Consider the following 72,089-nt stretch of genomic DNA (forward strand, 5'->3'; position numbering starts at 1 on the left):
AAGTTTCCTACATCCCTGATGCAATAGATAGAAAGGAGATACCCCCAAGGAAATAAGACTTTAAGGGCAACAGTATACAAGTATAATATCAAAAAAATATTTTATTTAAAAAAATGTACAAATTTGTATAGTTTTATAATTTAACAGTATTCAAACCAATAAAAACACTGATGATTGTGTTGGTAGGTTCCCATATAAATCCGGACAACCCAACGCGTTTTGGGACCAAATATAGCCCTTTGTCAGGGGAACTTGTCAGGAGGGAGATCATACTATATAACAGAATTTAAAATACATTACCGTATTTTTCCGTGTATAAGACGCTACTTTATCCTTAAATTGTTAGGCTGAAATACGAGCAGCGTCTTATACACGGTCAGTCAGCCTGGGAGAGAGCCGCGCGGGTGCGTAGATAGTGCGTATCTTACGAACGGCTTCCTCCAATCACGAGATGTATGCTAGTGACGTCAGCTGGAGGTAGAGGCGGAGGTGGAGAGTGCGCAGATGCGATCCCGTTCGACGTGGAGACTGCGCAGATGCAGAGAGCGGAGCGTTTTGAGCCCAAGATGTCACAGAATACCGGTAATAAAAGTAAGAGACTGTCTTATTCTGCAAAATTCAAACTCACTGTAGTTAGCTATGCAAAAGAGCATGGGAATAGAGCTGCAGAGAGACAGTTTGGACCTCCCCCCACTGAGAGTATGATCAGACAGTGGAGAAAACAGGAAGAGCAACTCCTTAAGATGCCAAAAAAGAAGAAGGCCTTAAGGGGAAAACCAGCAAAATGGCCAAATTTGGAGCAGAGGCTTAAAACTTGGATTTTGGAGCAGCGCCAGAGTGGCTTATGTGTGTCAACCAAACTTGTTCAATGTCAGGCAAGAATGTTTGCAGGCGAAATGAACATTGTTGATTTTACAGGAAAGGCAAAATGGTGCTTCAATTTCATGAGGAGAGAAGGGCTGGCCATGAGAACACGAACAAAGTTAGCTCAGAAAATGCCACCAGTTTACGAGGATAAAATCCAACAGTTTCACTCCTATGTCATAAAACTTCGGAAAAAATATGATTTTGAACCAAGTCAGATTGCAAACATGGATGAGGTCCCTCTCAATTTTGATGTGCCTTCCAACAGAACTGTTGATGTGAAAGGAATCAAAACAGTGCCAATAAAAACAAGTGGCCATGAAAAGACACACTATACTGCAGTGCTTTCATGCTGTGCAGATGGTACTAAACTGCCTCCTATGCTTATTTTCAAGAGGAAAACCTATCCTAAAGAGACCATACCACCTGGCATTATTGTGCAAGTTCAAGAGAAGGGATGGATGAATGAAGACATTATGGCCATTTGGTTTGCAAAGGTTTGGTCCAGAAGACCTGGAGGGCTCTTAAAGAAGCCAGCTCTGCTTGTCTTTGATCAATTCCGAGCACATTTAACAGAAAAGACTAAAAGGGTTGCATCAGATTTGCGAACACACCTAGCAGTTATTCCTGGTGGACTTACAGGTCAGCTACAGCCACTCGATGTTTCAATCAACAAGCCATTTAAGGTCCTGATGAGAGAAGAATGGAGCAGATGGATGCAAAAAGCAGGTGATAACTTGACCCCGGCAGGAAGAGTGAAAAAACCAACCATTACCGAGGTCTGCAATTGGGTCCTAAACTCATGGCATGGCGTCAAACAAGAGGTGATTGTGAAGTCCTTCAAGAAATGTGGAATCAGCAATGAAATGGACGGAACTGAGGATGATCTCACATATTTAGACAGTGACTCAGAAGACAGCAGTGATGCAAAAGAAGTTGAAGAAATTCTGTCTGGAACTAGTGATGAAGAAGAGAACATTGATGCAACAGAGGTTGAATAAAGTGATATGATGCATAATATACTGGTATGTAAACTTTAATTACTAAATAAAACTGTGTTCTGTTTTACCTGTTTAAAATATGGATTTCTTAATTCTTGGTTGCAAAAGTGGGGGGCGTCTTATACATGGGGGCGTCTTATACACGGAAAAATACGGTAATTAGTTAAACAAAAAAGTTTACATCATCATTTGCAAAAATTAGAACATACAGCGTGGCAGTTGTATAGAAATCATACCCATAACACACATTACAGATGTTAACTGCTAGACCAATGGCGAGTTGTAGACCATGAACAGACACAGTCGCACTTTGTGGGTCCCCACTCATCCACACAATTCCTCCAAGCAGCACCAAAGGGAAGGAAATGGGAGCTCTTTATATTGATGAGCGTGATTCCTCGATCGTCCTATAACCACTTCCCAACCCAATGTAAGTCAGCAGAATGGCACGGACAGGTATATGGGCGTACAGGTATGTCCCTTTAAGAATGCCGCCGTGCCATCGTGTGCGCGCCGCCGGCGGCGCGCACTTCGGTCAGGACCCCCCGTGAGTCCGGTTGTGGGTGCCGTGGACTCGATCGCTGCGGGGATACCCACGATCGTCTTGTATGTCACTACATTCGTTGCCCTCAAGGAGCTTACAATCTAAGGTCCCTAACTAACATTCATACATACACATACTAGGATCAATTTGGACAGGAGACAATTAACCTAGCAGCATGCCCTTTGAATGTGGGAGGAAACCGGAGTACCTGGAGAAAACCCACACAGGCACAGGGAGAATATGCAAACTCCAGGCGGGTAGTGCAGTGATAGGGATTCTAAATATGTGCAATGTTGTAAAATTATCATTAATTTTATTGTTTTACTTGTAGGCTCCCTCCGAAGCCTGTCTAAAAAAACTCTCTGTTAGCAACTCCTACGTCCTTCCCTGTTGCTAGGACATAAAAAACAATGTTTTTTTGCATTCAAGCAACAAGTTAGAATGTGGGGGTTGCTAACTAGGAGGTTTTTAGCCAGGCTTCTAAGGGGACCTACTAAAATAAAAAAATTCATTATCACTTTACAAAGGTGCACAGATTGTTAATATCTACTGGGGCACCTTGACTTCATAGGTAATTTTCTAGAAAATCTGAACTTAGCCTTTAAGGCAATGCATCTGCTTTGTTGCTCACCACAATGCATAGCAAAGCTTTGAAGGAAAAAGGTTATGTGCAATTTTAGGCACATTAGGGTGTGTTAACAGCCCATTTATCTTCAATGGGCTGCCTTAACACAACTCATGTTAAAGTGGAGTTCCACCCAAAGTGGAACTTATACTCATTGTACTCCTGCCCCCCTCGGGTGCCACATTTGGCACCTTTTCAGGGGGGAGGGGGACAGGATACCTGTCTTTCACAGGCATCCTGTTCCCACTTTCAGGCGCCTCAGCCGCAGGTATTGATGACACCGCCTGGGCTCCCTCCTCCTCCCTCCTCCTCCCTCCTCCTTTCCCAGCCTCCAGGCCAGTAGGAGAGAGGAGCGGAGCCTCATGCATGTGCAGCAGGGTTCCCTGCGCGAAGCTATAAGGCTTCACTGCCGGGTTCCCTTACTTGTAATGGAAGCAGCATGCACCTGACAGCTGAAACATCAGCTGCGGTGCTGACATCACTGGACTCCAGGACAGGTAAGTGTCCTATTAACCGGTTCCCGACCGGCGCACGCCGATGTACGTTGGCAGAATGGCACGGCTGGGCAAATGGGCGTACCTGTACGTTCCTTTAAATTTGCCACCGTGCCATCGCATGCACGCCGCCTGCGGCATGCGTGCATGCTGGCCGGGACCTCCGTGAGTCGGGTCACGGGTTCCGCATACTCGATCACTGTGGGGATGCCCGCAATCGTCTCACGGGGAAGAAGAACAGGGAGATGCTAATGTAAACAAGCATCTCCCCGTTCTGCCTAGTGACAGTGTCACTGATCTCTGCTCCCTGTGTTCGGGAGCAGAGATCAGTGTCACATGTAGCCACGCCCCCCTACAGTTAGAAACACGCCCCAGAACATACTTAACCCTTACTCTGCCCACTAGTGGTTAACCCCTTCACTGCCAGTCTTATTTACACAGGAATCAGTGCATTTGTATAGCACTAATTGCTGAATAAATGACAATGGTCCCAAAAATGTGTCAAAAATGTCTGATGTGTCCACCATAATGTCGCAGTCATGATAAAAATCACTGATAGCCACTAAAAATATATATAAAAATAAATAAATAAAATGATCAACTATTTTGTAAATGTTATAACTTTTGCGCAAACCAATCAATAAACGCTTAGGCCGTGTACACACGAGAGGATTGTCCGTCCAACTAAGTTCGTCAGACAATCCGACAGACAGTCCGTCCAAATTTTGAATGAATGGACTTGCCCACACACGGCACTTTTTGAGCGGACTAATACGGCGGACTAAGTCCGCCATACAATCCGCCCCACTTTTGAAATGAACGGACTCGCCCACACACGCGGAGGAAAGTCCGCTCATTTCGAGCGCATCTCCAGGTAGGCGGGGCCCGCGAAGCAGACGTCGCTGACCCCGCCGCCTGGAATGGACTTAAAGGGGAACCCCAACGCCGAAAAAAATCGGCGTGGGGGTCCCCCCAAGTCCACAACAGACCCTTGTCCGAGCACGCTACCCGGCCGGCCAGGAAAGGGGGGCGAGCGAGCGCCCCCCCCTCCTGAGCCGTACCAGGCCGCGTGCCCTCAACATGGGGGGTGCCTTGGGGAAGGGGGGGCCGCGCGGCCCCCCCACCCCAAAGCACCTTGTCCCCATGTTGATGAGGACAAGGGCCTCTTCCCGACAACCCTGGCCGTTGGTTGTCGGGGTCTGCGGGCGGGGGGGCTTATCGGAATCCGGGAGCTCCCTTTAATAAGGGGGCCCCCGGATACCGGCCTCCCACCCTATGTGAATGAGTATGGGGTACAATGTACCCCTACCCATTCACCTGTGGCTGCGGCCCCCCCTTCCCCAAGGCACCCCCCATGTTGAGGGCACGCGGCCTGGTACGGCTCAGGAGGGGGGGCGCTCGCTCGCCCCCCTTTCCTGGCCGGCCGGGTAGCGTGCTCGGACAAGGGTCTGTTGTGGACTTGGGGGGGACCCACACGCCCTTTTTTTTCGGCGTTGGGGTTCCCCTTTAAGTCCATACCAGGCGGCGGGGCCAGCGACGTCTCCGTCGCGGGCCCCGCCTACCTGGATACCCGCTCGAAATGAGCGGACTTTTCTCCGGGTGGGAAAAGTCCGCTCATTTCAAAAGTAGGGCGGACTGGCACACACACGGGCGGACTGTCCGCTGAAATGCGAGTCCGACGGACAGTCTTTCCAACATTCCGAAAGACTTAGTCCGCCAGACTGTCCGCTGAAAAAGTCCGCTGAAGCCCACACACGAGCGGACTGTCCGCTGAAATGTGTTTCGGCGGACTAAGTTGGGCAGACAGTCCGCCCGTGTGTACGCGGCCTTATTGTGATTTTTTTACCAAAAATATGTAGACAAATACGTATCGGCCTAAACTGAAGAAAAAAATATTTTTTTATATATTTTTGGGGGATATTTATTACAGCAAAATGTAAAAAATAATGCGTTTTTTTCAAAATTGACACTCTTTTTGTGTTTATAGTGCAAAAAAAAAACGCAGGGGTAATCAAATACAACCAAAAGAAATCTCTATTTGTGGGAAAAAAAGGACGTCAATTTTGTTTGGGAGCCATGTCGCATGACTGCGCAATTGTCAGTTAAAACAACGTAGTGCCAAATCGCAAAATATGCTCTGGTCAGGAAGGTGGTAAAATCTTCCGGTGCTGAAGCGGTCAATAACAGTCTACAGCTGCAGTATGTGCAGCTGCTGGCTTTTAATTTTTGCAGCGGTGGGCTGACCTCCGCTTTAACACACAACATTACTCAACTCATATTAACACACACCACCAAAAAAAAAAATGGGCCTTTTCAGCCATTAAACATAATCTTGTTGTCTGTTGTAGTTATCATTTTAGTCAAGTTAAGTATGTGCTATTCATTGCATTCTGTGTACCATCCAATTTATTGACCATTTTTCACATAGACAGAATACTTATCAGCATATTAGATTTTGCTATATTATTGCAAAGCTAGCATGCATTTATCTTTCAGCATTTTCTAATCTATATATCATGCCACTGCTACTTTAACAACAACATTAGACAGAAAATAATCTTTGTGTTATTTTCCTTCTGTCTCCACTGATCCATTGATATCACTTCTGTCCCTGTGGAGAATGCAAGCATCACAGTATAAAGATCAATAGGTCTCTTTATGTTGTTCTATTTTACCATGTTACAGAATGGTGCTCTTTATGGAATACAGAAAATAAGCTGATGTGTCTATGACATGCACGGACAACCAGCAAGTAAACTCTTCTGAAAGAGTAAATAGCTTACTTTATGAACAAGATAATATATTATACATCAAGTAGTCAAAAATACAAGCTTTGTTGACATGTAGAAAAGTAAAAATCATTTTTATGTGAGGACATTTTTTAGGAGTGTAGATAGGCCAAACTGTTAAGAAGACATTTAGTAAAAACAAGTACAGTAAAACATACTGGAAAATAAATGAAAATACAATATATGTACCATTATGGGTGACATTCAGAGCCCATGTTTTGCAAACAATGTAATTTAAATGGATTATACAAACAGATCACTAAACCCAAAGATATAAAAATGTAACATATTGCAGCGTACCAGTTCTTAGATGTGGTTGCTGCATTATTTTCCTTTTTTCTTTTTTTTTTTTTGCAGATGATTTTCATTATCTTTTCCTGTTAATCCTGTAAACAACCCACTTCCTGCCAAGCGTCAGTGACGAGAAGACGTCACAAGTCGAATAGGCCCAGCGTGACATCAACCCATCAGCTGTTCTTGCTCGCAGCCAGAGTGGGCGGTTGGAGCCAGCACTGCATAGATTCCCAGAAGGTTGATCCTTTAGCTGTCGGGAGACACTTATACATGTGTCAGAAGGGTTGGGAAAGTAGAACTCTACCCTGGGCAAAGAACAAGGTAGCTACATAAATTTATATAGCCAGAGCAACAGGTTTTGTTTCTTTTATTTTTGTAAAGAAAAGTAAATGCAAGGAGCATTGAAGAATGGGTCACGGAAGTACCGCACAAAGATTCAAGGAGGTTGTTTGGAGGTACGTAGATGTTGGGGTGTGGAGAGGTGCTTCTTAGGTTTGCCCCTCACGGGGGTCCAGATGCGGCTAGGAGTGTTAGGGAACGGGCGGGCCTGGATGGCTTTAGGATTCAGATCTTCTTCCAGAAGGGGAGGCAGGCCGAGGTTTTTTTATAAATGCTTCGGCCTCTTGTAGTTCACGCAGAGTGTATTGGACTCCGTTTTTAGATACGAAAACCCCCATTAGTATGGAACCTTGTGATGTTGTAAGTAGGAGGTGATTTGGCGCAGGTTCCTACACTTACAGGGTGATGGGGGAGAGGTCACAAAAAATCTGCATTTTTGCCCCTTTGTACATAATTTGGGATTTGTTGCGTGTGGCCAGGGTTAGTGCCTCTTTACGTTCAAAAAAATGGAACCGCTTTAAAACATCCCTGGGTCTAGCTCCAGCCGGACCCAGAGACCGGTGGACCCTATCCAGGCAACAGTCTATATCCACCACTGTGGGGGCCAGGGTGTTGAAAAGACCCAGAAGATAAGCGTGTAGATCAGGATCTCCTGCTGTTTCAGGGATACCCCTGAAGCACAAGTTCTGCTGTCTTTCTCTGCTCTCCAAATCCTCCTGCTGTAGTTGTAGTTGACAGACTGAGAGGCGTAGGTTATGATTTTCCTCCTCAATAGCCTGAACATAGTTAATCATCTCATCAAATTTGTTTTCAAGTGTATCTGTGTGTTCCCTGAGTTGGTTTATTTCCCTTCTCAACTCCAAAGCTAGTTTGCTTACCTCAGCCGGGACATTGCTTGTAATTTGTTGAAGTAAGAGCTGTAATTTAGCATCTAACTTAGCATCCAAGATGTCCGGGGTGAGGATCCCCTGTGGAGAGGGTGCATCCAAGTCTGGGCCTTGGGAGGTAGCAATTGAAGGGCTTCCAGCATTCTCCATTCCTAGGAATGGGTCCATTGTGGCAAAGGGGTCTACGGGATGATTTGAGGATGCTAATTGGGACCTGGTGGCAAAGCGGTCCATATTTGACCCTTTATACTGTCCAAACAGAGGTTTATAGTATTCCTGCTGCTGGCCAATTTTGCCCATGGAATGTCCAAGTAATGTAATGTATGAGTAAGCTTACCCCCGGAGCTTTAACTGACTAGGGTAGCGTTTCAGGGGTCTTGGAGAGAAGGTGGGACCTTGAGCTCACTTAAATCTCATTTTTTATATTGTAATTATAATTCTTTTGTTTTCCCCCTCCTCAGGTGGGGTGGGATAATGGTAAATAAGGAGTACCTGGAGTATCAGGATGGCCCCCGGCTTTCAGGGGTATGCAGAAGCCGCAGTCTTTCCTGTAAATAGTGGCCGCTTACCCAGGCTCCGGTCTGTGTGTGTTCAGGGTCTTCTGGCTGGCTTAGGGAGCGGTGCACTGCCGAGAAGGGAAAGTAGCCACTTTTTAGGGGATGCAAGTCTTAGAAATGCTGGGGACTGTCCCTCCTGGTACTCACTGCGTCTAGGAGAAATAGGGGTCCAGGTTAGTAGGCCGCAAGATGGCGTTGGGCCGTGGAGATCCGGAGCCAACCAATGAGGCCCCCAGGCAATCCTCTTCTGTTAATGCCAGCGTCCCGAGCCCTCAAAAGGTGCGACGTCCGGTGGGCCAGAGCGGGCACTCATCCCCCAGACATGGGGATGGAGTGCGGAAAGCTTCCAGAGTGTCTGAAGCCTCAAGATGGCGGTGGGAGTCCTGCAGCATCGGCCAAAACGTAGGCCCCAAGGCAGGTCCGAATGACCGAGCCCTGACGATAATCAGCCAGGAATGCAGTGGGGAGAGTCCAGGCACTGATGCCGGTGGTATGGAGCCTCACTGAGTCGAAATACGCCAGGGATGGCAGTGGATTTTTGGTTTCGTTGGATTGTGTGGAGCTCAGCACCCGTGCGACCCCCCCCCCGCGCTGAACGTCTGGACACTCCCCCCCTGCTGATATTCTTTAAGACAGCAGCTGCACCTTTAAGATATTTCATTTCCTGTGGCACAGACGTATATTTTCTTGACAATTAATTTCTGTTAAGATCAACATGTATTTTCTGTACTTGGTAACAATGCTTTAAAAATGAAAACAAATCCAACCACCACAACCAATGACTGGTAAGCAGAATATATTGCTTTTTTTGTTCTAGGGTTTACATATACTTCAGATGTACAGTAGGTGACCAGAGCCTGAAAATAAACGTTGATGCAGGTTGGGGTGTTTTTTTCATTCCTTATATGAAAAACAAAGTAAGCATGATCTGTGACAATAAATGGAGTATTCAGGATCTTATTTATCAGTATGAATAAAATATATAAAAAAAGAAATACAAGGTATCCAACTGCACAGTTGTAATGCACTGTAATTATAACATATATTACAACAATATTGCACAAAAGAGAAAGGAAAAACATCCCCAGTAAACTTATTTATCATCAGGTCTAATTTTATTTGACTTGCAGAGCATATGGTAAAGCTAGTTTGTGTATAGAATAGAGAATAGTTAAACCCCCTGTCAGTTTGTTTTTCTGCCTGTGTGCCATTGGAGAGACTTAGGCTTCCTGTGCCAAAAATTCAGCAGGAGGAGGAAGGAAAGCTCTACAAAGTTAGGAGAATCCCTATCTTAAACTGATGTTGCTGGAGCATATATCCCTAAAAGAAGATTTCCGCTCCCCTTTGTTCTGATACTATCACAGAAATGTTGGATTTTTCATTACTTTGCATTTCAGTGAAAATTTTGTAGAAAGGCAGACATACCTATTCTTATGGCTTGTTTATAGCTGAAAGTTGTATTTGATCTGTTGTCTTTAACTGGTTTTGGACATTGAGTGTGCTACATATGTCCAAAAAACTTAATGGAAGCACATAAGGTTTTTGTAGCACCCCCTGTCCTTCTCCCCTGCTGCCACACCCCTGAGAATTTACCTGCAATGCCCAGATGTTAAAATCTTCACTATTAAGATGAACTATTACAGAGGCAGATGTAAAAAAATATGGTCTTCATTTTTTTTTCATTTACTCTGTTCCATTCACCTGCAGATCAAAGCTTTGAGCTTAAATTTTCATATTATCTCAGTTAAAACAAAAAAAGTAAAAAAAAAACAAAAAACATTTTAAATAAAATGTGTACCTATTTAACTCTTAGTTTACTATAGTCAGTCCTAATTAATTGCTTCTTCCCCTTTTCCCGTGGCTATTTTTTTTCTTCTAATTTATTGTGTTTGTTTTTTTTTCTAACCAAAAATATTTACACTTTTTTCATTGTTTATCATTTTGTTGATTCATTTTGTCACATTTAAAAGAACACAGAATTGAAAAAAAAAAAACTGCATTTCATGTATAATTAATATAATAACTAGATGACAATATATACATACTTTTATCTATAGCAATACAATTTTTTAAAGCTAATACTGGTCAAAGCAAGAAAAAGTAAATTTTTTAGCTTTTGTTCCTTTTTTGTCTATGAATTATATAAAATTATATTTTTAAGTCAGTATCAAAAAAAGAAAGCTTTGTAAATCTTAATAAAAAACATATATTACTGTGTTACCTTCAGTAATAACAAAGTTATTGACAAAAAACAGGCCTATAGCAGAGATGTAAAAAACTGGTCCATAGGAAGTGCAGAGGTGTGGGAGCTGAAATGGTTAATATGTTGTTGTATTTAGTTGATAGACAACATTCGGATTCCTCGTGACAGTACAAGTCTATGTATCTACATTATAGGGTTAATCAATACAGCAGATCAATCACATATGATAAACAATGATATTTTAGCTAACTGTTGACAGGCCAGTCACAAGAAGATTTTTACATTGGTTGAATTAGTTTGTGCTTTTTGTACACCATTAGATCTCTTTGTACCCCTGTACTGAACAAACCTTAGTATCATCAATGCTCATTAAACTGTTGATTTTTATCTGGTACTCTCATAATGATAAATCATGGAGAGCATTACTAATCATTACACATCAGAACAAGATAAAAGTCCAAAAATATATACTTATAAAATAGATCTATTGGACTTTAAATGCGTGTTCATTTTTTTAAAGGTATTGATAGCAAATAAGGCGTAACTGTATTCACTTTGAAAACCCAATAATGTTTAAGGGATACCTAATAAAAATGGATTTTAGCTAGCACACAATTGTTTGATTGAAGTGAACGATTTCAGCCTAAGCTCATTGAATGTTCGCTTTGCTAAATGAAGGGTATACTATTTCTTTAGTAATTCAACCCCAGCGGTTCATAACCATAAGGATATCAGAATGCGCACATTAACCTTGTTCTACCTTTTTGTCTTTTTGAAACTATAGCAGGTATATCACGGCTAATTCCCTTTGCATCCCTTTTCTTGTTTTTACACTGTTTACTATGTTTTCACAGTTCAGTGCTACAAGAGATGCGCTTCACATGAAGTCTAAAGGCAGCACATTCTCTGTGAAATAGCCTCTTCACAATCTAATTTTTGAATAAATACACTTTAAAGTCTCTCTTGTATCTATTAATAAAATCCTTTTTACTTCTGCAGGATTTCATGCTTGGATTATCCCTGTCACCTTTGTAGCTTATCTCATTTCTCTATGCTACTCTGCTCCAACTTCTGCACTCCATACTAAATCTGCTTTTATTACACACAGAGGAAATAACTGCTTAGCTGCCAGGTGGCATTGCCTTCAATATATAGTTCTTTTTTGGCTTGACTTGACTTTCTCTCTCTGTTTATATGCTGACTTTTATTTTGTAATCCAAACAACAGTGGAAAACTGGGTTTCTGCAGCATGGACATATTCAACCCTCATTCAAATTTTTAGAATCCATTAACATTTGTCTATTTGAAAACTTTTGGTTTGGTGAAAGATAGTGACTTTACGTTTCTATGGGCCTCAAATTTAGGTTGCTATGGGGGATGGTGATGCCCTAGATGTGGTTTCTTGTTTGCTAGTGTCCTTCTGCGCATTGTACAATAGTGAAATCAGCAAAATAGGTTGGAATATGTGAAGTATAGCCTTAGAAACCATGTGTATGTAAATTTTTCCTCTCATTTGTTGAGGAAATCCCTAAAGTGATTTTAATCCCTCACATATACCCAGTGAAGTGATTGGGTGATATACAGAGATGAAACAAATCCTGCTACATAAGTTTATCTGCAGTCTTTTCTTTTCTACAGGCCATTAAAGTGGTAATATTTAAAGCCTGTCTGAATTCAGAAAAAAAAGGGGATAGACAACTGCAGTTACACTCTGCAGAGCTCAGTGAGGAGAACGCACAGCTGATTGGAGGGAAGAGACACAGTCCCCTTCATACAGCTCACAGGAACAGAGCTGACGCTGTGAATCAGCTGGAGGTCCCTCCCCTGTCACCTTGTTTTCTTGACTTGTCAGAAGCGACTCATGCATGCATATATCAGATGAACAAGACAGCAGACAGAAATGGAAGTTTTCTCTTTTTCTCTCTCTATCTCATTCCCCATTGAAAACACCTATAAACAAAAACGCATATAAACGCGAATTACTGCATTTACTAGCTGTTACAAGCATTTCAAATGCCCCTGAACTCCAGTTCTGAATGCATTTTTTTGCTTTCCAAAAAATGCTTCTAACCTCAACTGCCTAAAACCACTATAAATGACTCAGTGTACATGTACTGAATAGATAACATGTACCACGAGTTTGTATTTGTGGGAGGGAGTGTGATTAGTTTGAGATATGTGAGCACAAGGGTATCATCCCGATATAGTAGGAAAAGGAAAAAATGGATAAAGGAACTTTAAATATATACCCCTATGTGCACATCTACCACACAGAACAAAATTTTACTGATAACATACAATTTGTCTAAAAGAGTTTTGTCGTTTATTTTACACAATATAAAAACACCTTACTATTCATATAATACATTACAAAAATAAGTGCATTAGATCTTCTGAGAAGGTAAATGCGTTTCATGGGTCATCCGCTTCATCAGGACCAACAGAATTAAGCACATTGAAATAGGTAAACAGGTAATTAAAAACAAATCTATAACAAAAGAAGAAAAAAATCATAAATCACATCCAACAATACAACATATTACTGAATTGTTGGTACAGGTCAAAATTTTTACATTTTAAACCCGAAAATAACCATACACAATTCTTTAAATTCCTCATAAAAAAACATTTATGTCTTAAATATTACATATTAATCCATCCTTTGGGAAAAATATTTTTTTTTACCCGAAGTGGATGTGGTATAATATGCTCAGTGTTTATATAAAGAAGGGTCAATGATCTAAAAAAATAGGCCCGTCGGCCCATGAGAGGATAACCCTCAAGACCAAGTGAACTATAACGGCCAAGATAAGATAAGATAACATAGCGGAGAGTTCAGGGGCTGCTGAAAAAAACGCCCGACTGCTCCTTAATGTCTGTTTATCAGCTGCAGTGTACATTAGGCCTAAGTGAGGCTTTGTAGTTTTTTTATTGGTGTGTTATTCAGGTGTTAAAAGTATTTGTTCAGGTTGTTTCTTAGATTTATATTAGTAAGACAAAGGAAGAGGTCTTGGGTCTTGTATGTAAAAGCTGAATTTGTTTACAGGATGAGAACCTATGGATTCTCAATGTTAAAAATAGGGGTTTTAGATTCTTATTTTTGAAATAAACATGACGTCAGAAGGAGGCGGTGCCACCAGGTGATGTAGGTGGGTGGCCCTGCCCTTGCCTTTATAAGAACTGTCAGAGTGCAGAGCGAACAGATACAAGGAGTCCTCCCAGGAAGCATTTTTTTCTTCAATTTTCAGGTCCTGCAGGCATCACGATTGACGATGGATGTACATCGAGAGACACTTTTTTTTTTTTTGGTGAATGGGTACAATGTACCTGAAACCCATTCACATTGGGGAGGGAAGGGATCTGGGGCCCCCTTGTTGAAGGGGGCTTCCAGATTCCGATAAGACCACCGACCACAGACCTCGACAACCACAGTCCAGGGTTTTCAGGAAGAGGCCTTTGTCCCCACCAACATGGGGACAAGGTGCTCTTCCCCCCATCTCCCATGTTGAAAGCATGTGGCCTGGTATTATTCAGGAGAGGGGCACTGGCTCGTCCCCTCCACTTTCCTGACCTGCTAGGCTGCATACTCGGATAAGGGCCTGGTATGGATTTTGGGGGTGACCCCATAATGGTTTTTCTTTTACATTTTGGGGTTTGAGGGGGAACTAGGGTTCTAGGAGTGTAAAATAATTTCCTGATAGGAGAAAGTTGTTCGCCCATGACTGCCATATTTTAGTACATTTGGGAATGCTGTCATGTCATGTAGCTTCAATTTTGCCATGAATAATAGCATAGGTGTCCTGGTTCATAGTTTCAATGACACTAAGATTTGATGTTTAGCCACTATTTGTTTTGCCATGGTACTGATTTATGAGAGAAGTTTTAATTGCACATTTGTGGTATCTTAGGGTGTTTATTAAGGTGGGTTATTGTGGGTTCCATGATGATGTAAGTAGGTACCTATATCTTTGTAGCCCCATACGTATGTAAAAGGCTAATTTGGACCAAATTTAGAAATTTGTGTGAGCTCCAAATTCCGAGAGAGGAGGTCTGCAATGCAGTAACACTGAACATGATTTTGTGGCAGACCATATTTTGGACTATTCCTTAGCTTCTATGGAAATACAGAGGCCAGTCTTCCACTCATATGGTGGGGGATTAGTAGGCTTGTTTTATTCTTAGCAAGGCACAATTTATTGAAATATGAGAGAGATGAAAGTCAGAAGTTTAGGTTGAAACTTTCTCTCTAAGTTGACAGAAAAATAAACATACATATACTGTATATAGTGCACAAGTATAGGAACTCATAGAACATATAAAAACATTGCAGAGCTGGTTCTATGCTTAACATTCAGATTCCTAAATTAGACAAGAACTCTTCCTACCTCCTGATGGTATAGCAACTTACTATAGACAAGAGAGGGCATGTCCTTCAAATGATTATACTCTAGAACAAAATGGACATTAAAAACCAAATGTAAGTCAAAAACACCACAAACACTAACAATTTCTTCCTCTAGTCACTAGTTTAAAAAGTGATTTTATCTAGCACATTTCTGTAACTACAACTTTTCATCCATATAAGAAATGTCTTTGGCTATCCTTTTGAGTCTACAATAAATCAATAATTCAAGTAACCACAAAATCGGGTTTGTCATATAGCGTATACATAAGCAGCACTGTTGAAGGCAGGAGATTTTCCCTTGAAAAATGTAACTACACTATATGTCACCCCACCAAGAAACATTTAAAGCCCCATATTGTTTTTTTAATTCCGGTCATTTCTACATTTAATGATCCTAATATATGAAAGTAATTCGTCCTTCAGTACTGCAAAACTTTTTTGTTCATTAATAACTTTTAGGAGTGAATGTAATTCCCCCAGTGTATATATATTTATTCTATGCAAATGGGGCTAAAAAATAAATGTTATGAGGTTATTTCCTGTACTGATTGTATATTGTTCATTGATTTGAAATAGAAAATAATGCATTTGGCTACTAAATGGCACTAAATATAATATGAAATTATTTTGCTATCCAATTGTTTTTTTTCTAAATACAACTCTTACATCTTTGATCATGTCATAGATTTTTCTTCCCATTTCAGTATGAAGAAGAGGTAAATTATATCTTTGACACTATTTTTGACACCAAGCAATTCTATGTATAATATGTAACCCCTTAATTATAGATACCTGAAAACATAATTTCTCAAGTAATTGTCATACAATTAGCTTATATGTTCTGCCCATGACCAAAAGGAAACAATTTTTTCCATATTTTACTAGTTTTGGACACAGATAGGATATACTATGCCATTCTACAAGTTCAGTGAGCAATGGGATCTGTAAAACATATTCTGACTTCTCTACAATCTGCATTAATATGAGTACCTGTAAAGAGATTAAGAAATTTAGATCAAATAATAGTTTTAAATAGTGCACTAGCATTGTTCTATAGCCTTTAACCAAAACTGTAACATTAACTACCTAAGAATCAACAAGATTAGCAGGATTAGTACAGGAGTACAAGACCTCAATGTCAGCATGGAGTCAATCATACTTCCATTCACAATGTCACTATCTGTAAGATCAGCACAACGCACTTTTACACATACTGTTCCTTTTACTGTAAAATCCAAATTGCTAAAAGAGTAACTCCGCCTTTGTTGAAAAAAAAAACATTCTCTGGGTGATTAATGTGCTTTGCAAGGATTTTAACAAACTTTGCTGCAGATTTTGTTGTTCTCAAGGAATCACTGCTTGTGTCCATGTGGAAAGTGAATGGGAGTGGGTTCATAATTATCAACCAGCTGCTGCACCTGCAGGGCTCTAATGAGGAAATCTGCTGGGTCTGCATACTTTTAGACATGATTTCCCATTTGGAAAATACATTTTTGTTGCAGGGGATGTGCAAAATCTGACCTGTACCTTAGTGCAGACTTCTGGGAAAATCAGTGAGCCAATTCCACAAGCAGGAAATTATGTTCCTGGGGGGCATTCTGTACACATTCTGTGTACAAAACGCCCCCCAGGTAGCAATATTGTATTGAATTTTACAGAAAATCACAGAACTGCAGATCGAAAGGGAAAGGTAATTATTAATAACATTCCATTACAATATGACTTGAGTCTCAATTGTATATACTGTACTATATTATTTTTTTAATTTGCAATTTATTTTCCCACGAAAGTGGAGTTACCTTTTAAATAAGACAATGAGATCTATTTATCAAAGGCAAATAGGCTATCCAGTATGCAAGGGAATTTTCACTTTGCAAGGGAGTTTGCCCTTGTATTAGTGAATGAAAGGTAAAGGGTTTGAACCCGGCCTAACATTTAGTGAAAACTTTTTACCTTAATACATTCCATGCATTAAAGCTGAACTCCAAGTTTATTTTCACACATAATGTATGGAACTATAATTGCCAGCATTTATTATACCTTTGTACCATGTTGCTCACTTGTCTGCAGATCTACTGATATCCTGGGTTTCATTTACTTTGTGTCATGTGGCACACAAGAGTCAATTTACTAAAGTCAAATAGAATATGCACTTGCAGTTGCAAGTGCAGTTGCTCCAGAGCTTAGTAAATGAGGGGAAGCTCTACTGTCTTCCATCATCCAATCACATGCAAGCATAAATACTATTTTTCCCCTTGCATATGATTGAATATTCTCATTGAATTCTCATTGAAAACAGCTATTACTATAGAAGAACTGGGGAAAGTGGCTAAGAATTTGCCATCCCACAAAACACCTGGTCCGGATGGATTCTCTTATTCATATTATAAGCAATTCTTTCCGAATCCAGCACCTTTTTTTACACACTTTCTATTCTTCCTTAATGGCAAGTGAAGTATCCCAACCTAATTTGCAACACTCCTCCAACACTCCTATATTACTCTAATGCCTAAATCAGGGAAAAACCCTGCCTTGCTAGTAGTTTGCTTCCACACCGGTCCTATGATTGCGCAATTGACCTTCAACCTGATGCCATACTTCCTCGTGGCCGGGTTTATCCTTTGTCGGTATTGGAGGATAAAGCCATGGAGGAGTATGTTGCTGACGCACGTTCTTGAGGTTTCCTCCGCAAATCCTCCTCTACTGGTTGTGCTGGTTTCTTCTTTGTGAAGAAGAAAAGCGGTGAACTGAAACCTTGTATAGATTATAGGGGTCTCAGTCGTGTCACAATTAAGAATGCCTACGCGATTCCATTGATTACAGAGTTATTTGACCTCCTCAAGGGAGCAATGGTTTTCACGAAGCTTGACTTGAGAGGGGCATACAATCTCATGCGCATTAAGGAGGGCGATGAGTGGAAAACTGCGTTTAATACCAGAACAGGCCATTTTGAATACCTGGTAATGCCTTTTGGCCTTTGTAATGCCCCGGCAGTTTTCCAGGAATTTATTAACAATGTCCTCCGAGATTTGTTGCAGTTATGTGTAGTGGTTTATCTCGATGATATCCTCATATTTTCCAAGTCCCTGGAGAGCTACCACACAGATGTCTGTCATGTGCTTCAGAAACTAAGAGAGAACAATCTCTATTGTAAACTGGAGAAGTGCGAGTTCCATCGTGAACTGGTTACATTCCTGGGCTATGTCATTTCCACTGCTGGTTTTTCGATGGACCCAGAGAAACTTTCAGCAGTCCTACAGTGGCCTTGACCAGTGGGTTTACGTGCTCTGCAGCGTTTCCTGGGTTTTGCCAACTACTATCGGAAGTTTATTAGTAACTTCTCGTCTCTGGTCAAGCCCCTGACTGATTTGACCAGAAAGGACGGTAACCCACAGAGTTGGTCTCCGGAGTCCATTAAGGCCTTTGAGACTCTCAAGGCTGCCTTTGGTTCTGCTCCTGTGTTGGCACATCCTGATCCTACATTGCCTTTTATCCTAGAAGTTGATGCTTCTGAGACTGGAGTTTGCGCCCTTCTGTCTCAACGTCCTAACTCTGAGAGCGCTATGCATCCGTGTGGCTACTTTTCCAAGAAATTGTCACCTGCTGAGTGCAATTATGAGATTGGTGACAGAGAGCTGTTGGCGATCATTTTAGCCCTGAAAGAATGGAGACATCTCCTTGAAGGTACCACTGTGCCTGTTCTTATTCTTACTGACCATAAGAATCTTACATTCTTGTCTGAGGCTAAGTGAATTTCTCCCAGAAGGGGCGCAATGGGCTCGTTTCTTGTCGAGCTTTAATTACATTGTCGCATTCTTACTCGGTACTAAGAATGTAAGGGCTGATGCCTTGTCACGACAATTTTCCTCCACTTCCAAGTCGGAGTCGGTTCCGGTTCCTATGATTCCTCCTGATCATATCTTGGCTACGGTTCACACTAGTCTTACTTCTCCTTTGGGTGACAAAATTCTTGCTGCTCGGGTCCATGCTCCTCCTGAGAAACCTTGTGACCGCTGCTTTGTCCCAGAGAGTCTCCGTACTGCTGTGCTCCAGACTTACCATTCTCCCAAGGCAGCTGGCCATACTGGGAAGAATCAGCTCATTTGGGCCATTTCCCAACACTTCTGGTGGCCTAGTCTACGGTCTGATGTTACTGCCTTCATAGCTGCCTGTCCCATGTGTGCTCAGAGTAAGACTCCACGACACCTTCCAGTGGGCCTCCTACAACCCATACCCAATGGAGAGAGGCCCTGCGGTCTAATGGGGCCGCAGAGTGAGCCAATCAGTCCTTGGAGCAATGCCTACGTTGCTATATTTCTGACCACTATAACAACTGGTTAGACCTATTACCATGGGCAGAGTTTGCACACAACAGTGCCTTGAATTCTGCCTCCCGATTGTCTCCATTTATGGCGAATTATGGCTTCCAGCCTCCCATGTTGCCTGACTTATTTGTTCCGCAGAGTATTCCTGCGTTAGAGGAGCATCTCTGTGGTCTTCGTTCCACTTGGGTACAAGTCCAGGAGGCTTTGCGTCATGCGAATGATAGGTACAGACTCCATGCTGACTGCAGACGCCTGCCTGCGCCTTCCTACCAGGTGGGGGCAGGGTCTGGCTGTCATCTCGCAACCTCCGGCTTCGTGTTCCCTCACTGAAGTTTACACCTCGGTTTATTGGGCCTTTCCATATCCTTCGCAGGATTAACCCAGTGGCTTACGTGTTGGACCTTCCTCCTAGTATGCGCATCTCAAATGTGTTTCATGTCTCCTTATTGAAACCGTTGGTATGTAACCAATTTACCACCTCAGTGCCATGCCCTCACCCTATTCCGGTTGAGAACCATGAGGAGTATGAGGTACAATCCATTGTTGACTTCCGTAGGTTCTGTGGGCGCATACAGTACCTGGTGCATTGGAAGTGGTACGGTCCGGAGGAACGCTTCTGGGTTTCATCCTTGGACGTACATGCCCCTGTTCTCCTCCGCGAGTTCTATAGACAGTTTCCCCTCAAGCCCTGTGGCCCTCCGAGGGAGAGGGGTCATTTAGGAGGGGGTACTGTCAGGGCTGGCTTAGCCGTTCCTTCTCTGGGCTGGCTGCTCAGCTGTCAGCTAATTGCCAGCTCTCATCTCTCTCCACAGTTACCAGCTGTTCCTGATCATGCTTGTCTGACCTGCCTACTTAAAGTTGTCCAGGTCACTTCACCTCTGCCTTTGCCTTGGTCACATCAGAAGAAAGCATCTCCTGCGGTTCCGCTTAAAGACTGGCTTGCTGACATCCCTTCTGGCTACTTATCCTGCTTGCTGTTGATCTACTTGGATCCCTGACTTCTGGCCTGGCTGATTACCAGATCTGGTTATTGAACTCTGCACTGGCTGACTACTCGATCCGTGTTACTGGACTCTGGCTATGCTTTGACTACGCTTTTTCTATTTACCTTTTTATATTTATTTAATAAACAAGTGTCATTTAATTGTACTTCTGTCTCGGTCTAACTCATGGTTTCTGACAGGGCGCCACAGAAGGACAAGAAACTGGTAGTCATGTTTCACAGCAGGGCCTGTTCATGCGCCCAACAAGAGTATCTGTGAGGTGTTACAGTGTTGTGGCCACACCACCAACCAAGGCCCAATTTTTCTGTCCCTGTTTAACAGGGGCATGTAATTACAATTCTTGATATAATATTTCACAGCAGGGCCCGTTGCTGTGCCCAACAAGAGTAACTGTGAGGGCTTACAGTGTTCTGGTACCACCAACACCTAAGGTCCAATTTTCTGCAGAGTATATAGGGCAGGCCATATAAAATATATACTGCTGTTCAGAGTATATAGTGCCTGGGGGACCCCCACACCATTTTTTTTAATTTGGGAGCGGGGTTCCCCTTAATATCCATACCAGACCTGAAGGGCCTGGTATGGGTTTTGGGGGACATACACGCCATTTCTTGTTTTTGTATTGTTTTTTGTATGTTTTATTTTGTATTTTTGGTATTTTTATCTATATTGCGGGGATCCAACAATACATTGCAGGCGCAAGCAGTTTTAAATAAATGTATTTACTTTAGAAATGTAATTTTGCTGCGGCACTGTTATAAACATGGGAAAGATGTGCTACTTTACAGGCATACTAAGGACACCACCCGAGGCACAATATTTCATTTTTATGGTTTCACTTTAAGCATTATTAAAATCACTGATACCGAAAAAACTGCAATTTTTAAAACTTTTTTTGATACATGTCAATGCAGGACCCAGGTCCCCAATCACTTTTTATGGCAATAACTTGCATATAAGTCCTTAAAATTACCACTTCTGATTTTTCATGTTCGTGACCTATAGACTTTAATGTTATTCATGTGTTCGAAGGAATTTTTTGCCTGTTCGCATGTTCTGCTGCAAACCAAACCGAGAGGTGTTCGGCTCATCCCTAATAAGGACCAAGCTGGTTTTGTACTGGCTAAACAAGCAAGGGATAACATGAGAAAGACAGTGGGTTTCATTGATGTGATCAACAATACCAATACCCCAGCACTGCTTTTGAGTTTAGATGCTCAAAGGCATTCAATAGACTAGGTTGGTCTTACATGTTTGAAATAATGTGACATGTAGGTATGGGTAGCCCATTTTTTCAAGCCATTATACTCTGTACCTACACAAGTTAAACACCCCTACAAAACTTCCAAGCCATTCCAGATGTTTAAAGGCACAAGACAAGGATGTCCATTATCCCCGCTCCTCTTCATGTTATGCTTACAGCCTTTAGCTGCAGCGATTAGACTCCCCTCTGATGTCAAAGGGGTAATGCTGCGTACACACGACCGGACTTTCCTTCAGAATAAACTCTGACGGTCTTTCCAACTGAGTTTCCGACCGAATGGACTTGCCTACACACGATCACACCAAAGTCTGTTCTTTTCTAACACAATGACGTACGACGGGATTAGAAACTATCTGGCTACAAAATTATTACCTCCAAAAAAAGTTTTGACGCTAAACATTTCCCTGCCTCAATTGGCCTTGCTACAACAGAATCATGCATACCATTATGCATACCACTTTTTTAAATAATTAGATATACATATAACACCTAACTATTCCCTTCTATATGAAGCTAACTTCCCCCCTCTATTTAGGGAAATGTGTTCTCTCATGCTGCATCATATATAATGTAACTGGATGCTAACATTTCTAGGTAAAAAACACACTTGTGTGGAATTCAGCACTAAAAAATCTTGTAGTTGCAACACCGGTGTACAAACATTCAAATATCTTATGGTTAATATAAAAGAGAGACATGGGGGGGGGGGGGGGGGGCGTGACCAACGATGGAAGGCTGAAGACCTGCAGCACTGAGCTCTGTACCTCCCCAACGCTTTTGAGCTCACACCAATAATCCGCATGTCGGCGGGTACCTCTCACCCTTCTGAGCCAGTTGAGCAGGGCACTATGCAACACTACCTGCTCTGCACAGAGCCGCCCAAATCTAAGACTCCCAAAGATAAGATGGCGGCCAGACGGACCACAGGGAAAAACAAGCCTCCTCCTCCCAACCCTGCACCAATGAGGACACTGTAGATGATCCCTCAGCTACAAGATTGGATCCTCTGGAATCTAGTGACAGGTTAGATATCCCCCCTAACATGCGTCAGATGGCAGACCCCCTCTGACCCAGAGGGGCCTCCTAGATCTTAAGCCACAGTCCTTCTCTCTTCCTTCAGGGCCACCTTTGAATCATGGGCAGCTAAGATGGGGGCCTCACTACATGTGGAACTACATGCTTTAAAGCAGGGATCTCAAACTGGTGGCCCTCCAGCTGTTGTGAAACTACAAGTCCCATGAGGCTTTGCAAGGCTGACAGTTTTAAGCATGACTCCCACACTCAGAGGCATGATGGGACTTGTAGTTTTGCAACAGCTGGAGGGCCGCCAGTTTGAGACCCCTGCTTTAAAGCAATACGTTACAGTTACTGAGGAAGTTGTATCAGTGCTTGCTACCACCCAAGCTGAGCATGCAATATATATAACAGCACTTGAATCTGTTTCCAAAGCTCGTCTGAACTGCATATGACAAAACCAACTCTGTATAGAAGATGGTGAGAACAGAAGTGGCAGAAACAATGTTAGATGCCAAGGAATACCAGAGGCAATGTCAGGCACAGATCTGCAACCTACTGTTGTCTGTATTCTCAACCATGTCCTGGGAAGGGATACATCACCCATCAAACTTGATCGGGTGCATAGAGTGGGGGGGAACTGCGGAGGCTACCCTTGTGATGTTCTATGCAGACTTCTATTATATTGTTATTATACTATACTTTTATTATTATATTCTAAAAGAATAAATCATGTATAAAGCATGGCGGCTGGGCCCTGTGGCCTTTGACGGATTGAATTTTTCTCCTCCAAGGTACTTACTTGATATAGATAAAGACCTCCTGGGTTTGTCTTAGACCTCTAACTGCTTAACCTGAAAGATGGGGTTGTGCTGACTTCTATGAAACAGCCCCTTGGTGATCTACTTTTAGAATCAATGCTATTTAATGCAAAGAGCTATTAAGGTCAATGTTATTGTTGTTACTGAGTAACGGTATTGGACTGAGCAGCAGTAACACTGACTCTGTTATGGGCGCTGGCTTACCTGCTCAGCTCATCCCGGATTTATTGTTTCCATGTTTTTACCTCCTTAGTTAAGGTGCTGCCTTCTTGGTACACTTGTGCTACTGTCTGGGGAGTGGATTGTTGTCATGTGAGTTAGGAAAACCCACATCCCGGATTAGTTACAGTTTCTATTTTGATGGTCTATACAAGACAGTCTGTTTACTGTCACCTTTATAATAATTATTGGGTGTGCTATTTACTTATCATTAATGTCTTCTATGCTGTTGGGATCACAACTCAGATTCTTTCCTTTTGACCTCTCTCCTACAGCAGGATTGACATGATTTGTGCTGGAAACATGATATTCACGTAGTGTGTCGCTTCCACAAGCGCTTTCGTTTTTTCTACACACTTCCCCCCAGAGTGTCCTCTCGCTAACTTTATTTCCTTCCTTTTGTGTTTTTCCCTTTTTTCCTTACTCCCCTTCCCATTCTCCGGCTTCTTCCATCCCCTTTTCCCTTTTCTTTCCCATTTCTTCTTTCTGTCTATTCTAATCCTTCCCAAACTCCATCATGGCCCATATGATGAGTTCTCGCCCCAGGTTAAAATTTTGCTCATATAATGTACAGTGAATGGTCTCAATATAGCCTCTAAAAGAGGACGAATCCTCTACCAAATGTATAAATATCAGGTCAAGGTGCTTCTACTGCACTCCCAATCCAACTCCACCCCTTCCTGCTCCAACAGATGCTTCAACAGGTGGACTCATAGTACCCCTCCTTCAAAGAAGGCTAGCGGAGTCTCTGTGACTTTTCACAAATCTCTCTATCTCTCTGTAGAAATACTTGACCAGATGTCAACAGGAAAGGTATGTTTTTTTGGGAAGTTCTCATTGTAGGGGATTCAATTCACAGTAGTTAACATTTACCTACCAAACGTTACCCAAATTTCATCAGATTTGCAATACCTTAAGATCTTAGCCGGTTTCATTGAGGGTAAGCTCATCCTTGGTGGGGACTTCACTAGACCCACTCCTAGATTGCTCCACATCACGAGCTTCAATATCTTTCTGTGAAATAATGGACCTAATGTGCGCTATCTATAATCTCCATCTCATTGATGTGTGGAAGGTACCTTATATCTTGCAATAATACCCACTTTTCTCAAGCATATCAGTCCTATAGTCTCATAGACTACTTTCTATTTGATTATAGTTGTTTAGACTGGTCTCCCGAATGTGAAATTGACTCCATGGTTTGGTCTGATCATTTTCCCATTTACCTAACTTTTAAGATCCTTTCCACTTTGATAAGCGAATGGGCATGGCGTTTAAAAGACTCCTTACTCATAAACTCAGAATGCATTGCACGGGTCTTAGATGCCATATCTAATTTTTTTATGGATCACCTGCCGCCACTACCTCCCTGCCCGCCCAGTGGGAGGCATTAAAGGCAGTCTTATGAGGCAGTTTTATTAAAAGTGGGGCTCATCTAAAGAAGGACAGCTCAGCTGTCATGGTGGCTGTGGTTCAAAAGCTTGGGAATTTGAAAATCACTCACAAACTCTCTCCTACCGTGGAAACTCTCACTGAGGTTTCTTCAGCTTGGTCACAACTCAGGGACCTATACGAGGCGTTCGTGCACACGTACACAGATAGACCTGCTCTGCAGTAGAACACTGGCCCGTTATTTACATACAAAAACACCATCTACATTCATATCTCACATTTGGGATAAGTCTGGAAACTCTGACGTTTATGGATTTCTACCAATTTCTATACAAAATCCCTGCTGTTACACCATCCGGACCTTGTCAGAACACAGTGAGGCATCCTATGTTGTGAAGACAGCATTACCTACATTGGATGCTGATACTATCAGTGATCTAGAATAGCCCATCATTAAGGACAAAGTCGCCAGAGCCATAGCTTCCACCCCATCTATAAACTCTTTGGTCCCCTCCTTACTCCCCCTCCTTTTAACTAAAGTGTTTAATTCCTTGTCAAATGGCTCCATATTCCCTCCACAAACACTAGAAGCTCATAGTTTTATAGTTTCATAGTTAGTAAGGTTGAATAAAGACACCAGTCCATCCAGTTCAACCTGAGTGAGTGTCTACAATGAACCCTATCCCTGTACATTGCACACTCACATTGGTCCCTACCTTCAAGGCGCCCACAATCCAAGGTCCCCATTCATATACTAGGGCCAATTTTGGACAGAAGCCAATTAACCTACCTGCATGTCTTTGGATTGTGGGAGGAAACTGGAGTACCCAGAGGAAACCCACGCAGGCACAGGGAGAACATGCAAACTCCAGGCAGGTAGTGTTGTGGTTGGGATTTGAACCAGCAACCCTTCTTACTGCTAGGTGAGAGTGCTAACCACTACACCACTGTGCCGCCCATATTTCTCTCATCCCAAAGCCAGATAAAAACCTAACTTTGTGTGCAAATTATAGGCCTATTTCCCTCATAGGAGTTGACTTGAAAGTGTTTGCCAAGGTGTTGGCTACTATACGGCAGCCCCTATTACCCAGGTTGGGTTTGTGAGTGGATACGAAGCCAGGGATAATACCCTGTTAACTCTTCTCCTAGTTGGCTACGCCCGTTTACATAATATCACCCTTTGTCTCCTGATGGTTGATGCTGAGAAAGCATTAGACCAAGTGGACTGGCATTTTCTTAAGCCCCATACACACTATCAGATTTTCTGCAGATTTTTTCCTTCAGATTTACCAAAACCATATAATATGAGGACAAACTTTAGGAGTTTCAATTTGTATGCAGGCAGGCCCTTGCACTACATAGTTTTGGTAAATCTAATGGAAAAATTCTGCAGAAAATCTGATAGTGTGTATGGGGCTTTAGACTGTCCCTGCAGCAGATAGAAATGAGTCCCAAAATATTATTCAGGATAATGTCCCTCTAATCCTCTTCATCTGTCAGAATCCAAATAAATGGTTCATTGTCCCCTGCATTCCATATCCATAATGGGACACGACATGGTTGGCCTTTGTCTCCACTCCTCTATGTCCTTACTATGAAACACTTAGCTGTAGCCCTGCAGAATAATCCTAGTATTAGGGGACTTACGACAGGCCCTGTACATACAGGAATTTGGAGCAATGAACCACAGCAAGTCAGAGATCCTCAATATCTCATTGTCAGGGGCGGTTTTAAAACAACTTTCATCCTCATTTTCTTTCAAGACTGGCTCCACTTCTATCCGATACTTAGGAACACATATCCCAACAGACACATCCTGGCTCTTTTCTGCGAACTTCACTCCTATCCTCCTTAAAACCCAGGCAGATCTGTCATCCTACGCAACCAAATGGCTCTCTTGGTTGGGAAAGGTCAATACATTGAAAATGGATGTCCTCCCCCGGATTTTCAATATTTATTCCAAACAATTCCCATCTACACACTGACATTTTACTTTAGGAAGCTTTTTTGATGGTTCTCCAATTTTATCTGGGGATGGCTCATCCCAAGATATAATATGACACCTTATCTCTCCCAAAAGCTGGGGGGGGGGGGGGGGGTGGCTGACATCCCAGATGCTTCTCTATATTACAAAGTAGCAGTACTCACATGTATTGTGGACTGGTTCCACCATACTGCATCCAAACTATGGGTCCAACTAGAAGGTCACTTGATCCAGATTGAGCTCTGTGCTCTACTGTGGACTCCTGTGGTTTGTCATAAAGATCCATCTCCTTTGGCTGATCTTACTCACCAGACACTTTAAATATGGAACTGACTGATCACAGCTGGTACTGTGTCATGATTCCATTCTTTGGGACCCCTGCTTTCCCTTCCGGTGTGAGTAAGTCAAAGTTTGGACCTTGGTGTAAGGAGGAATGTGAGATTTGTCCAATTCCTTAACAAAAATATTACAGTGCACACATGCAAAACTAACATTTACCTCCAGCAAGGCTTTTTAAAAACACCTAGACATTTTCAAAAAACATTATCAAAAAATATGGGGATTTGGTCACACCATATTGCTATATTGTGCTTAAGCCCACTTACTGCGACAAAGTACCCCATGATTAGTGGGTCCTACACTATCCATAGACTAGGAGATCCTGCTTCTCTGAACCATGGGAGCTACACTCCTCTATATGGGAGAACATGAGGTCTCCACCATGACACAGGTGGTCACTATCTTGTTTGTCCAATTCCTTCACGCATCCCAATTGATCCCTCACTCTCACACGCATTGGCTTCAGAGGAGACAAGCCCCATCATATATCCATAATTTTCCCTCCCTGTTGGATATCCTATCTGAACCATTGGGATTCGAAGATATGCTCCTGCAGGCCATCCCCTACCCATGTAGTCTGCCAACTTTATTTGTTACTAATGTTTCCTCTCTTGATCTCCCACCGTACATACAGACTTGGGAATCAGAACTGCCACATCCTATATCACGCATGGACTAGCAATAATGCTTCATTCTGACATATAAGCTCTCTTTAGCAACCAAAATCCAAGATAAAGAGTTTAAGTTAGTAACCAGATGGTACAGATGCCCGGCAACTATAAGACACTTCAACCCATCCTTATCAGATGATTGTTGGAGATGCCCATCTTCTAGAGGCACCCTACACATATGCTGGGACTGCCCTCCTGTGCGGAAATTTTGGCAAAAAAAATTGATCTGTATTTCTAACTGATGGCAACATCATCTCTCCAACCCTCATCAGAGGTAGCTCTCATTTCTATCATTCCGGACCCTCTAAAATCAGTTAAAAAAGATGTGCTGCACCACTTCCTTGCTGCAGCATTGACAGTGATTTCCCGACACTGAAAATTGACAGATATGCCTTTCCTTGGTGATTGGGCTATCAAAGTAGATCGTATTAGAGACTTGGAATGTATGTCGGCCCAGGACAATGATAAAGAGGAACAATTCTCCATTATGTGGACTTCTTGGTCCATGTTCCGTTACTCCACAGAGTTTGTCCCATGGGCAGAGTGCAAACATGATGGCACCACACCCTAGCCTAGATGGAGTGTCCCCTCTTCTTTCTTCCTAATCTGATATTATTATTTCTTTATTCTATATCCTTACCCTTGTATGCTTTGCTCAAGCTACATCTGCTCTTAGAGCAATCGTTAGGTAATACTTCCCTTTTCTACAGAACAACACATGACCCATATGGCATATGCTATCTGAATGAGATTTTTCTCTATGTTACACATTGCTTTATTAATGAATAATATGCTCTGATACTATTTACAATAATGTTGCCTTTCTGTGATATGTTTTCCTACTTTTTTATGTTTTACTTGATGTACTTCGTAACTGTAAAATTACTGAGAAAACAGCCAACTTGACCTCAGTGGAATTATCATTTTTGTATTTCTCTACTTGACAATACTGTAACATTGTATTATATATTATGTTTGTTATCTTTGGGTAATCAATAAAAAAAGACTGAACTAAAGGAGAGACATCAAAAAGATGCAAATAAAAGTAAAAAAAAAACAGAGAATGTATCTCAATAGCATGTTTTGGAGGAAGAACCCCTTTAAGTTTGTCTCTGGTGTGAATGCTGCAGTGGATAGTGAGGCTGCTTTAAGCACGGGCTGGGGACCTATAAATTGTGAAAGATAAAGGCAAAAGAAAATGGATAGCACTCACATAGTGCTTAATGGGTAAAGGCTTGCCATGTCCAGCCAGGGAACAGAAACCGCCGGTATGACCCTAAGATGGTGAGCCATGAGCACCGTTGACAGCGGGGAGCTGAGGCCTCTCAGAACTTTGGGTAGATGCTGACTGGGTAACTCAGTGTGAAGGTGATCTGGAGCTGTCAACCTGATTAAGCTGATGAAGGAGGCGTGGCCATGCTTCCAAAACACGTTCTGAGTGGCCAAACACAGTGGTACACAGCTTCAAGGTTCACAGCTCCGGATCACCTTCACACCGAGTTACCCAGCTGACATCTACCCGAGATTCCTCAAGACCATGCATGCACCAATGCACACTAGAGTGCGCCAGATGTAGCAATGCCTAGTATTAGCAAATGGCAATATTACCAGTTCTTCCTCGGCTATTCTCCTGACATTAACATTTTTACTGTTAAGATATGGCATGAGTGTAATAATATTTATCCTCTAGCACTATCATGCTCTCACTTAACAAATGTTTAGTTCAGTCCTGCCATATCTGACAGTTTGTCTTGCACTCAGATGTTGCCATGGGCACAAGCAGGCATTTTTCAAATACATCATTTAGTTAACCCAATTACCCACAAATTATTTTAATTTAAGGAACTATACTGTAAGCCTGGAACAAATCCATGCCCCCTCAGACTTTTTATGCCTATCTCCAATTTTGTTACTTTTTACATACCTTGAAACCCTCTTTGTCCTTAGACTGCCCTTCGTACTTTGGAAGAAGGTACTCACATATACATGAGAAAATGGGTAGACGCTCTACAATGGCCTATATCTCTAGTGAGTTTATTAATGATTTGGGAAGCTGCTTTCAAGACTTCTTGCTGTGTAATATATAAGGAAAATAAATACAAAATCCTGATGCATTGGTATAAAACCCCTGTAGTTTTACACACTATAAACCAATCTATATCTGAGACATCTTGAAAATGTTTTAGGGATCGTTGGCCCACATTTTTTGTTTTTTCCCACAGATTCAGAAGTTTTTTGGTCACAATTCGGGGGTATCAGAACCGTTTTGTGGCGGTTGCTTTACCCCTTGATCCCTTACATTATCTTTTAGGTCTTCAATTTAAGGAGATACCTTAAGGGTATTGCTATAGCTAAGGTTTGAGCTATAGAATACTTAACTTCCCTGGCTGGGGATTGGCCAATTTAATAAAGCGTTAGAACGATGGGACAAGTCCATTTACGGTTTTACCTCCTCATCAACTTCTAACGTTAAATAACCCTACACATTTTATTAAATAAATACAATCAACAGCTCACTCTTTATCGTACTATGTGGGATGCCTGGAGGTTACGATTGGTGGTTGCCTACATGTATTCATAATTCTTTCTTTTAATATGTGTTGTTTACACATTTTGAGTTTGATTTTCTCTTCTGTTATGTTGTAAAATATTTTGTTGGTCTAAGTCCTGTATTTCTTAATTTCATGACTCCTGGGATAAACCAGCTTATCCTAACCGTGGACAGGCTGTTATTTTTTTGTCTTTAAATATGATTATTTGGTATGTATTTTGCTCAAGTCTCATCCATCTATGTACACTATATGTTAATTGGCTTTTTGTATCACCGTATGATGTGTATGGTAATACTTATCCCATGCTTTCAGATTTCTATTCTGTATATGTTAAACTTCTAATTAAAACAATATAATGATAAAGTAAATCAATTGCACTATAATTCACCCTTTAAATAAGAAACAAAGAAATAATTTTTAAAATCAGAACATTCATATTTACCCACATTAAGTAATGCATATGCAGTAAATGTAATAGCATATGCTGATTATACATGGACATGAATAATAAAGGTAAAAAAATGAAAATACCAAGTTTAAAAATGTGATTTTGTGTAATTGTAACCCAACGCCCCCTCATATTCTGTTTGAATGATTAGATATGCTTCGTGATCCAAGTCCATTGAAGCAAGTCATAAAGACTGTTATTGTCCCATGGTTATGGAAGAAGTTAAATACCTCAGAAAGTCAAGAGCAAAAGTTTTGAAACTATCAGCAAAGGACATGTCTGAAAAAGGAAAAATAACATTTTTGCAACCATTTTTCATTCTGAATAATATCCTGAAATTATGTATAGTATAATAGGCAATCTTGGCCTTTTCACAAAACATGAAAAGGAGAACTAACTCACAACACACTCCCCACATTCTCAGTCCCTGCTGCACTTAACTCCTTGGATGATTTTTCTCTGCCACCCATGTCTGCTGGTGTAGCGGTCTGAGAATTTAACTACCTCAATACCAGGCACTTAAACACCTTCCTGCCCAGATCAATTTGGAGCTTTCAGCGCTGTCGCACTTTGAAAGACAATTGCGCAGTAATGCTACACTGTATCCAAATTAAATTTTTATCATTTTTTTCCCACAAATAGAGCTTTCTTTTGGTGGTATTTGATCACCTCTATGGTTTTTATTTTTTACTAAACAAATAAAAAAAGACCGAAAATTTTGAAAAAAATATGTTTTTTTGTTTGTTTCAAAACTTTGCAAATAAGTATGTTTTCTCCTTCACTGATGGGCACTGATGGGGCTGCACTGACGGGCACTGATAAGGTGGCACTGATGGGCACTAATGAGGTGGCACCAATGAAGTGGCACTGATTAGGTGGCATTGATGGGCACTGATAGGCAGCACTGATGGGCACTGATAGGTGGCACTGATGGGCAACACAGATGGACACTGTTAGGTGGCACCAATTGGCACTGATAGCTGGCATGGATTGGCATGGATAGGTGGCATGAATGGGCATGGATAGGCAGCACAGATGGGCATGGATAGGCGGCACAGATGGGCATGGATGGGCACTGATAGGTGGCACGGATGGGCACTTATAGGCAGTACGGACGAGCATTGATAGGTGGCACGAGTGGACACTGATAGGCGGCATTGTATTGTATTGTTTTGTACTGATGGATGCCAATCAGTGCCAAACAATAATGCATGCCAATCAGTGATGCCCATTGTGGGCACTGATTGGTAGCCATTATGGACACTGATTGGCTTCCTTTGTGGGCACTGACTGGCATCCCTGGTGGTCTAGGGTGGCATACCTGGTGCTGGGCATCCCTGGTGGTCTGGTGGCGTCCCTGGTGGTCCAGTGCAGGCATCCTGGGGGGGCTGCACTGATAATTGATCAGCAAAGACCCCCCCTGTCAGCCGATCGGCTCTCCTTTACTCGCATCTGACAGATGCGAGTGAGGAAAAGCCGATCACTGGCTCTTCCTATTTACACTGTGATCAGCCGTGATTGGACATGGCTGATCACGTTGTAAAGAGTCTCCGTCGGAGACTCTTTACCGAGATCATTGTTGCAGGGTGTCAGACTGACACCCCACAACAACGATCGCCCCCGGACAACGATCGCCCCTGAGGACATCATATGACGCCCAGTCAGGATTTTGAAACCACTTTGCAGCCGTCATTTGCCTATAGGGAGGGCAGCAAGTGGTTAAAAAATGCAAAATGCAGTATGCAGCCTGAAGGCTGTGTAGTATCATAATACTCCCAGCGGTGTGTGGACATTGGTCAGTGCCAACATGTGACTGGAAGAAAGAAGGGTGCTGAGGCTTTTTCAAATGGCAATTTTAAAATGCCTGGACTACTACACAGACAAGCATGGATGGCATAAGATAATCATTCAAGTATTTAAAGAGCCGCTGGAACCGGGGTGTGGAAAAAATGTTGTGAGTTAGTTAACTTTTTTATTTAATGGTACGATTCATATGTTCTATAATACATGATGATTGAGGGTGATAAGGAATGTGGAAACATTTCTGAATCCCCTGATAATTACACATAGCCTTAACTACTTGTGACACAAGTGAAGACAGTTGTTTGACTTCAAGACCAACCCCTACTAAATACCAAATTATTTTCCAATTATCAGCTTCCACAATTAGCTTATTATCTTTTGTAATTTTAATGAATTGAATTAAATGAATTGAGTAATTTTATACTGATTGTGTTTAAACCTGTAGCTGCTTGCACAGCTGCTCTCAGTCTTGCCATCCATGTTTTTAAACAAACCATATCGCCACATCTCAGATTGTAAAACTCTTGAATAGGATTCTGAATCTGACTATTATAATGTGACGAGAGAAAAATAAAATATTGCTCTATCTCAGCTCCATCCTGTGTTTTTCAAGTTAATATATAGTTCCAAAAGTATAAATATTTAAAACAAAATCTCCTTTTCCCTTTATATGGTGGAACATCCTTAACTAATTTTAATCTAGTGAGATCATCACCAGATGGCTCCAGTAGCCTAGATGTAGGAGTGGAGGCTAAAAGAGGTGTTAAAAATGTTTTTTTTTTTATCTCTTCGTATAGCCTTCTCTTAATGTGACTGGTACATTTTGTAATATTCTCAGTATTTCCACCTCTTTGTGGCTCCACACTTTTTAAACTCCTCTTTACCCCTCTTTGTCCATCTATTCATTCAATTTCATTGAAATCAATGGGCACTTTGTGGGCACTTTTAACCCTTTATCAGACACTAGTGGGGGTTAAAAGTGCCCTACTAGTGGCGGAAAAGCGCCGCTAAAACTACGGTAAAGCACCGCTAAAACTAGCGGTGCTTTACCGTCGATGCGGCCAACACCTCAGTGTCAAAGTGGCCTAAATCTATTCCTTTGCTTTGTGTCTTTACCAAACAATTTGTTGTCTACAGCTGAGCCCAAAAGTTTTGAGACACAAATATAATTTTTTTACAAACCTTTCTGCTTCAGTGTTTTTAGATCTTTTTGTCAGATGTTACTATGGTATACTGAACTATAATTACAAGCATTTCATAAGTGTCAAAGGATTTTATTGGCAATCAAATGGCAAAGAGTGCAAAGAGTCAATATTTGCAGTGTTGGCCCTTCCTTTTGAAGACCTCTGCAATTTGCCCTGGCATGCTGTCAATCAACTTTTGGACCACATCCTGACTGATGGTAGCCCATTCTTGCATAATCAATGCTTGGAGTTTGTCAGAATTTGTGTTTTTTTTTCTCCCGCCTCTTGAGAATTGACCAAGTTCTCAATGGGATTAAGGTCTGGGAGTTTCCTGGCCATGGACCCTAAATTTTAATGTTGCATTCCCCAAGCCACTTAGCTATCACTTTTGCTGTATGGCAAGGTGCTCCATCATGCTGGAAAAGGCATTGTTTGTCCCTAAACTGTTCTTGGATGGTTGGGAGAAGTTGCTCTTGCAGGATGTTTTTGAACCATTCTTTATTCATGGCTGTGTTCTTAGACAAAATTGTGAGTGAGCCCATCTGCTTGGATGATAAGAAACCCCACACATGAATGGTCTCAGAATGCTTTACTGTTGGCATGACACAGGACTGATTGTAGCTCTTGCCTTTTCTTCTCCAGACAAGGTTTTTTTCTGGATGCCCCAAATAACCAGAAAGGGGATTCATCAGAGAAAATGACTTTACCCCAGTCCTCAGTCCAATCCCTGTACCTTTTGCAGAATATCGGTCTGTGCCTGATGCTTTTCCTGGAGAGAAATTACTTCTTTGCTGCCTTTCTTGACACCAGGCCATCCTTCAAAAGCCTTTGCCTCACTGTGCGTGCTGATGCACTCACATCTGGAGACAGTTGTTTGACTTCAAGACCAACTCCTACTAAATACCAAATTCTTTTCCAATTATCAGTTTCCACAATTAGCTTATTATCTTTTGTAATTTTAAATGAATTGAATACATTGAATTAAATGAATTGAACAATTTTATACTGATTGTGTTTAAACCTGTAGCTGCTTGCACAACTGCTCTCAGTCTTGCCATCCATGTTTTTAAACCAAACATATTGCCCCATCCCAGATTGTAAAACTCTTGAATAGGATTCCGATTCTGACTATTATAGTGTGATGAGAGAAAAATAAAATATTGCTCTATCTCAGCTCCATCCTGTGTTTTGAAATTTAACATATAGTTCCCAAAGTATAAATATTTAAAACAAAATCCCCTTTTCCCTTTATATGGTGGAACATCCTTAACTAATTTTAATCTAGTGAGAACATCACCAGATGGCTCCAGTAGCTCCATCATGCTGGAAAAGGCATTGTTTGTCCCTAAACTGTTCTTGGATGGTTGGGAGAAGCTGCTCTTGCAGGATGCTTTTAAACCATTCTTTATTCATTGCTGTGTGCTTAAACAAATTTTTTTGAGTGAGCCCACCTGCTTGGATGAGAAGAAACCCCACACACGAATGGTCTCAGAATGCTTTACTGTTGGCATGACACAGGACTGATTGTAGCTCTCACCTTTTCTTCTCCAGAAAAGGTTTTTTTCTGGATGCCCCAAACAACTGAAAAGGGGATTCATCAGAGAAAATGACTTTACCCCAGTCCTCAGTCCAATCCCTGTACCTTTTGCAGAATATCACTCTGTCCCTGAGAGAAATTACTTCTTTGCTGCCCTTCTTGACATCAGGCCATCCTCCAAAAGCCTGCACTCACATCTGCCTGCCGCTATTCCTGAGCAAGCTTTGCACTGGTGGTGCCCCGATCCCACAGATGACTCAACTGTAGGAGATGGTCCTGGTGCTTGCTGGACTTTCTTGGATGCCCGTCTTAACAAATGCAGTGGAAATTATTTTTATGGGAATAAGTTAATTAAGAGGGACTTTGCAATTAATTGCAATTCATCTGATCACTCTTCATAACATTGTGGAGTATATACAAAATTTCCATCGTAAAAACTAGGCAGCGGACTTGCGAAAATTAATATTTGTGTCATTCTCAAAATTTTTGACCACAGCTACCTCCACAAATAATTCTATATCATCAGTCCACACTCTGTAAACATGACCCCCATAATGATGGGTCATTCTTACACTTCTGGGTCTGTGTTTTGAGCTCCCCTTTTCAAATGGCAATCTTGGGTGCATTTAACCACTTCAGCCCTGGAAGAATTTACCCCCTTTCTGACCAGAGCACTTTTTGCATCGCTTTAACTGACAATTGCACGGTCGTGCAACATGGCTCCCAAACAAAATTAACATTTTTTTCCCCACAAATAGAGCTTTCTTTTGGTGACATTTGATCACCTCTGTGGTTTTTATTTTTTGCACTATAAACAAAAAAAGAGCGACCATTTTGAAAAAAACACATTATTTTTTACATTTTGCTATAATTAATATCCCCCAAAAATATATATAAAAAAAATGTTTTAACTCAGTTTAGGCCAATACGTTTTCTTTCTATATATTTTTGGTAAAAAAAAAAAAAAAAACGCAATAAGCGATTATTGATTGGTTTGTGCAAAAGTTATAGCGTTTAAAATATATTTTTTTTAATATTTTTTTTTTAAATGGCAGTGATCAGTGATTTTTATTGTGACTGGGACATTATGGCAGACACTTCGGACATTTTTGACACATTTTTGGGACCATTGTCATTTATACAGCAATCAGTGCTATATAAATGCACTGATTCCTGTATGAATGACACTGGCAGTAAAGGGGTTAACCACTAGGTGGCAGTGTAGGGGTTAAGTGTGTTTCTAACTGTGGGGGGTGTGGCTGTGTGTGACACATCACTGATCTCTGCTCCGATCACAGGGAGCAGAGATCAGTGACACTGTCACTATGCTTGTTTACATTAGCATCTCCCCGTTCTTCCTCCCTGTGAGGTGATCACGGGTATCCCCATGGCGATCAAGTCCGCGGGACCCCCGACCTGACTCACGAAGCTTGCTACAGGTGCGTGCGTGCACCCGCTGGCCGCTTCTTAAAGGGCAATGTACAAGTATATGATTCTGCCTGTACGAGCCCTTCTACCGATGTATATTGGCGTGAGACAGTCGGCAAGCTGTTAAAGAGATTTCCCAAGGGATAAGCTATTGTTTGGATAGTGACTTTCCAATTAAGCACAGTGCTACGTATCTAGCAGCACTAGGGTTGGTTCAAATCCAAACCACAGCATAACTTACCTGGAGTTTGCATGTTCTCCCTGTGCCTGCATGGGTTTCCTCCAGGTACTTCGGTTTGCTCCCACACTCCAAAGACATGCTGGTAGGTTAATTGGCTCCTGTCTAAATTGACCCTAGTCTGTGTACAATGCGTATGAATGTGAATGACCTTAGTTTGTAAGCTCCTTGAGGGCAGGGCTGATGTGAATGTACAATATATATATATATATATATATATATATATATAGTGCTGTGTAATTTGACAGTATAATTATATATATATATATATATATATATATATATATATATATATATATATATATATATATATAGTACCTGTAATACATAAAAAAAAAAAATCAATTGCCAAGCCAGAAACATGTGCTTTTCTGTATCTGTGGTAATTATTGACACACCAGGGGTCCTCCACCGATTTCCTTGGGAAAGAATGTCTAGCATGATTTTCTAGGTAGTCCTGTTACTGGAAATCAGTCCTTCTGTCTTAAACAAGTTGAAGTATCCACTTCCTGTTCCTTCTATTGTTGAATGTCCATTTACCTTTAATGGCCAATAGTCTCCCATAGTCCTGCAGGTTTGGGGAACTAATGAGTAAATAGTCTTTATCCTCACTGAAAGTTAAGATTTTAATCTTGATGCTCCTTATGCCGCGTACACACGACCGGACTTTTCAACATCAAAGGTTCCACGGAACGATTCCGGCAGACCATTCGATCGTGTGTGGGCTGCAGCGGACTTTTGATTTGCAAAAGTCTGACAGACTTTAGAATTGGAACATGTTTCAAATTTTTCTGCCGGAACTCCGCCAGACCCAGTTCCTACCGAGAAATCCACTCGTGTGTATGCTAGTCCGACGGACAAAAACCGATGCGAGGGCAGCTATTGGCTCCTGGCTATGAACTTCCTTATTCTAGTCTGGTCATACGTCATCATGTTCGAATCCGTCGGTGTGATTCCTTTATTTATCAAATTCTCCAAGAAAGGTTACATCACAAAAAAAGTAATTTCAAAGTATGACAGAAATATTCCAAATTCAAGTTTCGTTCAGACAAAGATTTCCGATTCAGGCTTGTTTGTTCACGTCCTTCTTCAGATCAGTCAGAACAAATCTAATGCCGCGTACACACGGTCAGAGAATCCGTCGGAATGCGTCTTATCGGACCGTGTCGTCAGATAATCCGACTGTGTGTGGTATGCATCGGACTGATTCCGTCCGAATCTCCGTCCGACCCAATTTTCCAACATGTTGGAAATATTTCCCGACCAACTGGGCCAGTCGGACGTAATCCGATCATGTGTAGAGAATTTTGATCGGACAGAGTGCCACGCATGCTCAGATCAAATTCCTACACCAAAGCTATTGGCTACTAGCCTGAATCTAGTCCCATCGTAACGAAATTACGTCATCACGTTCTGAAAGATCGGATTTTTCGACAACTTAGTCCGACCGTGTGTATGCAACAGTTTCGGACACAATCCGTCAGACTAAATCTGACAGACAAAATCAGACGGATTTGGTTGTGGAAATCTCCGACCGTGTGTACGTGGGCTAACAGTTTCACTACAGTCATGTGTTTTATGAATGCTTACAAATATCATCACATAGGGAATCAATTACATGGTTTGATTACTTTCGGCTTCAATTAAATCCTTACTTCAAGTCATAATATCATACCATAGATACAAAAATGATTACCAAGACAGATCACAATATCATTATAACCTTATTGATCATCCCATTGTCAATGGGATGTAACGATCAGACTGGCCGACTAGGGGGAGCTATTGTAATAATGGATACCTCAAAGTATCAGTCCGAAGTATTGAAAGAGCTTGGGGATGTTAGCACTTATAAGAAATTAGATATATGTCCAGTATTTAAAGTGGAAGTAAACTCCCCTATCGTTTTCAGCCAAGGAAGCTGCCATCTTTGCCTCTGTTTAATCTTCAACTGCTATGCACATGTGATTCGTTATGACACCAGCCATTGGATGGTTTGATAGTTTGGCTGAGAGCACAGCCAATGTGCAGTAAGCATTCCTGGCATGCCTTTTTTTTTTAACGGTTTAAATCCATGGGTTTACTTCCACTTTAAAGTACAAAAAAAGAATTAAAGGGGCCTTAACTGCAGCAATAAAAAATTGAATCAATGATGAGACTGCTGACTTTTTAACCTCCCAATATCCTATTACACCAGTGATATACGTTTTACCAAAGATCCATAAAGATCCCATTAATCCTCTGGGACATCCCATTGTTTCTGGGATGGGATCGATGACAGCTCTGCTAGCAAAATATTTGGATAGGTGTCTTACACCGTTATTGTTCAACACTAAATCGTATATAAGGGATACTTGTGATTTTCTAGCTAAGAGTCAGAATATAGAGCTGTCAGCTGATTCCATCCTGGTAACGTGGGATGTCTCTGGTTTATATACAATAATTCCCCATGAGTTAGGGATTGAGGCATGCTGACGGTTGTTGATCCAGTGCGGTATATATGAAAAATTACATATTGAGTTTTTGTTGGATTTACTCAAAATTGTACTTGATGAAAACGATTTCCTTTTTAAAGATACCCATTTTTTTACAGTTGAGAGGGGGCAGCGATGGGTTCTAATGTCGCACCCCCATACGCGAATGCATTCATGAACATGATTGCGACATTGTTTATATTTGTTAATGATATGTTTTTGAAACATGGATGGAATAGGTTTGTGTATGACATTTTTGCAGTGTGGGGAGGCGACATTGATACCCTTTATTATTCAATCGATATCTTAATTACCTTATCCCTAGTTTAAAACTTAATATTGAAATTAGCAAAACTGACATTTCTTTTCTAGACACTATGTTGAAAGGAAAATTAGGAGAGATTTATATGTCAAAACCACTGATCGCTACCAACTATTGCACTTTAATAGTTTTTGTTTCAATGTTTTTTTTATAAATTTTTTCTACAGAGAAAGAAACAATACATAGTATAGTTAACTTATGCTACAGCATAACAACGAACACAGTAAGGATAAACTAGACATTATCAGCGTTCCGCTTCCATGTCTTTCCAAACAGTTTAATTAGCTTATTAATATACGACAGTCTTCACGTCCTCGTTTTGGAAGGAGAAGTGCAAGTGCCCCCCCCCCCCCCCAGCACCCCACTTGGGATCACTCTGTGCCTGGGGAGAAGGAATCCACCACCCCCTTGTTAAACCAAGTTTAACAGCACATAAGCAGTAAAGATATTTCAAATATGCGATTAAGCTAACAGGTGTGGTTACTAACATCAAAGCATCCTCACTATGTATGCTAATATTGGATCGTTGCAGAGGAAAGGAAGGTATAGTCGAAGAGTACAGGATTGAGAAGAACATAAACTAAAATAATAAGCATAAACAAAAGTAATAAACATAAACATCGGCAGTCATCCACTTGCCTTACCCAAGTTTTCAAGATTGAGGATTGAGATATGATCTACAAGTATGTTGGATAAGCTAGTGCAAATATCTATGCTGTGTATACCATTTAGTCCAAGAGCTCCAAAGTTCACTAATGATCTGGAAATTTCCAGTGTTAAATGCTAGTTGTTTTTCGTACATTCCGTGTGTATCTATTATGTTGTAATGTTATGTTATGTTATAATTGTAATGTTTTGGCTACGTTGGGCGATGATTCATCCTTCCAGTATCTAGTCAATGTGAGGCGAGCTGCTAATAAAATGTGGGAAATTATGGTCCTCTCCCTCCGAGGGACTTCTCTGATCCCCAAGGAGAGGAATGCCATGCCTTGGGAGGGTTTCAGCTGTACCGCTGTTACCTGCTTGATTACCCCAAAAACCTTAAAACCATAATATGTGTGACAAGGTTCCCACCTCGCCACAATTCCTCCAGCATTTTGGGGAGAGGGTAAGGGCAAGTCTAGACAGGCGGTATGGGGTGAGATACCACTGTAATAGAAATTTTTGGTACAGTTCCCACAGGTTAACCCCTTTGGTGGTTGAAAAGGTGTTGTTGAGTGCTTTCTCCCACTGGTCTATGCTATACATCCTACCCATGTCATCCTCCCATGCCTGGATATTGGGTGTTTTGCTGAATGTGTATTTGTTCTGTAGGTATTTATATATCAGCGAAACTCATTTAATCTTAGTATGGTTGGTAATAAAGAATGATGCTAATTTCCAGGTAGGGTTATAGTGATATTTTTATTCTGCTTCAGAAGGTGGGAGATTTGGACGTACTTATATGTATCTGACGGTGGGATCGAATACTCTAGTTGGAGGGATCGGAATGTTTTGAGTGACAGTCCTATATATAAGTCTTCCAAATACATAGTCTTAGAGGTATTCTATTTAGATAGGGATAACCCTGGGATCAGGAGTCATATAGCTGATAATGGGAATTTGAGGGTGGATAAAAATTGTTTTTAGGTAGGTCAGACTTTAGGAGTTGCTTCTAGGAGTCTATAGAAGCCCGGATGGTGGGCGCTATTGTGTCACTAGGAGGCTAGCGTAAGCTGCTAGTTATGAGGTAGTTATATAGATCCCCCCTATAATCTGTTGTTGTTCTAGTTCAGCCCAGTATATTGTGTGGGAAACCATCCCTTTAGCTGGGCCAAGATAGTAGCCATATAGTAGTCCTTTATGTGCGTATGACCTATTCCTCTTACTTTCTTTGTTCGGATAAGCCTGCTGAAGGCGCACCTAGCTTTTTTACCCTTCCACAAGAATTTGTTTAGCAGTGATTGTGCTTGTGAGAAGAATGGGTTAGGGACTGGAATGGGCAACGTTCTGAACAAATAAGGAGTTGAGGTAGGACTTGCATCTTAAATGCTGCCAATCTTCCTGCCCATGAGAGTTTGTTTTTCTCTATTTTTCCTAGTTGGTGTTGTAACAAGGGTAGAAAGGTTAGGTAGTTTCCCTTTACTAATTTTGATGTTTGGGGGGGCGAGGGTGATACCTAAGTATTTTATGCCATCATCTTTCCAAATGTAAGGGAATTCCCTACTGATATTATCCTTAACCTCTTTGGGTATCCCCAGTCCTAGCAGGTATGATTTGGAATTGTTGACCTTATAATATGAGATTGAATTGAACTTTTGCAGTGCTTGATGTACCGAAGCCAGGGAGGAACGAACATTGGTAAGCATCAGAATTACGTCATCCGCAAACAAACTGATTAGGTGTTCCCTATTTTTTATCATGAAGCCTGTTATACTCGGGTGTTGGCGGATATATGTAGCCATAGGTTCCATGAGGAGATTAATGATCAATGGTGACAATGGACACCCTTGGCAGGTACCATTCGTTATCTGAAATGGGGTTGATAGTGTTCCATAAATATACATTTGGGCTGATGGGTTGGTATATAATGCCATGATGGCTTGATATATTTGACCTTTAAAGCCAAATTTTTCCAGGGTTTGTGCAAGGTAGTCCCAGTGGATTCAGTCAAATGCCTTCTCTGCATCCAAAGACAGTAGCAGAGAAGGAGTCCCCGTTTTGTTAGCCAGGTGTATAATATTTATTAAACGCCTGGTGGCATTAGCTGTTTGGCGGCCTTTAGTAAAGCCAGATTGATCTGGATGAATAAGGAATGGTAATAGATACACTAATCTGCCTGCTATAAATTTCGCGTAAATTTTTAGATCGTTATTTAACAAGGAATTGGGCGGAAATTTTGGGGCATGTTGGGTTCCTTCCCCGGCTTCGGCAGAGCATTTCAGAGGGGAAGGAAGATGAGGAAATGGCTTGATTATAGACGGTAGTTAAATGTGGGGCTAATATGCATTTAAAGTCTTAAAGTATTCCCCGGTTAAACCATCAGGTCCAGGTGATTTATTATTGGGGAGTGAGTCTATGGCTTGGATGATTTCTAGTAGTGTAAATGGAGCATTTAGGGCTTCTAGTTAGTCTTCCTTTACCTTTGGAAGTGTGAGTGTACTTAGGAAATCTGAGATCATAGAGGGGGGAGGTTGAGAAGTTGCAGGATCTTTGATCAGGTTATATAATGAGCTGTAATAAGTGCTAAAAGCGTCTGCAATGTCCTGCGGATGGTATAATTTGGCTTTGGAAGTTGGGTGTATGATATAAGAAATTTTTGCTTTTTGTCTATGGCCTTTAATGCCGCGTACACACAAGCGGACTTTTCAACATCCAAAGTCCGAAGGACTGAGTCCGTCAGACTATCCGATCGTGTGTGGGCTGCAACGGACTTTTGACTCACCAAAGTCCGAAGGACTTTAGAATATGGAACATGCTTCAAATTTTTCCGAAGGAACTCTGCCGGACCCGGTCCCCTTCGAAAAATCCGCTCGTGTGTATGCTACTCCGACGGACTAAAACCGACGCTAGGGCAGCTATTGGCTACTGGCTATGAACTTCCTTATTCGAGTCGGGTCCTACGTCATCACGTTCGAATCCGTCGGAGTTTAGTGTGATCGTGTGTGGCCAAGTCCGTTCGGCCGAAAAGTCTGTCAGAACTCCGTCGGAATTCCAGCAGAACTCCGACGGAACTCCTTTGGAAGTCTGTCGGACATAAGTCCTCTCGTGTGTACGGGGCTTAAGACGAGAGGCCAGCAGCTTCCCCGCCTTATTTCCGCTGGCATAATATAACATTTTCAACCTCCTGTCAAAATCCCCCAGAAGGAGTAGCCTCAGAGCGTGCCTTAAATTTGTTAATTGCTGGGATGATTCATTAGTAGTTTTAATTTTATTTTGTGTCTCAAGGTGTTGAATCTTAGAAGTCAGATCTAGGATATTCCCTTAGTTTCCTGGCCCTCGCTCCAATTCTGATTAGTATACCTCGAATAAATGCTTCATGAGCATTCCAAGTTATAAAAGAATCATTTACCGAATCTGTATTAAAGCGGAACCCTCCCCCCCTCCGGTGTCACATTTGGCACCTTTCATAGTTACATAGTTACATAGTTAGTCAGGTTGAAAAAAGACACAAGTCCATCCAGTTCAACCTTAAAAACAAATAAATAAAATAAAAAATAATCGTACAATCCAAATACCTAATTTTATGCCCACAATTGATCCAGAGGAAGGCGGTAAAAAAACCCCAGCAGAGCATGCTCCAATTTGCTACAGCAGGGGAAAAAAATTCCTTCCTGGTCCCCCAAGAGGCGATCGGATTTTCCCTGGATCAACTTTACCTATGTTAGTACCCAGTTATATTATGTACATTCAGTAAAGTATCCAGGCCTTTCTTAAAGCAATCTACTGAGCTGGCCAGAACCACCTCTGGTGGGAGTCTATTCCACATTTTCACAGCTCTAACTGTGAAGAAACCTTTCCGTACTTGAAGATTAAATCTCTTTTCCTCTAGACGTAAAGAGTGCCCCCTTGTCCTCTGGGTTGACCGTACAGAGAACAACTCAACACCAAGTTCACTATATGGACCCCTAATATATTTGAACATGTTGATCATATCCCCCCTTATTCTCCTCTTCTCAAGAGTGAATAAATTCAGTTCCTCTAATCTCTCCTCATAGCTGAGTTCCTTCATGCCTCTTATGAGTTTGGTTGCCCTTCTCTGCACTTTCTCCAGTTCCCCGATATCCTTTTTGAGAACTGGTGCCCAAAACTGAACTGCATATTCCAGGTGAGGTCTTACTAATGATTTGAATGGGGGCAAAATGATATCTCTCTCTCTGGAGTCCATACCTCTCTTAATACAAGAAAGGACTTTGCTCGCTTTGGAAACAGCAGCTTGGCATTGCATGCTATTATTGAGCTTATGATCTACCAAAACCCCCAGATCCTTCTCCACTATGGATCCCCCCAGTTGTACTCCCCCTAGCATGTATGTATGATGCATATTCTTAGCCCCCAAGTGCATAACTTTACATTTATCAACATTAAACCTCATCTGCCACATAGTCGCCCAATTAGACAGTGTATTGAGGTCGGCTTGTAAATTGGAGACATGCTGTAAGGATGTTATTCCACTGCATATCTTGGTGTCATCTGCAAAGACAGAAATGTTACTTTTGATCCCAGACCCAATATCATTTATAAAGATGTTAAAAAGTAAGGGTCCCAGCACTGAACCTTGGGGTACACCACTGATAACCTTAGACCATTCAGAGTAAGAATCATTAATCACGACTCTCTGAATTCTGTCTTTTAGCCAATTTTCTATCCATTTACAAACTGATATTTCCAAACCTGTAGACTTTACCTTACACATGAGCCGTGTGTGGGGAACTGTATCGAACGCTTTTGCAAAATCCAAGTATACTACGTCCACCGCCACCCCTCTGTCCAAGGTTTTACTTACCTCCTCATAAAAAGAAATCACAATTGTCTGACAACTTCTGTCTTTCATGAATCCATGTTGTCTGTTGCTTGTCATGTTGTCTGTTGCAAAAGCGTTTTTGTTCAGCAAGAACTCGTCGATGTAGTCTTTTATTAAACACTCCAGTATCTTCCCAGCTATAGAAGTTAAGCTAACAAGTCTATAGTTACTTGGTAAAGACTTTGATCCCTTTTTAAATATAGGCACCACGTTCACCCTGCGCCAATCCAGTGGGACTATTCCCATCATTAATGAGTCCCTAAAAATTAGATACAATGACTCTGAAATTACAGAGCTCAATTATTTTAGGATCCGTGGGTGGATGCCATCAGGGCCAGGTGCTTTATCCACCTTTATTCTGTCTAAATATTTCTGGACCATATCCCTTTTGAGCCATTGTGGATCATTTGGGGCTGTGTCACTATCACCCCCATTATGGACATGCGCTCCCCCATGCTCTTTTGTGTACACAGAGCTGAAGAAAGTATTTAATAAATTAGCCTTCTCTTTGTCCCCAGTCACCCACTCTAGATTATTTTGTAAAGGGCCTACATGCTCAGACTTGACCTTTTTACTATTAATATATTTGAAGAATTTTTTGGGGTTTGTCCTACTATCTTTTGCAATCTGTCGTTCGTTTTGAATTTTTGCATCCTTGATTTCTTTTTTACATATTCTGTTAAATTATTTGTAACATTTAAATGTCACTAGTGATCCTTCATTTTTATATTTTTTAAAAGCTCTTCTCTTATAGTTTATAGCTTTTTTAACTTTGGCTGTGAGCCACATAGGTTTTGTTTTTAGCCTTTTAAACTTATTGCCCATGGGAATATACTTTGCAGTGAGGTCCCAAACAGTCTTTTTGAAGAATTCCATTTCTGTTCTGTGCCCATTGAAGCCAATATTCTCTCCCAGTCTAAGTCCTGGAGAGCAGCCCTCATCCTTGGAAAATTTGCTCTCTTGAAGTTAAGTGTTTTTATCTTACCCGTATGTATTTCTTGTTTAGCGCTAACATCAAAGGAAATCATGTTATGATCACTGCTACCCAGGTGTTCCTTTATCTGGACATTAGTAATAAGCTCTGCATGGTTTGAGATTACCAGGTCCAACAGAGCTTCATTCCTAGTTGGGGCCTCAATAAACTGGACCATAAAATTGTCATGTAATAGGTTTATCATTTTTTGCCCTTTAACTGTCCCAGCAGTGCCATTACTCCAGTCAATTTCTGGGTAGTTAAAATCCCCCATTATTATCACTGTCCCAGCCCTTGCAGCCCTTTCCATCTGTGCAAGGAGCTGAGTCTCCACCTCCTCATTAACATTGGGTGGTCTATAACAAACTCCAACGATTAACTTTGAACTACACCCATCTAAATGCAGTTGCACCTATAATGCTTCAGACTCATCACACTCTCCATCCACCAGGTCCTCTTTCACACTTGCTTTGAGATCACTTCTCACAGAGAGACAGACCCCGCCACCTTTCCTTTTTACCCTGTCTCTCCGAAAGAGTGCATAGCCAGGAATATTAATAGCCCAGTCATGTGAGGATTGAAGCCAAGTTTCAGCAATACCGATTACATCATAGCTCTCCTCATGCACCACAGCTTCCAACTCACCTATTTTGCTTGGCAGACTTCTGGCATTGGTGTACAAACACTTTAATGCATTATTACATTTTGCTCTGGTGTTTTTCATATTTTTAGTAGTACAAATTGCCCTATAGTTTTCAATGGCTGTTTCAGGGGGGAGGGGGTATTTGCACCCACTTCCGAGCATAGACTCCCACGGGAGTCTATGCCATTTCCTGTCCCGCCTCGCTGTCTGCTTGGACACACACTCCTAGTGTGCTGCGCGACTCACGCATGAGCAGTGGGGAACCGGGAAGTGAAGCCGCAAGGCTTCACTTCCTGATTCCCCCACCTAGTATGGCGGCAGAAGCAGCCGAGACCCAAGTAATCGATTTGTCTCAGCTGCCGACATCGCTGCACCCTGGGACAGGTGAGTGTCTATCTATTAAAAGTCAGCAGCTGTAGTATTTATAGCTGCTGGCTTTTAGTATTTTTTTTGCAGGTGGAATCCCTCTTTAAGTTCTAAAAATTCAGTTAGCGCTCCTATAAGTTCATACCTGGTGGGATCTGCCTGGATCAGCCTGGGGTTGGATCTCCATATAAACGTGGGAGAGGTTTTCAGGTTGTCTTCTACCCTTAGTGTCACCGAGGCATGATCCGACCAGGTTATATTGTTAATATTAGACATTCTGATTTTAGGTAATAACCATTTGTCCACTAGGAATAGGTCCAGTCTCGTATATACTTTGTGCCTAGTAGAGAAAAAGGAGTAATCCCTTTCTGAGGAGTGTAAACACCTCCATGCATCATATATATCATGGCTAGTGATCGTAGGTAGTAGTGATCATTGGGGTCTGTTAAAGGCTGTGGTGGAGTCTACCTCAGGGTGAGGAGGGAGATTAAAATGTCCACACATCAACAGGAAGCCTTGCTTAATGCAATTAACCTTTCTCATAACATTATGAAAGAATCCGGTTTGGTGTACATTCGGAGCATACACGTTCACTATAGTATATTTACTATAGTTAATGTCACAAACCAATATGTGAAGTCTTCCCTGTGGGTCAGATATTTCGCTGTGCATTGTAAACACTACCGTGTCCTTTATGGCTGTGAGTACTCCTCTTTTTTTCGCTGATACATTAGCGAAAAAGATGTTTGGGAATTCGGGATGAGAGCACTTGGGTTGTGCTAGTCTGTGAAAATGTGTCTCTTGGACGTAGAGGACATCACACTGTTGTCGTGCCGCCTCTTTCCACATGGAATTGCACTTGGCCGGATGATTGAGGCCTTTAGCATTAATCAACATATAGGTTATAGCCATTCCTGCGAGTCGTGATGTGAGATCGTGTATAAGGTGCATGAACAGCACTTACACATGGTAGTGGAGCTGCTGCGCGAACTTCTGCAGTGGAAGTTGGTCCATCCGGGTTTATGGCGTCCAGCTGCTTCGTGGATTCCAGAGTAGGAAGAAACCTTCTTTGCTGTTTATAGCCATTGACAATGGTTGACTACGAGACTTAAAAATAAACAGAAACCGTATGAAGGCCTGGGTCTGTGCGGACCGGTTGACCGACTCTTCTTCTTTTCTTTTCTCCTGCTCTCTCTCCCCTTTCCCTTTATTCTATTTTCCGACCTGTATTTCTGTCTTCTTCTAGCTGTTCTCTCCTTCTCCACCCCTCTCCTTATATGGAAATCTTTTTGTACATGCAGTACCATTACTCCTCTATTTACAACTAATTTAGAGGAAGAGTGTATCTAAGCTAGCTGACTCCGATTCAATCGGAGTGTTTCAATTCTGTTCGATATATGCTTCAGTAGATACTCCTCGCACAACTCTAAGCGGCATATGCATGTGCTTGTCTGTACCGTATTATTAAGTATGATGTCGCTTGTTCTCTGTTTTATTGTTTTTTATATTCTGTTATACCGAAACTACATTAACAATGTACTGTATATTCAGTCTGTGTATTGATAATAAAAACTTTTTGAAAGAAAAATAAACAGAAACAAAACATATAGAAAAGTATAAACCATAAGTTAGAAGGGATCGTTAGGATCCGGGTACGGCTAACGCCGCTCAACATAGTCAGGGGTAAACTTCAAGGTAGCCAGTCAAGTGAGCTTCCACTTCCATCGAAAAGAGAGGGACAGCAGGAGAGTACGAAACTCAGCTATCCAAGCTCTACATTCTGGAGGCGGCATTAGTATTGTCTGGCTGCGAGGTGGTTAGGTATGTTTGCGAGCATTTCTTGCTGTGACAATTTTCCAGTCCCCTGTAACCCGTTCAGGGCTTTTAGAAGACTGTGAGTTGGGAGGGTCCTCAGGCACTATTTGCCACGATTTGAACAGTTGCAGACCTTTGGCCAGAGAGTCTACCACATGTTCTTTCCCCTCTCTAGTTATGATCAGCTTTGTGAGGAAGCCCCATTTGTATGTGATTTGATGGTTTTGCGAAGCTTTTGAGATGGTATTGAGGTTTCTTCTTTTCTGAAGAGTAAACTGGGATAAGTCTGCAAAAAATTGCAGATTTTGGTACTGTGGGGATAGCTGATCCCTGGTGCATGCTGCTGCCATTAGACGCTTCTTCACATGAAAAAAATGTAGGCACAAGATAACATCTCTAGGTATGTTATCTGATAGGTAGGTTGGCTTGGGAATCCTATGAATTCTATCCACTACAATGTCCAGGTCAGTTAAGTCAGGCAAGATGGATTTAAACAATTGCGCTGCATAGTCCCGAAGTTCGGACTGCTTGACCGATTCGAGGACCCCTCTCATTTTTAAATTGTTCCTTCTGGAACAGTCTTCGATGTCAGCGAGTTTAGATTTAACTGCCTCCATTTCTCCCTCATTGGTGTCATGGGAGTCTACCAAACCATTAATGGTGGTGGCAAATTCCTCCATTTTCGTTTCTATATGATCCACCTGGGATGCTGTGGCCTGTAGTTCCCCCCCAAATCTGTGCACGCAGGACATAATATCTGCGTGAAGTGAGCCCCTTAGTGAGACTAACATGTCCTTTAGTGTGGTATCAAGAACAGGTTGGTTATTTGTGGGGAATGAGTCTATTGAGTCTGGGCCTCTGCTCACCTCATGTCCTGCATCCACGGCATCCAGTCTCATCCTGGCTTTTTCAGGGCTTCTCGAGCTGGGAGAATGCAGCGGAGACTGTGGACTCTTGGAGGAGCTGTTTCTTTTCGTTGGATTGCCATTAGGTGATTCACACTGTGGTGTGCTTGCTAGCATCCGTGCCATCGGGCCTCCGCCATCTTGCCTGTGTTCCAGGGGATAGTAGGATGTCAATTTCTGTGGCCTCTGTGCCTCCTTGTTCTTCCTGGTCATGCTCGCGGTAATCACCAATGCCGCAGGTGTATTGCGGTTACCACTCGGGATCGTAACAATCCCCTTGCTGCCCACTATTAGCTGTTGTATGTCCGCCTGCTCCGGAGCCTCTCTCTCAGGCGTCCATCTCCTTCTGCGGCTAGCTCCGCCCCCACACTTTAATCGCTTTCATCCATCGAATGTATTCAAATCCATTCCGAAAAGATAGATAAGATAGTTAATGATCTGTTGCGCTGTCATCGTTGAGCTTATAAATAGAGGATACCTTGAAGCACTAGTTAAAAAGGAACGGTCCAATTTATGTATTGCTAAGACCCCAAAAGATTTTACAAAAAGAACCCCATTTGTCACACAATATCATTCTTTTTCACACATAATCTCTAATATAGTTAAAAAACATTGGAATCTACTTAGAACCAGTTATCCTACTATTCAGGAATTTTGGAGTCCACCCATGACTTCATACAGGAAGGGTAGAACTATACGTGACCGATTAATAAGATCGGATCAATTTTTTACAGCTGTTCCTAAAATGACATTTTTGGGACCAAAGAATTTTGGATATTTCCCTGTTTATTCTGCATCCAGTGCAACTCTATGATTAAGGGTAAATATTTTACACATCCCCATAAGGGTTTTAATACTCCTATTAAGGGACACTACACGTCAATTATCGTTTGTAGTGTATGCCATTAAGTGTCCATGGGGATTAGTGTATATCGTTGAAACCACACAGAAGGTGAAAGACTGAATTGCCAGACATAAATATTTAATCAGAGACAAATTAACACAGCTGCCACTTGCTTGACACTTCGTGAAACATGGACACACCATTTCACAACTGGTACTAGAAGGTATAGAGAGAAATAAGAGAGGGGGCGATCGTGAACTTGCCCTTAGGAAAAAAGAGGTACATTGGATTAATTTTCTCAACACAATTTCACCATATGGTTTAAACGTAAATTTAGATCTTTATTTATTATATGAATTGGAGATATTCATTATTAATTGTTGTTTTTTTACATATATAAGTGTATACATTTAATATTTTTTTGTACTTTATTTTATTTATTTTTCATGGATATTGGATTTATAATTATATATTTTTTGTAAATAACAACAAAAAAAGTTTTTTTGATAAATTTAGTATCCATTATCTATATGTTTTCATTTGTGTATATATATGTTTTTCACATTGACAATGGGATGATCAATAAGGGAATAATGAGATTGTGAGCTGTCTTGTTAATCATTTTTGTATCTATGGTATGAAATTATGACTTGAAGTAAGGATTTAATTGAAGCTGAAAGGAATCAAACCATGTAATTAATTCCATATGTGATGATACTTGTAAGCATTTATAAAACACGATTGTAGTGAAACGGCTAGATTCGTTCTGACTGATCTGAAGAAGGGGGTGAATGAATGAGCCCAAAACGGAAATCTTTGTCAGAATGACACTTGCATTTTTGGAATATTTCTGCCATGCTTTGAAATGAATTTTTCGTGATGTAACCTTTCTTGGAGAATTCGATAAATAAAGGAACGGTTTTAAGTACAGCAAACTCTGAACTTTATTCATGTATATTAGGTCGGTGAGAAGACCTGTTTGCTGGCAGTAACTCTAAAACTGGATGCGGTCCTCCTCCACTCTACAACATATATATGTATATATATATGTATATATATATACAGTATATATATATATATATATATATATATATATATATATATATATATATATATTATACTAAACTGCCTGCAGGCCACTAACTAACCTACCTGATCTAGCTCAAGTTCTCTGAATCTCCACATTATCACACTACAAACGGCTATCGTGTAAGCAGCCTTATATAATGTGGGGCATGGACTTAGCCCCTTCAGCCATGATTGGCCAAAGGCACCCTGCTTTTGGCCAATCATGGCTCTCACAGCAGATCGTGCTGTGATTGGCCAAAGAATGCTGGTTAGGTGCATGCTTTGGCCAATTAGCAGCCATCAATGCACTGCGATCTCACAGTGCATTATGGGAAACTCCATGGCTTGAACACTCCATATGTTTGGTTTGTTTGTGAACTTGCGTTCGATTTGAACATTGGGACGATCCGTATTAGGCATACAAACCCTGAAAGACTGCCTGTCTCATTTGTCTGTCTGTTACTATACCCACTGTCAATCTCCACCAGATGTTAGGAATCATTAAAAATTACCAAAGAAGTTTGAAAGAACCTCAAAACCCAGATCAGGATGAGGTTTCAGCAAAATTATTTTATTCTTAGCAAAGCATAGTATAATGGAATGTGTGAGAGAGAAAGACTGTGTGTGTATTTTGGAGCTTTCTCTCTAAATTGACAACAAAATAACCGCGCATATACTGTATATACACAAGCATAAGATGACATCCAATCTCACCTAGAAGCAGTAGAGTTTATTAATTGGGCAGGTATAGATGCTGGAAAAAATTGTGACTTTCTCTGGATAAGTCCAAGGAAAATCATAGCATTCTCTGGACTATTGCAAGGAAAAGCATCACATTTTGATAAATGTAAGACGTTTATAAAAGGTATCTTGACCGCATTGTTCCTGTCCAAAAACAGGTCTATGGGGAAGCATTCATACATCGGACGTTGCCTACATGTATGTATAATGCTACTATTCTACACCTGACAAAATTTGATAAGGAACCTGTAGAATGAATGTCCCATAGACATGCAGACCCATCTCTCTATTGACTTTTGACTAAAACATAGCTTCATACTTTCTTTTATTCATAATCACAAAAAACACATGCATGTGACAGTACCAAAATCCTTATTTCACCTCAATTGTTTCTTTTTATAATATAGTTAAACAAAGAGGACTGGTACTATAGTCTCTCACATCATTTCTAGGGATGAGCCGAACACCCCCCTGTAGGGTTTGCATCCAGAACATACGAACAGGCAAAAAATCAGTTCGAACACGCGAACACCGTTAAAGTCTATGGGACACGGACATGAATAATCAAAAGTACTAATTTTAAAGGCTTATATGCATGGTATTGTCAAAAAAAGTGTTTAGGACCTGGGAAGTGAAACAATAAAAGTGTAATAGTCCTTTAAATGTTGTAGCTGAGGGGTGTTTATAGTATGTAATAAGTCTGCAATGTATAGTATGCAATCAAAAGTGCTAATTTTAAAGGCTTATATGCATGGTATTGTCATAAAAAGTGTTTGGGACCTGGTTCTTGCCCCAGAGGATATTTATCAATGCAAAAAAAGTTTTAAAAACTGCAGTTTTTCCGGGAAGCAGTGATTTTAATAATGCTTAAAGTGAAACAATAAAAATATACTATTCCTTTAAATTTCTGGTGGGTGTCTATAGTATGCCTGTAAAGGGGCGCATGTTTCCTGTGTTTAGAACAGTCTAAAAGCAAAATTACATTTCTAAAGGAAAAAAAAAGTCATTTAAAACTACTAGCGGCTATAATGAATTGTCGGTCCGACAATACACGTAACAAACAGTTCATTGATAAAAACGGCATGGAATTTCCCCACAGGGGAACCCCCGAACCAAAAAAAAAAATGTGTGGGGGTCCCCCTAAATTCCATACCAAGCCCTTCAGGTTTGGTATGGATATGTAAAAAAAAAAAGGCATGGGGTTCACCCTCAAAATCCATACCAGACTCTTCCTTTGGTGTTCTTCTTCCTCCATCTTCTTCTCAAGCTTCTTCTCCATCTTCTTCTTCCTCTGCACTTCTTGTCCCGCATCTTGCTCCGGCTTCTTCTCCGCTCTGTCCACATGATCCGCCTATTCTGCCATGTGACGCTTCTGTTCGTCTGACACTTGTTATATAACAGAGGGCATGGCCACCCGGTGACCCCTGTCCCCTCTGACACACGAGGACTTCCCTATGGCTTTCCCTAAGCGTCAGAGGTTACCAGGTGGCCTCGCCCTCCGTTATATAAGAAGTGTCAGAAGAACAGAAGCATCACTCGGTGGAAGACTCCCACTGAGGCAGATCGTGCGGACAGAGTGGAGAAGAAGCTGCAGCAAGACGCAGGACGAGAAGAGCGGAGGAAGAAGAAGATGAAGAAAGAACACTTTTTTGTGAAATGGTACATTTGTACCCCATTACCAATTCACACAGGGAGGGCTGAGATCTGGAGGTCCCCTTGTGAAAGGGGGCTTCCAGATTCCAATAAGACCCCTGCCTGCAGACCCCCACAACCACCAGGCAAGGGTTGTAGGGATGAGGCCATTCTGCCCATCAACATGGGGCGGTACCCCAAAACACCCTCCCAATGTTGAGGGCATGTGGCCTGGTACTGTTCAGGAGGGGGGGGCGCTGTCTCGTCTCCCCCTCTTTTTCTGTGGCCTGCCAGGTTGCATGCTCGGATAAGGATCTGGTATGGGTTTCTGGAGGGACCCTATGCCATTTTTTTATTTTGATGCGGGGTTCCCCTTAAAATCCATACCAGACCTGAAGGGTCTGGTGTGGATTTTGAGGGGGACCCCCACACCATCTTTTTTAAACTTTGGCGCGGGGTTCCCCTTAATATCCATACCAGACCTGAAGGGCCTGGTATGGAATTTAGGGGGGCCACCACGCATTTTTTCTTTTTTTAATTTTGGTTCAGGGGTTTCCTTGTGGGGAAATTCCATGCCTTTTTCATGGAATTTCCATTTCCATTACAGCCGCCAGTAGTTTTAAATTACTTTCTTTCTGTTAGAAATGACATTTTGCTGTCAGACTGTTCTAAACATGGGAAACATGCGCCCCTTTACAGGCATATAAAGTATTAATAAAAACGGCAAGGAATTTCCCTACAGGGAAACCCCAAACCAAAATTAAAAAAAAAATGCGTGGGGGTCCCCCTAAATTCCATACCAGGTTCTTCAGGTCCGGTATGGATATTAAGAGGAACCCTGCACCAAAATTAAAAATAAAATGATGGGGGGGTCCCCCAAAAACCCATACCAGACCCTTATTGGAGCACGCAACCTGGCAGGCCGCAGAAAAAGAGGGGGGATGAGAGAGTGCAACCCCCTCCTGAACCATACCAGGCCACATGCCCTCAACATTGGGAGGCTGCTTTGGGGTGGCAGCCCCACAAAGAACCTTGTCCCCATGTTGATGGGGAGAAGGGCCTCATCCCCACAACCCTTGCCCGGTGGTTGTGGGGATCTGCTGGAGGGGGGCTTATCGAAATCTGAAAACCCCCTTTCACAAGGGGACCCCCAGATCCAGCCCTCCGTGTGTGAATTGCTAATGGGGTACAAATGTACCCCTACCATTTCACAAAAAAACTGTCAAAAGAATTAAAAAACACAAGAGACGGTTTTTGACAAATCCTTTATTAATTTCTTCTTCTTTACGCTTCTTCCATCTTCTTTCTTCTTGTCTTCCTTCGGTGTTCTTCTTCCTCCATCTTCTTCTTCCCCATTTTCTCCTCCATATTCTTCATCTTCTTCCTCCGCTCTTCTCGTCCCGCATCTTGCTGTGGCTTCTTCTCCGCTCCGTCCGCACGATCGGCCTCTGTGGGAGTCTTCCACCGTGTGACGCTTCTGTTCTTCTGACATAATGGAGGGTGTGGCCATCCAGTGACCCCACCCTCCATTATTAAACAAGTGTCAGAAGAACAGAAGCGTCACACGTCGGAAGACTCCCACAGAGGCAGATCGTGTGGACAGAGAGGAGAAGAAGCCAGAGCAAGATGCGGGACAAGAAGAGCGGAGGAAGAAGAAGATGGAGAAGAAGAACACCGAAGGAAGACCAGAAGAAAAAAGGAATTAATAAAGGACTTGTCAAAAACCATCTCTTGTGGTTTTTTAACCCTTTTGACACTTTTTTGTGAAATGGTAGGGGTACATTTGTACCCCATCACCAATTCAGATGAGGGGGCTGGTATCTGGGGGTCCCCTTGTTATCAATCAACTGTTATGTGTATTGTCGGACCAACAATTCATTATAGCCGCAAGTAGTTTTAAATTACTTTTTTTCCTTTAGAAATATCATTTTGCTGTCAGACTGTTCTAAACACGGGAAATATGCACCCCTTTACAGGCATGCTATAGACACCCCCCAGGCACAATATTTAAAGGAATATTCCACTTTAAGCATTATTAAAATCACTGCTCCCGGAAAAACTGCAGTTTTTAAAACTTTTTTTTTTTGCAGTGATACATGTCCCCTGGGGCAGGACCCAGATCCCCAAACACCTTTTATGACAATAACATGCATATAAGCCTTTAAAATTAGCACTTTTGATTTCTCCCATAGATGTTTAAAAGGGTGTTCCGCGGCTTTCGAATTTGCCGTGAACACCCAAAATTATTCACTGTTCGGCGAACTGGCAAACAGCCAATGTTCGATTCGAACTCATGTTCGACTTGAACATACAGCTCTTCCCTAATCACATCACATTACTAATTAGTGATGGACGAACTTCCGACGGGACGTATAGTTCACGAACAGGAACGTTCGCGGCGGGCCCCATTGACTTCAATGGGAGGCGAACTTCGCAAACCTACAGGTCAAATTTGCCGCCACAAAATAATTAATAGCTGTGCAAACATAGTCCCACCACATGGCCAATGACATAACACATGTATGAGGTGAATCTGGGATCGACAACTACAAGCATTCTTTTTTTATATGGGAAATTGTTGTGACAATTCAGGACTGTGGAGCGCATTAAGGCAATGGAGGAGAGGGAAGGTCAGGGTAGGCAAAGAGGGTGCAGGAGATGATCACCAGCAGCGTGACATACAGCAATGACACCTGCACCGTGATAGAGTCATCTGACAACAGCACCGTGATAGAGAGCACTGACATCAGCAGCGTGACATAAAGCACTAACACCAGCACCGTGATATACAGCACTGACAGCAGCACCGTGATAGAGAGCACTGACATCAGCAGCGTGACATACAGCAATGACACCAGCACCGTGAAATGCAGCACTGACAGCAGCACCGTGATAGAGAGCACTGACATCAGCAGCGTGACATACAGCAATGACACCTGCACCGTGATAGAGTCATCTGACAACAGCACCGTGATAGAGAGCACTGACATCAGCAGCGTGACATAAAGCACTAACACCAGCACGGTGATATACAGCACTGACAGCAGCACCGTGATAGAGAGTACTGACATCAGCACCGTGATATACAGCACTGACACCTGCACCGTAAGCAGCCCCAGGAGGAAGTCAGCATAGCACAGGGATGGTGGGAGCCCCTCATAATGAGCATAGCACAGGGATGGTGGGAACCCCTCATAATGAGCATAGCACAGGGATGGTGGGAGCCCCTCATAATAAGCAGCCCCAGGAAGATGTCAGCATAGCACAGGGATGGTGGGAGCCCCTCATAATAAGCAGCCCCAAGAGGATGTCAGCATAGCAGAGGGATGGTGGGAGCCCCTCATAATAAGCAGCCCCAGTAGAAATATGACACCGCTCAAACTCTTCAAAGAGGAGGGTATGGGCATATAGTACGGTGTGCTTTTTTTGGACAAGGAAGTGAGCCAAATGCAGAAAGAAGGTCTCTGTGCTCGATTAAAAAAATTGTTTATAGACATATACATGGTCTACTGGTCACATGTGTTGAATTCCTCCGAGATCCACGCCTCATTCATTTTTAGAAATGTGAGGTAGTTAACACTGTCGTGAGCTAGGCGAGTACACTTATCGGTCACGATCCCCCCTGCTGCGCTGAACGTCCTTTCGGACAGGACACTGGATGAGGGGCAAGCCAACAGTTCAATTGCAAATTGGGCAAGCTCTGGCCAGAGGTCAACCTGCCCACCCAGTAGTCCAGGGGTTCATCACTCCTCAGAGCATCCACATCGGCCGTTAACCCGATGTAGTCGGACACCTGGCGTTCCCTGATGCTGGATCCGGATGACACCTGTCGATGGGTCGGCTGAAAGAATGACCTCATATCCGAAGTCACCAACACATCTTCAAACCGGCCTCTTCTTGCAGGCGCTGTTGGATTGGTACCCGCAACTCCTTCTCTGGGAGTGGGAATTGCTCTTCTGCCAGCGCACGCAAAGGCAGAATGCAGCATTTCTCGAAGCAAGGCCTGGAAGTGCTCAATTCTGCCAGCCCTCTGTGACGGCGGTAACATTTCCGCCATTTTGTGTTTGTACCGGGGGTCTAAGTACGTTGCCACCCAGTACTGGTCCTTGACCCTTATGCTTTTTATACGGGGGTCCCTATTAAAACACTGGAGCATGAAGGCCCCCATTTGCACTAAAGTGGAAGCGGTGTGGTGGCCTGGCTCCTGCTCATCATCCAAGATAATGTCGTCCTCTTCATTCTCCTCTCCCCATCCACGCACAACAACAGGGGTCCCAGAAAGGTTTAAAGCATGCTCTTCTTGCTCCTCCTCATCCGCCCCGGCACCATCCTCCTCTGACTCCTCTTCAGACTCCTGTTGTTGACTTGTCTCAGATAGAGTAGCCCCCCCTGGGAATTCATCCAGCATTGCGACTTCCTCATCTTCCCGCTCCTGCTCCTCCACAGCTTGATCAATGACACGACGCAATGCACGCTCCATAAAGAAGGCATAAGGTACCATGTCACTGATGGTGCCATGGCTGTGACTGACCAGTTTGGTGATCTCCTCAAATAGGCGCAGAAGTCTGCATGCGTCGCGCATGAGCAGCCACTGGCGCGGTGAAAAAAAACCCAGCTCCCCAGAACCTGTTCTGCCGCAGAGTTCATACAGGTAGACATTAACTGCATGTTTCTGCTGGAGCAGCCTATGAAGCATATAGAAGGTTGAGTTCCATTGCGTCGGGCAATCGCAAATAAGACGTCTGACTGGCAGATTGTATCGCCGCTGAATGTCAGCAAGGCGAGCCATGGCCGTGTAAGATCTTCTGAAATGGGCCGAGATTTTCCTTGCCTGCCGCAAGATGTCCTGGACCCCAGGGTATTTGACAAGGAATCGCTGCACGACCAAGTTTAAGACTTGTGCCATGCATGGCACGTGCGTAATTTTGCCCTGTTTCAATGCGCTAAGCAGATTGGCACCGTTGTCACACACCACTTTACCAACTGTCAAATTGAGCGGTGTTAGCCACTGATCTGCCTGTGAACGCAAAGCTGAAAGGAGTGCCGGGCCAGTGTGACTCTTGGCTTCCAGGCACAACAGACGCAGAACGGCATGGCAACGTCTCACCTGGCATGTCGAATAGGTTCTGGGGAGCTTGGGTGGTGCAGCGGAAGAGAGGTTAGCAGCGGAAAAGGAGGAGTCAACTGAGGAGGAGAGGGAGGAGGATGTAGTAGGAGGAGGAGGAGAAGAAGAGTCAGGCCGGCATGCAATCCGTGGCGGTAAAACCAAATCTACACAGGTGCCACGGGTTACATGCTTGACGGCCGTCAGAAGGTTCACCCAGTGGGCAGTAAAAGTGATATACCTTCCCTGCCCGTGTTTGCTAGACCACGTGTCTGTGGTCAGATGTATCTTGGCATCGACACTGTGTGCCAGAGATACATTCACTTGCCGCTGAACATGGCCATATAGCTCTGGGATGCCCTTCTCTGAGAAATACTTCCTTCCTGGGACCTTCCATTGTGGTGTTCCCATGGCCACAAATTTGCGAAAGGCCTCCGAGTCCACCAGTTTATATGGCAGTAGTTGGCAGGCTATGAGTTCTGACAAGCCAGCCGTCAACCATTGGGCAAGAGGGTTATCCGGCGTCATCATTTTTTTACGCTCGAACATTAGGCCCACGGAAGCCTGCCTTTTTTGCAGAAAAACGTGAGCTTGGCGTGATGGAAGGTGGAGTGGAGGACAATTGTGAGGAGAGAGGAGAAGGAGAAGTAGAAGACGAGGCTGGACGGTGAGAGCCTGGAGTGTGGCTTTGTGTGTTCCGTTGCTCCCACTCGGCTCGGTGATGGCTGCTCATGTGCCTTCTTAAGGCGGTCATCCCTAGGTGAGTGTAGGGCTTAACGCGACTAATGCATTGACTGCAAAGATTACAGATGGCAACGCTATTGTCAGCAGCGGACACGTTAAAAAAAAGCCCACACTGCGGAGCCATGTGCCGGTGTCCTGGGAGCGCCAGATGTGACTGTACATGGTCGATGACTCACTCCTGATACATTTGCAGTCTGTTTTGTCCCTCCTGTGCAATGTAAGTTATTCCTGCTTCTCCTCCCTATCTGCTGGTCCATATCTCCCTCTGAACTCCCCTCCTCTTCCTCTCTTGTGGGCACCCACGTGACATCACTAGACACGTCATCGTCGACATCACCTTCTCCACCGCTATAAGTAGAGATCTCGGAGTAGGCAGCAACACCGGGGATCAACCTCCTCCTTGGGCTGATCTGGGTACTGTCGTCAGACTGCTGAGTAGCGGTTGCTGCTACCTCCTCTTCCTGATCCAATACCAAGAGTGGCTGCGCATCAGAAATGTCTTGATATGGATTGGAAAATAATTCCTGTGACTCAAGCGGAAGCTATGTGGTGGTGGTGGTGGTGTTGTTGGTGGTAGTGTCTTTGGGGGTGCACATAGCAGAGAGTGAAGAAGAGGGTGCAGAAGAGTAAGGCTGAGTGAGCCACTCAACCAAGTCTGGTGCGTCCTTTAAAGTAATTGAACGCACCTTCTGCAACTTCCCACTTTGGCTCAAGCCTGTTGCTCCTGCCCTACCCCTACCACCCCTGTGGAAGGGCCTGCCTCTTCCTCTGCCTGTCATTTTTTAAATGACCCTGTGACAAAACTCTCAGTCCCTATACCGATGAAGGACTGCTGCAGTATAGGGCAGCGGTCAGCAGTAGTGCACCTCAACCCTATGTATTGTGGACCTATACCAGTCCGTATAGAATGGCAGACTGTACCTCACTCAACCCTATGTACTGTAGTACCCTATACCTTACCAGTCCTTATAAGGACCTTTGTGGAACAAGTAGGTTGTGTGTGCGTGATTAGCAGACTGTACGTCAGTCCCTATATCGATGAAGGACTGCTGCAGTATAGGGCAGCGGTCAGCAGTAGTGCACCTCAACCCTATGTATTGTGGACCTATACCAGTCCTTATAGAATGGCAGACTGTACCTCACTCAACCCTATGTACTGTAGCACCCTAGACAGACCAAGTTACCAGTCCTTATAAGGACCTTTGTGGAACAAGTAGGTTGTGTGTGAGTGATTAGCAGACTGTACGTCGGTCCCTATACCGATGAAGGACTGCTGCAGTATAGGGCAGCAGTCAGCAGTAGTGCACCTCAACCCTATGTATTGTGGACCTATACCAGTCCTTATAGAATAGCAGACTGTACCTCACTCAACCCTATGTACTGTAGTACCCTATACCTTACCAGTCCTTATAAGGACCTTTGTGGAACAAGTAGGTTGTGTGTGCGTGATTAGCAGACTGTACGTCAGTCCCTATACCGATGAAGGACTGCTGCAGTATAGGGCAGCGGTCAGCAGTAGTGCACCTCAACCCTATGTATTGTGGACCTATACCAGTCCTTATAGTATGGCAGACTGTACCTCACTCAACCCTATGTACTGTAGTACCCTATACCTTACCAGTCCTTATAAGGACCTTTGTGGAACAAGTAGGTTGTGTGTGCGTGATTAGCAGACTGTACGTCAATCCCTATACCGATGAAGGACTGCTGCAGTATAGGGCAGCGGTCAGCAGTAGTGCACCTCAACCCTATGTATTGTGGACCTATACCAGTCCTTATAGAATGGCAGACTGTACCTCACTCAACCCTATGTACTGTAGCACCCTAGACAAACCAAGTTACCAGTCCTTGTAAGGACCTTTGTGGAACAAGTAGGTTGTGAATGATTAGCAGACTGCAGCAGAAGGGCAGCAGTCAAGTATAATATTCTTTCTATATTTGGAAGAAAGAATATTATACGTGTACAAGGTATTACCATACCACTGATACCAGTCCTGAAAAGAACCTTTGTGGGCCTAATATAGTAACAGCTACTAATTAAACTGACCCTCACTGCCTCATACACTGCTTCCTGCCTGTCCCTATATAAACTGACAAAACAGAGGCTACTGGAACAATAACTGAAATAGCACTTTTGTGGACCTGATAGTAACAGCTAATGACTAAACTGACTGTCCCTACAGCAGACACACCGTCCTGTCCCTTTCTCTAAACTGACAAAAGACACTCAGGCTGCTGCAACAATCAGTAGCACAGCAAACCTATATACACCTAACACCTATACCAGTCCTGAAAAGAACTTTTGTGTACCAAATAGCTAGCGATTTGGGTCACTGCAATCTCTCCCTGCTCCACACAGCAACCTCTCCCTATAGTGACAGAAGAAAGAATGTAAAATGCCCGACGGATCGGGTGTATTTATAAGTTAGGGGGAATGTCCAAGTGTCCATGTGCTGTAATGTCTCAATTGGCTGTCCTGTACCCCATGATGGATGTGTCATCATAGGTCAAAGTTCTTTTACACAGTAAACACGGAAGTCCGCCGGGCGAACGGCGCCTATAGTCCGCCGAACGGGCGGACCGTGAACAGCCGAAATTTGCCGCAAAACGACCGCCGGGCGAACCGTTCGGCCATCACTATTCCTAATACATACTTGTATGTACATAATTATCTGATTATGGGACTTTAAGGTGCTACTTCACATGCAACCTGTATATATAACATACAGTATATTTTCCAATATTTTAAATAACGAACATGTCATACTTACCTCCACTGTGCAGTTCGTTTTGCACAGAGTGGCCAAAAGATCCTCTTCTGGATTCCCCCCAGCGGCTCTCATTGCTCCTCCCCGCATCAGATAACCCCCTAGGAGAAACACTCTCCTGAGGGCGTTACCTTGCGGGTGCACGCCTAAGTCCAGCATTTGCATCCACAGACACAAATGCTGGACTCAGCCCCGTCCCTGGCACCTACATCATTGGATTTGATTGACAGCAGTGGGAGCAAATGGCTGTGCTGCTATCAATCTATCCAGTCAAGAGCCAGGACCCCATGGAGAGAGGGACAGCGTGTCCCTGTCGAAGAGATGAAGAGGCTCAGGTAAGTAAAATGGTGGGAGCTTGGGGGGCGGTGACTGCCGCTTGTTTTTTCACCTTAAAGTGGTTGTAAACCCTCCCCCACAACTTTGTCCCATGTAAATCAGCATAAAATACCCTAATGAACACTGCTTGTATATATCTCCTTACTTGCTTAGTATTGTTGTAATCCTTGTTGTTCTGTGGAATGAAGTCACTGAGCATGCCCAGATCACCCCTGATTTAAGGCACACTCTCTATGTCTTATCTATCTGTTATCAGGACTTCCTACGGCACAACACTGAACTCTGCTAATCACTCAGAGCTTCCTCCTACACACCATGTGATCATGTGACATGACATACAGTCTAAACTTAGCCATTACAGCAGTCTTATCAGCTGAAGCTGATAAGTCTGACAAAGGGAAACATTAGACATCAGCACAAGTAAATACTATGAAATAAACAAGTAATCTATGAACAGGGAAGCAGGGTTGCCATAGAAACGTTGGATTGAGAAAGAGGCTTGGTTAACAGTACAGGAAGTGCTCAATGTAAGGGCGGAAATACATTCCACTGTGGACTCAGAATACAATACTTAAAGCGGGAGTCCGCCGGGACTCCGCGTTTTTTTTTTTTTTTAAAGTCAGCAGCTACAAATACTGCAGCTGCTGACTTTTAAAATAGTGACACTTACCTGTCCAGCGCGCCCGCGATGTCGGCACCCGAAGCCGATCTCTAGATCGACACTCGAGTGCTGCCGCCGCCATCTTGGGTATGGGAATCAGGAAATGGAGCCTTTCGGCTTCATTTCCCGGTTCCCTACTGCGCATGCGCGAGCCGCGCTGCGCAATGAGGACGGTCCCCGCTGCCTCTGGGATCTGTGTGTTTCCCAGCAGGCAGCGGGGCACTTGCGGAAGGGGGCGGGCACTTCCGGAAAGGGGCGTAATGTACGCCCCTTTCCGCAGAGAGCTAGCCCGGAAGTGGGTGCAGTTACCTGGATTATCTAGGTAACTGCACCCCCCTCCCCCCTGAAAGGTGCCAATTGTGGTGCCGGAGGGGGGGAGGAATCCGATGAGCGGAAGGTCCATTTTAGGGTGGACCTCCGCTTTAAGATGGCACTGCCTAACCCCTGGAAACATGTTTTTTCAAGTTTCTTTAAACAGTAAGTAATATGCGATTTGGGCTGGATTACAGTGGCTATAGTCTGATAATGACTTATTATAATGGACTAAATGAAAAGAAGCATCAGCGTGGGATAGTTTACTTCCTCTTTAATGCCTAGGTGAAAAAACACAAGGGTTTACAACCCCTTTAACTCCCACCAGCCAATCAGGTTCTGTTACCTGCCAGTTGCTGGGGGCGGGCATAGTCCCAGGCCAAAGTAACAGCAAATCAAAGTCATATTCCCAGTCTCCTCTTCCTGTACTGTTCTTCTCCAGTAAGATTGGAGAAATGAGCTGTGCTGCCAAGGAGGATGTTCTGCTGGATGGTGTCTTCGGGGCAAGTGAGGGGAAATCTCCTCCATAGGACACTGAGATTCAGGAGGATTTCTACTGAGTGGTGTTCTGGCAGCGCCGGCAGTGGGAAAGGTAAGTATTTCCACTCTTATTTTGAAGCTATGTCTGTGTTAGCAAAATCTATATAACGAGTGATGACAGGGAAGCTCAAATTACACACAAAGCTTAAAGGGGTTGTAAAGTCTCAAGGGTTTTCCTCTTAATGCATTCTATGCATTAAGGTGAAAAACCTTTTGTGCTACAGCACCGCCCCTGGACCTCCCCCTTTCTTACCTGAGCCCGATCATTCCAAAGATGGGGAGGAGCACAGCAGCTCCAGCCGCTGTCTCGGGTCCTCATTGGACCCGGGACATGGGAGCCGGGGCTGAGTCCTGCTGTCTGTGTCAATGGACACAGCAGTAGGACTCGGGATCGCGCCCGCACGAGTGCCCGATGGAAAGACACTCTCTGAGGGGGCACTCGAGAAGAGGAGGAGCCAGGAGCACTGCTGGGGGACCCCAGAAAAGGGGGCGCTCTATGCAAAACCCTTGCACAGAGGAGGTATAACACGTTTGTTATTTAATAAGAAATAAAAACTTTAAAATCACTTTAAGGAGCCTCTGGAGTGACTCACTTCCCCCCTCCTCCCTTTCCCTTTCATTATTTCTGCTCTGTACAACTTTAAAAAATAATTTTTTACAAAAGAGACAGCCCAAAATGTGAGAATAAAAAAAAAAGTTTTATAATTGCAAGACAAATTCAACAGCCACCAGTTACTTTTTAGGTGTTGTTTTTTTTTTTGGTCTTGGTTTTTAGGTCTTCTTTTTGTTTTACTTTTTTAGTACTACTTCAAGAACTACTCAGGAGGAGGTTTACACAGCAAAACAGTATTTTAGGATACAAAACCAAAAGATTATTTTACAGCCCTTAGAAAAACACAAAGATACGTTTACAGGACTCTGTATACATTTTAGAGTACTGCCATATCATTAACTAAATTATGGCATTTGTTCATAAATGTCTGACTTAATCAAAATGTTAAATCCTTGTAATGCTTCATAGATCTTGAGCAGAGACACTGATCTGTTAGTAATGCCTTTATTTTGCAACACAAGTGCTGATCAATGTTATGTAAGAAGACTAAAGCTGTGCAGTGAGCAAACTGATTTAATATTGTTGCCAGGGGGACTTGTACAATGCACTGCAGAAATATGTGTTCCTGGCACATCTAGCAGCGAAGAGGTTACCAAAATAAATATGCATCCCTAACTGTCCCGTGGAGGATAACCTCTTAGTATAAGGCCTCCTGGCTATACAAATGAAACAATCTCCCAAATTGTTCTATTTTGAAAATCAAATGAAAGGTCCTTTGAGGAATCTAGAAGCAAATGGGGAAAAATGAAAGCAGAGAAAGGGAAACAGAACTCCAAGATCCTCCAAGGTTTTATTTCTATTTCTTTCCTTCTTTATTTTTTGTTTTTAGAATTCAAATGATTTTTAGCTAAATGAAAACTGTATAAAGAAACTGCTAAATGAATAATATACAGGCTATTTAAGGGTTGGCAAAAGTAGATCAGGTTCAGTTTAAACTTAAAAGAACACGGGTCTAATTGACAATTTAGATTACTGATTTAAAATGACAAACTGTTGAAAACACTACATATAACAAATCAATATTTATAAGTATATTCTTTACAAAAGGTGAGCAGCTAATATGTGGAGCTGACTTTTTTTGTGCCTGGGGTTTACCTTGTTAGTGTTGATTCATGGCATCATGGCACCATTTACATAGACGAGAACATCATCATGGCAGGTGAGCTTTTCGTTTTACTGTTTGAATGCATCTCCATGCAAAATACCCTATAATTGAAATAGTTTTTTTTCAATAAATCTTTGAATATATCTGAGAAAATTCTGCCCTCTTTATTTTTTGTAATTGCACCTGCTGACCATCTCACTGTTCCCCTGTTTGGTTACTACAGAGCCGAGTCAGCAAGCCGACAGCAACTCTGATACTCTGATACGTACTTTAATTAGGGGTGGGACATTCATTTAACCACACGACCTCTGGAAGGTTCTAACCCCTTCATGACCAGGCAATTTTTTGCTATTCAGCACTGTGCTACTGTGCTACTTTAACTGACATTTGCCCTGTCATGCAACACTGTACCCAAATTAAAGAGGAAGTAAACCCTGATGGAGTTACTTCCTCTTTGATTCCCTGCAAATGTAAAGCATAATGGACTACTATGCATCGCATAGTAGTCCATTATGTGTCACTTACCTGACACAGGAGCCAGCGATGTCACCACTGTCCTCTGTAGTCCGGAGCATCCGTCTCCGTGGGTCTCGCTGCGTCGCCGCTGTCATTCGCCGAAGCCACGATGACGTCACTCCCGCGCATGCGCACAGGAGCTGCCACTCGCGGCATATCGCCGCTGACATCGGCGCGCTCAGTGCACATGCGCCGTAGACATCAGTGCCTGTATTTTGGCAAATATCTCCTAAACCATGTAGGTTTAGGAGATATTTCTTGGACCTACAGGTAAGCCTTAATCTAGGCTTACCTGTAGGTCAAAGTGGTTTGTAAGGGTTTACAACCACTTTAAATTTATAGATTTTTTTACACAGATTTTTTTTTGGTGGAATTTGATCACCACTGGGTATTTTATTTTGTTTATTATATAGGCAGAAAAAACAAAAAAAAACCGATATTTTCTACTTTTTGTTATAAAACATATCCAATAAAATAAAATGTCTTCATAAATGTATTCTGCTACATGATAGAGAGAAAATGCAACAAAGTGCATTAGGGGGATGCCCCCTTGGACTTTATAGAAAAGTAATAGGAAATAGATATGTATAAAAGGCACAGAAGTGCAAACTTTATTAACATACAAAAAAATATTTTTTTTTAAATGGACACAATACACTCTTAACCACTTTCAGACCGGACCAATTTGCTGGTCAAAGACCAGACCACTTTTTGCGATTCGGCACTGCGTCGCTTTAACTGACAATTGCGCGGTCGTGCGACGTGGCTCCCAAACAAAATTGACGTCCTTTTTTTCCCACAAATAGAGCTTTCTTTTGGTGGTATTTGATCACCCCTGCGTTTTTTATTTTTTGCGCTATAAACAAAAATAGAGCGACAATTTTGAAAAAAACGCATTATTTTTTACTTTTTGTTATAATAAATATCCCCCAAAAATATATAAAAAAACATTTTTTTCCCTCAATTTAGGCCGAAACGTATTCTTTTACATATTTTTGGTAAAAAAAATCACAATAAGCGATTATTGATTGGTTTGCGCAAAAGTTATAGCGTTTACAAAATAGGGATAGTTTTATAGCATTTTTATTAATAATTTTTTATTATTTTTTTTTTTACTAGTAATGGCGGCGATCTGCGATTTTTATTGTGACTGCGACATTGTCGGGGACCCATCGGACATTTTTGACACATTTTTGGGACCATTGTCATTTATACAGTAATCACTGCTATATAAATGCAGTGATTCCTGTGTAAATGACACTGGCAGTGAAAGGGTTAACCAGTGGGTGGCATTGTAGGGGTTAAGTGTTCCTAGGGGTGTGTTACTAACTGTGGGGGGGTTGGGCTTTCATTTAGTGTACACTGATCTCTGCTCCAATCACATGGAGCAGAGATCAGCGTCACTAGTTGCTAGGCAGAATGGGAAAATGTTGTTTATACAGCATTTCCTCCATTCGGCCGCTCCGTGAGACGATCGCGGGGATGCCCGCGGCGATCGAGTCCGCGGGTCCCGCGACCAGACTCACGGGAGTCCCGACCAGCGATGGCATGGCGGCAACGAATATTGGACGTACATGTACGCCAATATGCCTGCCCGTGCCATTCTGTCGACGTACATCGTCGTGCGATGGTCGGGAAGTGGTTAAAGACAGTATATCAATGCATTAATGCCAAGATAAATATACAATTTATTACACCCAAAGCTAACAATCCAGATTGCTGCCCAATTTAAATTAGGTTCAGTTTAGGATTGGTAGCATACATCCCGACATGTTTCAGAAATCGCGTTGAAATTTATTTTTTCTTCTCCAGTTTTACAGTTGGGTAATTTATTCTCTTTCCTGTAACACAAATACATATATAATATAGCTTATTATGGCATTATATAGAGTAACGGGGTAAAAAGTACATATTTTGGACTCATTGGGGATTTGAAGGATAAAAACAAACAGGGAAAGTACATCCTGGCTGCATGAGTCCAGACACACGACAAAAAATTGTCCATGGGTCCATAAGCCGATCTGCTGGGATGCATTCACAAAAGAGGTCCGATTTTTCCAACAGCAATCAAATTATTGCCACTGTGGGGACAGATGTGACAGGAAGATAATTAAATCAAACTTCCTCATTTTTCCTTATTTTGAAAATGGTGAAAAAAGTAAAGGCAATTGACACAGGGGCACAGAACCATGTCCATATATTGCCTGTCAAATCCATAGTATTTACCTCAAGTTATAGAGCTGCATCGACTGCTGACATCCTGGTGATGGCCAGTGGACTGACACAAGCCATCCGGGTGTGAGCATTTAAATACCTAATCTGGTTTAACACAAACCAATGGGACAGTTCATTCCACCTGAAAAGCTGCATGAATTGGAAACGGAGGCAAAAACATAAACAAGCTCCTCCTGGTGCAATGGAACAGGGGCGGAGACAACAACTAGTTTGTTATAAGCCCATCCTGCACCAGTGGAGCTTACCTGACGGGTGTCTGTGTACATGCAGAGCGGCGTGGCTATGTGGCAGGGGGCCACCTAGTGGAAAAAGATGTAATGGCAGCCAGCAGGTTTACATAGAAAAGAAAAACAAATAAAGAGAAAACAGAAATTGACAAAGATATATACAGTGATATTACATAGAACGTGATGTCAAGCATCAAAAGCACATAAAAATTAAAACCAAAAATGATAGATATCAAATTAGTAAACAACATTGTCATAATCTTTGAAAGAAAGATTATAGTAAAGGTGAAACGTTATAGATATAGTGATAGCAACATGTTGTTAAGACCAGAAAAAAAAAGGATCTCATGACATTCCTGGAACTTTAATTCCTCATTCTGGATGTAATTATATTTATACACCAGTACCCAGATGGAAAGGACATGGCTGGATTGGAACATGTCAGAGAATTGATCATATAAAAAGAAAAAAAGAAAAAGGTTTCAAGGGCTTCATTCAGGGAGTCTGTTTCAGTGCTAGGAATCTCAGAGATTCAGTTCACAGACCCCAGAAGTAAATCCTGGAAGGAATGATCGAACGTTGAAGGCCTCATTTAGTTGAGGTCCAAGTAGCCTGTAGATTAAATATACACCTTACCGTAGTTCACATTGGAGGAGGCATTAAAACCGCCTCCTCTTGAATGAAAGTGGATACGGTCAAGTCCCAGGAAATAAATCCTGGGGATTGAATCTGGATGTACTAGGGCCATATGTCGACCGATGGGTACATCCGGGTCTCATTTATGGATAGTCAATGTATGCTGGTATATTCTTTTCCAGAACTTGATAATTGTCTTCCTGACATAGTAACACCCACTTACTTCACATGTGAGTAAGTATACCACGCCGGGAGTCTTACAATTAATGTAATTCTCAGGACGGAAATTATGTCCGTTTGGTAGATCTATATCCTTACGCCTGTCCATGTATTGACAATATGGACACACTCCACAGAAGAAGATACCTAGCATTTTACATGTGTCCCCTCTATGGGATTAATTTTCACTTGTGAGCACCCTGTCCCCCACAGAAGGAGCTCTCCTATATGTCAAAGCATGTGTATCTGATACAAATGGAGATATTGAAGGATCCATAGTAAGTAGGTGCCAGTATTTATTTAAGATTTGTTTCAATTGTTTGTGCCATGTTGTATATGTAGTGAGGATTCTAGTTGTATCATCAGTAGAGGGTTATTTTTGTGTATTGAGTAGATCCTGACGGGACAGCTTTATCATTTTTCTATATGCCTTTTTAAGACTAGAGCCAGAGTACCCTCTTTCGAGGAGTCTTTCTCTCAGCTTATCAGCCTCATCTTTAAAGGTCGTTTCATCTGAGCAGTTTCTACGTACTCTAAGGTACTGACTGTAAGTTATAGATGCTAGCAGTGGTTTGGTTTGCTAGTCGCATGTAACAGCGAATTCCCTGCTGTGGGCTTGTCAGGGCTGGCTTAGCCCTTCCTTCTCTGGGCTGGCTGATTAGCTGTCGGCTAATTGCCTGCTCTCATCTCTCTCCACAGTTACTCAGCTGTTCCTGATCCTGCTTGTCTTACCTGCCTACTTAAAGCTGTTCAGCTCACTTCATCTCTGCCTTCGCCTTGGTCACATCACAAGAAACCATCTACTGTGTTCCTGTTTTTAAGACTGGCTTGCTGACATCCCTTCTGGCTCCTTATCCTGCTTGCTGTTCCTCTACTTAGATCCCTGACTTATTACCCGATTTGGTTACTGAACTCTGGCCTGGCTGACTACTTGACCTAGTTACTGGACTCTGGCTATGCTTTAACTACGCTTACTCTATTTACCTTTTTATTTTTTATTAATAAACAAGTATGATTTAATTGTACTTCTGTCTCGGTCTGGTTCATGTTTTCTGACAGGGCTTGCGATACAGCTGGTTTGAAAGGCTGCCATCTGGTTGTTTTTCACAAGCACATCTAGAAACGTAATTTCAGTTGTGCTATGTGACATTGTAAAGCTAAGGTTAAATTCGTTATTATTGATAGCAGCTAGGAACTCATGTAGGAGCTCAACTGAGCCGTCCTATATGAGGAACACATCATCTATATATCGTCGCCATCTAAGTACATGACACATGGAAGATGGACAACAAATCAATAGTAAGCAGTGAATGTTCCCACTCCCCCAGGTACACGTTTGCATACGATGTCCCCATCTCAACACCATGTACCTGGAGGTAGTCGGAACCATCAAAGCTAAAGACATTGTGATACAATATGAATTCCAAAGAATTCAAGATGAATTCTGTGTATTCAGGCTTGCATTTACTGAATTGCGATGCATTGTCGCAAGACCCTTGGTGTGGGGTATACTACAGTACAGGGACTCAACGTCTATGGTGACTAGTATGTATATATAAATG

Source organism: Lithobates pipiens, unplaced genomic scaffold (genome assembly GCF_037356315.1).
Source record: "Lithobates pipiens isolate NorthernLeopardFrog02 unplaced genomic scaffold, aLitPip1_a1.2 Scaffold_8, whole genome shotgun sequence".
Taxonomy (NCBI): domain Eukaryota; kingdom Metazoa; phylum Chordata; class Amphibia; order Anura; family Ranidae; genus Lithobates; species Lithobates pipiens.